This window comes from Manacus vitellinus, unplaced genomic scaffold (genome assembly GCF_001715985.3).
Source record: "Manacus vitellinus isolate BGI_N305 unplaced genomic scaffold, ASM171598v3 scaffold_4_pilon, whole genome shotgun sequence".
NCBI lineage: Eukaryota > Metazoa > Chordata > Aves > Passeriformes > Pipridae > Manacus > Manacus vitellinus.
Window position 1 is genome coordinate 34,659,368 of NW_021940604.1, and position 72,089 is coordinate 34,731,456.

Below are 72,089 nucleotides of genomic sequence, written 5' to 3' on the forward strand. Positions count from 1 at the left end.
TTGTTAATTGATCCTCTCACCTTTTCACATTACAAATAAAACTAAAAAAATGGATCATGGCAAACAGTACAAACCCAAACTCTCAGTCAGCTCTATCAATAAGTAAAAAGATTAATATTTTACATGTGATATGATACCTGATACTGTCAAAACAGAAGTAATTCCTCTTCTATCTTACCATTCACTTAATGATGACAGGATTTGGTAAAATTTTTTAGCTTACATTCCTTTTTTTTACATGCATCACAATAATTTTCTTCATTCAGAAAAAAAGTCAGCCCTGAAAACTATTTAACAATAACAATGTTTCTGCAGATAAATGTGTGTTTTGAGATTGTACCACATGTGTGCAATTTTCAAATATGGCTGTAAAATTTCAGGAAATTTGAGTACCTCATTTCATTTTCAAATCACTTCCATTAACATTCTTCCACACAGCAGATGCTCAAAGGCAATTTTTCAAGACAAGCAAGTAAAGTGTCTTGCTTGCTGTAAGTCATGCTGCAGTGCTCTGACCCTGGAATGCACTGCAGCACAACATGATGTGTCTGCATCCTGAAGGTAAAATAAAAAAAGCTTCAACAGAAAATGGTAAGCCAAGTGTAATGATGAATTGTGATGATAGGAATCCCTCTGATTCATGTCTTCAAACCCACATAAAGCCCCAGGAAAAGTCATTCAAAGTCCATTTTCTCTCCATAGTTTTGTGGATTTATTTTTGTCAAAAAAATTTACATTGAGAGAAATAGGAGAAGTATTTTGTAGACAACTAAGGATCAGAAAAGGAGCAGCTCACACTCTGTGCTATAGTTGTTAGCAAAAATCTTTCATAATTCTGGGCAAGGAGTCTCTTAAAGCTACTGGTTTATAGTAGGCTATCCAAAATATAGGCACTGACTGTCAGACTAGGCTGCTGTCATTGAAGTATGGTTTCTTTTAAAGGGAATGGGTATGAGCAAAATAAGCATTTGCTTCATCAGTATGTTCAGCAAGCATCATAATAACTGTGGCTTTGTCTGCTATAGTGACTTTTATGTTTTGTACTGTATAAGATGAAGAAATCACTACTGGAATATGCTTAAAGGAATTCTGAATTTAAGGCCCTATGATAGGACTGTGGCTGGGCAAATGGAGAATGCATTTGTTCTAGGAACTTTGCAGGAAGTCTGTGGAGCTTTATGAAAAAAATCAAGCACAAAGCATAAGTTTGCTGATCCCATAAAACAGACTCTCCTCCCTGTTTTATAGAGACAGGAGGTACATAGCCCATGAACCTTGATAGGTATACTTGGATATTGTGTAAAAAGAGAAAGATTTCATGTAACCTCAGAAGTTGGGTACATCTCAGCAGTAAGTAGGAGTGGGTAAATTTTATACTAAAATTATGAGCAAGGAATGAAGAGGTAAAAGCTTTCCTTTCTTCTTCACCCATGCTCTGGACATTGAATCAACAGGTACAAGATATTCCTAATCCATTGCTAACTTATATGACCAGGTCTAGCATCTCAGTTCTTTCATTAGCAGGAGGCATTGGTGATCCTCTAAGATGGAACTCCCTGCTAACTTAACCTGGTTGGTATTGGCTCTGTTCTGTCACTATGAGGTTAGTAGGGCAATATCATGTGCACTCATGCTGGTTAAGATGAGTGTCTCCCACAGCCGTGCTGATGAGGACAGTGCTAAATTGTGGCATAGACTCAATATTTCAGATCCTCATGTTTTTCCAAAAGTGTCTTAAATTATACATGAACACAACCCTCCATCCCTCAAGAGACAAGCACTTGAAAAAGAGAGGAGAGACACAATCCTTCTACAGCTTTCCTCTCTGTAACCAGTAGTACATTGTCATGAACATGATTTCTTGTCAGTGAGGTTCTCTACTGCCAGTTCCAATGTCAAATTTCTAGGAGAAGAATTAACAAAAAACGTCAGCACTGTAATAGCAAATCAACGATGAATTAAAGTCTAGTATAAGTAATGTCTTTATTTAATCTGTACTGTAAAAATGTTGAATTTCTTCAACAATTCATAAAACATATTACATTGTCTTCCACACTGTACAATTTAAGCAAAAAATACAACCTTTTGAAGGTATTATAAAACTTTACATTGTTCTAGCATTATACGGCATTATATGATTACAGTACTTTTCATTTCTTTAGTTCCTTTTCCATTTTTGACAATATTTTTTTTTAATCAACAGATTAGCTTTGCTCTGAAATCATTCTAATTTGGACTAAGCTGACTTTGTTTCATTTGACTTTGTTTCATTTCTGTCTCTTTATAAATAGATGAAGAGGTATTGATTGTGTTTAGTGACTATGTTTAAACCTTCTGTTAAAAATAAACATCTGGAAAAGCTGAAACTTTTGGTAGAAATTAATGTTTGACTATTGTTGGCAGCCAATTCTGTTTACAGATAAAAGGCATGGGTGTAACTTTCCATACAAAATCCTTTTCTTAACTTAAGAAACTGGAGACAGAACTATTGCACTATGAGAGTGTAATGATCCAGGGATCTGATCCAGTATCACACTGCCCAAAGGATACATATGTGGCACTTGTTCTGCTAAGCCTGAAGCAGATTCATGGTCACAGCTTCAAGAGCACTGATATATTTGACCATGAAACCTACTAAATTACCCCAACAAATTGCAAAGATGCTTGCCTATCATAATTGTGTCATATACCCATGTTTAGCAAGTCCACAATGGAAAAAGAATTAGAAGGGCTGAAAAAGGTTACCTACCTTTCATTGCTAAAACCTCGCTACTTCTCCTCAGTACTTCCATAAGCAAAAGCACAATGGGTGTCTGGGTTGGTTCCTATTTTTGTCCTAGTGTTATATAGGATTTGAGAGGATTCTATTTTTTGTAGTACATCTACTCAGAAGTAGAGTAACATTTGGGAATCAACTCCAAAAATCTTAACAAGAAGTTAGAGTTTTTCCTTCAAAAATATTATGTCTTTCTCATAAGATATTATTAAAATTACCCTGCAATTAAAACATACAAACATGTAAAACGGAGACTTTTGTCAGGGCAAAATATAAATTGACTACTTGCAGGCTGAACAACTAGTTACTTTGTCATTCCTGTCTTTGAAGTAAGGAATTGTCTGAACCTAAATTTGCCAATTCTTTTTTGGTGCTGCACTGTACTGGTTACCTGATGGCCAGGTATTTTATTAATATGAATATAGTTTAAAAAATCCCAAATTGTAGATGTAGATTTAAGAAAAAAGTTTTTGATAATCTGCTTGTTTCCTCAGAGAGTACACCAGTTTGTATTAATTATTTCATTAATGGAAAATTTTATGGTTTAAGAGATTATCTGGAGGAGGAGGTTAGTATAAATTATTTTCCACTGAGTTCAGACAAGATTCAAAGAAAGAGAAAAAACCCCTAAATTTTGTATCAAACAGGAATTTCTTTACCTAACCATGTAATGTTTTTGTTAGTAACCTTTGTAGTCTCAATAGGGCTTGCCAGTGCTAGTACGTGTTACAAAATAGTACTGTTTTTGTAACATTAAAAAAGTCTAAAAACTTCAAGCTCTGTTAGGGAAAGAAAACCTGACAATTAGGCAATATTTCCCATAAGCAACCTCTTGTGTTTTTTAATCTCTTTTTTGTATCTCTTGTATTGTATAAAAATACAATATCCTTATTGTATTTTTATTTATTTCCTCTTCTTAGAAAAGTTCTGTTCAGATATCACACATGCCTATGGCAAAAGAAGAAATGCTATATTTCCACACTGCTCTTCCCCCCTTCCCCCAAGTGAAGCTTTCATTGAAGGGTTGAGAAATTTTTATTATCAAAATAGCAGTATTTTGTAAACCTTTCTAAGTTTCTCTCTGTGACATGGAAGTCTGTCTGTTGTAGTGGTGGGTGTGATGGGTTGACATTGGCTGACTGCCAGTGCCCACCCAGCTCCTCTCTCACTCCTCCTTCTCAAAAGAGCAAGGGAAAAAGTAAATGGAAAGGCTCATGTGTCCAGATAAGGACAGGGATCCTCACCACTTACCAGCAAAACAGACTCAGCTCAGGGGAAATTAATTTAAATTGTTGCCCATTAAAATAGATTTAGATGGTGAGAAACAATGGCAAGAGTTGAAACACCTTTCCCCTGCTTCTCCTTTGCTCCTGACTCCTCTACCCCCCGACCCTGATGGGTGCAAAGTGGTGAGGACTGAATGTTGTGATCAATCCTTAAAAGCACCTCTTGGCCACTTCTGCCTCCTCAGTCATCCCCTGCTCCAGCACGGAATCCTCTCCATGGACTAAAGTGGAACCTCTGCTCCAAGGCCTGGAGCACCTCCTGCCTTCCTTCTCCTCTGACTCAGGTTTCACAGGGCTGTTTCCCATAGTTCTTTTCCTCACTACTGTGCAGAATTTTGTCCATTCTTAAATACACTTTCCCAGAGGTGCCACCACCTTGTGTGGGGGCCTCAGCTGTGCCCTGCAGTGGGTCAGCTGGGGAGAACTGGAGCCAGCAGTGTTTTTCCTCAGAGTGCTGCCTGCAGTCACTGCTGCCAGTGCCTAGCTATGGACACCCAGCATATGAGCAAATAACTACAAAGATCTATTAAGATTTTTACAGTTAAAAAAAAAAAAAAAGAGAAAAGACAAAGAAAACTGATGGAAGGAGTTGAAAAAGGGCTCTCCAAATGAGAAGTTTCAGTGATAAATACAGATTTTGAATTTGATGAGTGCATATATGAATATGGCGGGGGAGTGGGAGAAGAAGCTGCAAATGCTAAGACTTAAGGGATACAAACATTCACAAAAAGCTTCAAGGTGTTACACACATCATGAATTCTACAGCAGATGGAAAAATAGAAACTGAACAACAAGAGGGGATTAAGGGGAACAATAAAATAAAACATGGGAGATGGCTTTGTAAAGAAATAAAGAATTCAGAAAAGGATAGGAGACAACGTTGAGAACAGTCCAAAACTACCAAACGCTACAGAAATGGGTGAAGTTCTAAGTGCGTCCTAGGATGTGGTGGGACTTGCTTAAGAGGACAAGTGTGAAGGAACAGACACAAACAGGGAAAAAATAACAAAAGAAAATTAAAATTCTGAAGAGGATGATGGCAGAATGAATCGCCCTCCTTTCTGCACAAAAACACCTGCAGCAAAGAGTTCTCTCTTCAGCAAGAGAAAAATTGGACTCTGATAGATGCAATTATAAGACACGGGATGAACCCAAAAACACAGGCACTGCTTCAGTAACTGTTGGCCTGTATATGTCATATGATAAGTTCAGAAGGGCCATTTTGGCCCTAAAATCTATGAGTCTTCACAAGATGTGCAACTTGATGACAGCAATAAATGCCTATTTGCAACTGTCAACAGCCTTTTAAAACATTAGGTTGTTTCATAACTTTTGGTAAAACAATTGTCCTATTTTTAATAGAACAGATATATGTAATTCCATCTCCATCTAGAAGCAAAATAAAATAATACCTATAACCTTAACAAACAGTAATGGTCATTTAGCACTGTCTGCAATGTTACATCTGGAAATCTTTGAAACAAAGCAAAAAACTAATACAACACAAACCCTTCTCTCAAAGAGAATAAATGAGATCTGCCTAGTGTCCATTTGCAGGAACAGGCTTTTTCTGTTCCTTTATACAGCTGATACACAATCTCATTTGCGTATTTCAGAAATTTACTACGACACTTTCTTCTCATTTGCTCTAGGGTTGTCTCTTTGGACTTGTATTTGATTGTAAATGTAATGAGTTTTAGAGGGTTTTTTGTATTTCCAACAAAAAAAATTCAGTAGGTCTTCAGTCAAGGGTAGTCCAATGTGCTGGGAAATTTGATATAAACTGAACTACACATAACTAGGAGCAGATCAAAATATCCATGTCTAGGTGATATTGGCATGGTACTAACGGAAAACCTGAATAACTGTCTGAAAAAAAAGACTACATGGTAATTGTTTTTATTCTCTTTAGTTTGTTACTTCCTGTCTACTACTGCCTTCTAATTTTTAAGTGAAATGTGGCAGTGGATTCTTAGGAACTTTTGGCTTTCCTACTTGTTTACTGTAGGGAGGTGGTGCCTTTTTTTTTTAATCCCCCTCTATCCTTTCACTTTGTTTGGGCTATGCTAACAAAGAGGGCTCCTGAACTCCAAACAGTGTGTCAAAACACTTACGTTCACATATAGAAAGTTTTAGTTTGCTTGAAATACAGAAATACCCAGTAGATACTCAAAATCAGAATTGAGCTTCCAACTTAGTAATTCCCATGTAAGGAGTAAAAAGAAAAAAATCTATTTTTGATGGACACATTTTCCTCCCAGGATCCTGGTATCAAATTCTAAGATGATTGTGATTTGGCCATAGAGAATCTTTATCTCCTTTTCCTTAAAGTGTCCACATGGCTTCAAAAATTACTCTTCAGAGTCCATAAAAAATTTTAATTGGTCTTCTAGGGAAATGGAACTGATGAGAATGCATTGTTTCTGAATGCATTTATTGGTTTCTTTGCTGGACCATTGGCCAATTTCATTCAAATCAGATGAGAGGGAAGGGTATTAGACATCCTAATGCTTTGATTTTAAAGAAAAACATCAACATGAATAGTGAAAGCACACATTGCTCTTGGTTAGCCAAACAGTTGGAAGTCAGGGGTGGAAACTGGGACATTCTGGTCAAAGATACAAGAGGGAAGTGATACCTTGTATAGGGATTTTTTTAAGGAGTTTGGTAGAGAAATCCGAGATGGATGGTGGATTACTGTAGTATGTGACAGCACAGATTTCAAAAATACATAGGAACCCCAGTTTTATCTGCTCTTCAGTTCGTGGAAAAATTTTGTCTTTAATGTCATCAATGAAAAACACATTTTAATTAAATTCTGGTTTTTTGGAATGATAACTAACAGGATGACTTCTGAGCATGCATCTATGTGCAACACATTTATAGATGAGTTTTTATGCATGCACAGGCATGCATAAAAAAAGTTGCTGAATCTATTGAAAAAGTCAAGTGGTCTTTTCCAGAGGGGCTTGGTTCTAATATGAATATAACTTTTCTGCCCTAAATCAATAAATTGATGGAAAGATATCACTGAATCTAAAGTGAGATCTTTATTTGTTTTGAACTGCAGCCTCTTAGGGTAAATCCTTTCTGCTATGTAAGTCCATGGTAATGGACAATATTTATGACAATAATAAGGAAAATGAGGTCTCATTGTGATTTCTTGTAAAATAGCTGTTAATGCACTTAGCATGAATTAGTCAATTAATAATGTCTTTAAAAAAAACAAAAAATAATGTCTTTAATAAAACAAAAATAAATTGTTTAGGCATTTAACAATTGATCTCCAAAGGATGAAAATTTAATGTCAAAGTTGCTAATTGTAAGCTAGATGTTGTTCTAAACTCAAGTATTGAATCCTTTACCCTGATGACAGAGTGAAGGTAGGTTTCTTACCTTTGACCTCCATATCGAGAGTTTCAGGAAATCATTCTTTCGTGGCATTTTATTACATCTTTAAAGGCTAAGGGTCATCCGCAAGATGAACCACTGTGGATCTCAAACCATTGTGAATACCATGTTCTTCAAATACTTCAGAACTGTTGTGAAAGTCAATCATATAGTGAAAGTATATGGTCACCAGATGGCCTTATTTTTTTGCCATGTAAACTGGCAGTATTGCACAAAAAAAAAATCCTTTTGTGTTTTGGTATGCAGACATTGCATGGACGCCATGTGAGCACTAGGTCCTATGGCCAATCTATCATGCAAAACAACTGCTCTGTTTCCTTGGTCTAATTCCTTGCATTTTCTTTTCCAGTAAGTCTAAAGTTAATTTCCCCTTTGACACAGATGCCCTATGTTTTATTACTTGTTCGTAGACATCTCAAATAGATGGATAGAAAGAAATTATATTTTTTTTTCTTTTTGAACTAGTCGGATGGTTTGTAAAAAATTGAGCAATGGTTAGATCAGCACTTTGACTTCCTTTATAAACTTTCTGAGTTCTATAATTTCTATTGGAATTTCAGTTTCAGGCAGGACTTCTGATATGTCCTCCATAAAGTTCCTCTCAAACTCACCTACAGTGACCTTTTACTAAAATATGTACAAAATCTAGTCTTTTCCTGTCCTCGTCTTATATTCTGTGAATGTTTTTTTGACTCTACAGTTTCTCTTGCACTCTTCCTGTTCCTGATATGCTTGAAAAAGATACATTATAAATTCTTATGGCTTTTGCAAGTTTTTTTCTCAGATATTTCTTTGCCATGCCATACCCTGGTTTTGTATTTATACTGCTTTAGTTTATGTTTCTTTCTATTTTTTCCCTCACTTTGACACAACTCTGATTTCTATAACCATAGCTTTCTATTTCTGTGCCCACCCCCCCTTACCAAGCCTTCTTTTGTTTTCATCCCCCAACCTCCCACCCTCACTTCAGTTTCTACACTCTTTTTGCTGGTTTAGATGAAGTAGTAAGGAAAGATGATAATAATAGAAGACATTGGAATGAACAAGAGTTGTCACAGTTTAAAAAGAAAATATATGCTAGACATGGGTAGACTGGATGGGGATTCATTTCACATAATGGTAGCTATCAAAAAGTAGATCTGTCTTGCTTGATCCTCTATTGTCAAGGAAGAGAGAGGATCCTCTCCAGAAAGTGATTCTTCTCACCAAAGAGAGGGATCTTGGAGGTGCATACTTCTTTTTATAAACTAAGGAGAGAGACTAGAAGAGTGGGTTGAAATTGAGGCTTAGTAAATGGCTTATTAAAGTTAGGGAAGATGTGGGGTCATGACTCACAAGTGTCAGTCACTTGCTTTTTTTGTGTTCTTGGATCAATTCAGTCAGAGGAATGAGCTGAATGTGTGATTTTCTTTGCTTAGGTAAAGTTATAGAGTAAGAAAATATAATAATTTCTTCTCAGTTTCTTAATTTTCAGCAGTCACATCTCTTTTATTTTAATAATTCAGTTTTATGAAATCATTTGCTTATTCAATCAGTCTGCAGGTCTAGTTTCACTGCACATCTCCTGGTGAAAAATTCCTTAGCTGTTACCACAAGTGGGAACAATGCAATTCAGACACCATGCTAAAAAAAATGGATATCATTTTTGTCAGCTGTCAAGACCATATATTATGAATAAATCCTGAGCAAGAAAGTTTCCTTTTTGCAGCTGCTGCTGGTTGTCTCAGAGGCTCAGCCTGAGAAGAGCTTCTGTTCTCTGGCTGTGTTATGTAGTCACATCAGCTTCATACCTACTGGTGAACAGAGATTCTGCGTACAATGAATCATTCAGCCCTCTGTACAAGGAAGGAAATACTTGGATGGCTAAAAGCAGGGTAGGGTTTCACTCAGAGCTGCATGAATTTTCCTGAAACTTTCTTAAAAAAACAGTGTAATGCTGTTTTTAGTGTGCTCTATTTGTCATTCAGAAACACAACACATTAGCAACTTTGAACTCCCAGTCACTAAAAATATTTAAGTTACATAAGCAGATTGAGAGAAGGACTGAATGATGCTTTCAAACTGAAAATATTCTTAAGCATCTTTCCAGTGCTCCAGCTAAATAGTGCAACTCTTGTAAATGGCAGAGCTACAGACACTGTGACAGCCAATCTGTACTAGAGGTGTAAAGAGGAAACTGAACCAAGGTAAATATTCAGGCAGATCTCCAAGTTCAAGAAAGAAGAATTTTATTTTTTTTTCTGAAATAAAATGTGCCACTGAACCTAAGAATTTTTCTTTTTTTTTTTTTCTTTGAATTTGCAGATATTTGCATAGGCTGTTTTATTCATTCTTCATTTTCACAATTGGTACCTTTTCTTTCAATGAGAATTCTTTAGCTGAGTTCTAGCATATAACATTGGAGAAGCACTGGCATAGCATATAAAGGATTTTAATTTACAAATGCCAACCATAACAAAATTTTTGAAAGACATTTGATTCTCAAAAAAAAATCTGTGCACAGCATTAATGAAATATATACCCCAGAAGGGAAAAGCAATAATTGAAATACATCTTTGAGCAGCGTTTACAACCAACCAAATAAAGTGAATGCCTGTTACCTTGCTCTAAATTCAAACTGACCTTCATTCATAGTTTCAGTCAGAAAAACCCTAAACCTCTCCTAGAAAAGGAAAAACCATAGCTAAATTAGCCTGAATAGCTATGAAACCAGTAGCTGTACAACAGAGGGGTCTTAGAGAAAAGCAATATGTGAAATTTAAATGCAAGATCTCCAAATGTAAATGAAAAAAAAAAGAAGAAAAAGATGGTCCTAATTTGCAGCAGACATAGACATTAAATAAAATGCAGAGGGGCACAGGATATAGGAAACTATTTCAAATATGTTAGCACTTTAAAATGTCAGACAGTTTGAGACAGTTCTGGAGAATTTATTCCTTGGTTTTGGAAGGCCTAACAGACATGCAATAAAACTCACAGTAGCACTACTAGAACAGAGCAGAATAGCAGGAAGAGTCAAGTCTAACAGTAATATAATCCAGTATTTAGCAATTTTGTATTTCTATGAAGAGGATGATCAATGGTGCGCTTAATTCTTTGTCCTTGTATGGTTTTTATATACATACAGACATATTGAATCCATATACAGAACAGAAGTGCCATGTTACAATGGATTTAGGAAATATGATCTATATGAAATTAAACCAAGTAACCAAATTTGCTTAAATCTCTGGGGACAAAATGAGAAAGAAAATGTCAAAGGAATTATTTTGTGATATTGTTATATTATTAGCCTGATAATTTCAATTCTTAATTTTCAGAAATAACAGTAACAAATCTCAAAAGAAAACAAAACCATTCAAAATAATAAAAAAAAAACACAACAAATGCTTCACTCTGAAAATCTTGAAAAGAGTTGTCAGAGCACTAAGTTGTAATGTATATGAAAAAACAACAAATTTATATTTACATAGAGTCATTATCTCTAACATAATATTTGAAGAAGCCTGCAATTAGATTTTATGGTAAGTGTTGTTCGAGTTGTTGGAGCAAAATACATATACCTGTATAACATCAGTATTATATGCTGCTACAGCTCACTCATCATTGTGTATATGCGTTGGTCTCAAGGCTGTTAGAGATATAATTTAAGGACAGAGCTTTTTATCTCTTTGAGAAGATGGAACTTTGTGAGGTGACACACTTAGATACACTATCTCTAAGCACCAAATACTTTTTACTGCTAGTATTTTCCTTTTCTTTTTTTTTCCTAAAGTAAATTGAAAATGCTTCCACATTCTTCCTTTGCATTCTAGTACTTGGAAGAAGCAAACCGTTCAACTTAATGGTCCAGGATATTTCAGAAACATGTAAAGAACATAACTCCCTGCAGTTCCTTTTCTATAAGCAAACCCTGTATATCTGTGAGCCAGTGGAGTGAAGAAGAGATGGAATTTTACTTGGAAAATGTAATCGACTAGTAAGAACATCTCGGTCTGTTAAGAAAGAGGGTCTCTGGAATTATTCCATTTACTTTTTTCAACTCAGAAACCTGATGAAACATTTCCTCCAGAATGGAGATCCACTTAAGAACTTTCCTGTTCTCAGACTGTTGTGGGAGCAGTCAAGTCAGCATCACTACCTGTTCCTTCATTAGGACATGCATTGATTTTTCCTATCCTTTATTTCTGCAGGTTGGCTGGGGAGAAATTTTTCAGATGATGGCAGATCCTTCTTATCATTGCCCAGTTCAAGCTGTGGAGCTCATTAAGGGTGGGATTTTTCTAAACCATCCCAGTGATTTAGGACCATGGGCTTCTGTTGACTTTTGATGGCCCATATGAAACAGAGATTATGTGTGTATCTACAAAAATCCCTTCCAGAATTTTCCTGCCAGTAGCCAGACTTAACATATTCTAGACAGTTCTTTATCATCAAGATCATTTAGGGTAATTAGAGCTCACCACATTATCACAGCTGAAGCGGACTTTTAACTCATCTGGGCCGAGTTGTATAAATCTCCTGACTTTTTTCAGTCATGTGATAAATTATGTTGGTGTACATCCAAGAATTTGCAAAATGGATCTGGGAACTTTGGAGAGTATGTGCAACATCTGCATGGCATGAAAAATAAATATCACACATTAATAAAAAACAAAACAGAACAAAACTATCCCAGAAACTGAATTGTTGATTTGCTCTCCTAGCAGTTCTCAACTATTTTTGTAGCAAACAGTTTCCAGGAGAAAGGTTCATAAAAGTATTTTCACTGTGGCAGCTCATGAGCTACAGGAAAGTCAAAAAGTGTTCATGCCTTATCCTCTGACCAGCAGCATTGGAGACTGAGTGAAAACCACATTCTTTCAATGACAAAATTCTCACCAACATCTTCATACCCAGGTTTTCACCAAATACTCACTGAGAACAAACTGAGCAGTCACGCACCTCAGTGCTTGCATATTAGTCTTTATTCTCACAGTATTTATTGCACCTGAAATACCCTCAGTTTCCATTGCTCTTCATCTGAGATTGCCTTTCTTTGGATTATATGGATTTGAATACCACAGGGACATGGAAATAGAAAATAATTTTTTAGGCAGAGCCGTAAGAAAATCAGGGTATGTGCTGCTATGGTAGAAGCTTTGCACAAGCCTTACACTTGCAGAGTGTTTTTGGAAAAAATTTAGAACTCATTGCTTCTAATAGAAGGTTGTGATTAGTAAAATTAATAACGTCACTGTCGAGTAATAATGGTTTAAGGTTTAAATCTGCAAGTAAATTTTCATCACCTATATTTTTAAAAGTACATCAGAAAGACACTTCTCAGTGTGTTGGACTGCTCTGGTTGGTGTCAGGCTTTCTCCTTTTCAATCAGTTTCAGTATGCTTCTAGTAGAACATTTTAATGTGAAACACTCACTAGCATCCCATCAGCTAACAAGAACCTGAACCTGGCTGTGTCTTTATTCCCAGTTAGCTGAAACACAAGTCTCTCTTTACTATTTCTGTGAAAATAAATATTAAGTATATATGTTAGGCATTGTACACGAACTGCTGTCCCTTCTGTAGTTGCATCTGGCCTATGGCATATGAAATCAATGCGGTTCACACGCAGTGCAGACACATCTCCCACGGCACAATGCATTTCTCTGGCTATTGGGAAAAGTGTGTTGCAGCATTAGGCACAACAGAAGGGATCCAGACACAACCTTTCCCAGAGTGGAGGGTAAGACCAGGCAGCGCTGAGTCCTAAAGCTCTGCAAGCCATCCATCTCACAGCACAGTAGATGTCTGATACATCACTTGTGAGAGTGTGCTACTCCTGCTTTTTAGGGTACTTGTGACTGGTGAAGGCCTTCTGTCCTCAAGTTTACTCCAGTGTCTTTTTTATTTAGAGGATTGTGTCTTTGCACAAGGATCTCTTCTGCAGGAACTGAACCAACCTGTTCCCGAAGAGAGCAAGCAAGGGGACATTTTGCCCTGGGGACTATCCTTTTGATAATCAAAAATTAGTGACAGATAATTTTTCCAAGTTTTCATTTCTACCAGTAGAAATGCTACAAAGCAGGATTAATTAGCCCAGAGGCAGCTCTGCTACTCCAGAGCTCTGACCCAGTCTGGGGCTCTGCACAGCTCTACTTCAAAATGGGTGACAAATCTCTTGCCCAGCTCCACCTCAGTCACTTCCACTGCAGTGCCTCACTGTGTAGGAGTGTGTATAGCTTTGTCCTCCTACCCTACCATCACAGCCCTTCAGCAACAACCAACATGGCAACGAAAGTGCCTTCTAGTCCCACAGGCAAAACCTGTTGACAGCCTGGGTGAAACTCAGAACACACATTCAGATTTCATAGATGCTATCTTGCATCAAGTTTTCAGAAGCATGTGCCCCTCTGGTGGTGGAACCTTAAATGGTGGTGCGTTTAAGTCAGCATGCCAAAAGAAAAGCAGGCCCAACACCTACAGATGCATGAAGAAACCTGGTCAGAGCACTGGGGTTCACTTTGAAAGGATCCATTATCCCTGTGCTCACCAAATCACTGCTCAGCCACCTCTGCAGTTGTTAGCATGAGTATTAAGGAGCCCTTGCATTATGGAAGTGCAAGGAACTTTTCTGTTTTCTTTCCTAGAGATGCATGTCTCTGCAGGGCCAGTTTCACATAAGCCTAGGATTTTACAGGTCTGATCTGAGCCCAAGGCTGCAAACACTATCTAGGCAGATCTCCATGGAAGTCAAGTAATAAGCTAGTGGTTGAACCAGTTTCCACTTGGAGCCTGGTGTAACCATGAAGCAGGTGTGAATGCAGACATTGTATCTACCAGAATGAGGAATATGTAAGATTTTCTTTAAAAGAAATAAATTAATATATGGTACATAGCGCTTTTGAGATATTTTCTTTGCAGCTTCTGCATTTAACCAGATTGAAAAAAAAAAAGCAAAATCAAATAAATAAACAAGTAATGAGAAAAACAAAAACCTACTGTAGATTTCATCAACTTGTAGGATTAAAGAGGTGGTCTCCCCTTTCATCACACTGCCCACTTCAACCTGCTTGCTCAGTATCTGCCAGGAAACTGTTTAAAGTTCCTGTGGCTTGAGAAATGGCCAATCTTTACAAAGAAGATTTTTATCTCACCAGCCAAAATCTTAGAATGTCAATACTTGGCTCTGACTAATATATAAATAAACAAATATGCAAGCACACACACATATCATCTAGGATGGCAGTCTCTTGCTGGGTTGTTAGATTTAAGTCAGGAGGGATTCAAGTCCTGTTTTTTTAAAAAAATTGAAGTTTCTTCTCAGAAGTTTCTTCTCTTCTTCCAGTGATCTCTTAAACCAAATTTTGCCATAAATGTTTGTCATACTACAAAAAGATTGAACTGTTCTATTTAATTATAGTAAAACTCAAAAAAAACCTTATAAAAATAAGGAAGAAAAAATACTAAAGGGATTACAGGGAGCCTGCAGCCTTTCATCCTTAGGTTACACTTACATATCAAGCATATGACAGTCAAAATGACCACACAGAATCACAGAATATGCTGAGTTGGAAGGAACCCACAAGGATCACTGAGTCCAGTTCCTAGCACTGCACAGGACCATCCCCAAGTGTCACACCATGTGCCCGAGAGTATTGTCCAAATGGTTCTAGAACTCTACCAGATTTGGTGCTGTGACCACCTCCCTGGGGAACCTGTTCCAGTGCCCAACCACTCTCTGGGTGAAGAACCTTTTTCTAATATCCAATCTAAACCTCCCCTGATACAACTTCAGGCCATTCCCTCGGGTCCTGTCACTGGTCACCGCAGAGAAGAGATCAGCGCCTGTCCCTTCTCTTCCCCTCATGAGAAAGTTACAGACTGCAATGAGGTCTCTCCTCGGTCTCCTCCAGGCTGAACAGACCAAGTGACCTCAGCTGCTCCTGATATAGCTTCCCCAGGTGTGTCCCCATCCACTTTCTAAATGACTTGTGTACTAGCCAAGACTCTCATCCTAGTAGACATCTATGACAGAACTCTTCTCACCCCCTTAAGGCATCTCTTGTCTATTGGCTAAATAGGCTGCTACAAGCAGTAAAGAGAAGTAGAACATGACTGTTCATATCTGTAGCAATAACATCCTTAAAATAACACAGATGTACTCCAGGAGGTATTATCCCCTCTCCAGAAAATATAAGCTCTGAAGATTCCTATCTTTAGATAAATGTTCCCAGGAGGCTGACTGGTCATTATGATTGCAAATTTATTTCAAAGGGAGTCAATGAAGCATTGAAATGTACATTGAGAACACATCTAGGAGCAGTTCAGCTTCAAGAGACAGGGTTTTATGCCTTCAAGAATAACCAGTCTTCCCACGGCCTGGAAGACCAGCAGGGGCAAGGAATAGAAGTTTTACTCTTAAAAAGGTCAAATCCTGGACTCACCATACAAGGATATTTACTTGTTCAGTGGTCGACTCCTTTAACTGATACTCTTTACAGCGAGAGTTCCTCACTCGAGTTTAGTTCCCACATCTAAAGCAACATGTGTGATAGGACAAGAGAATGCTGAAAAGCACAGTTTCTCTCTCAGTTGCATTTGGAGGCAAGTAAATGAAGAATTTTAGAAACTCACAATTCAAAGGTCAGGGGAACAAAAAAGATTATCAGGTTAATTTTGGAGCTTTATGAGGTCAAAGAGATTTAAAGAGACGCACCTTAAAAGAGACACTCCAAAACTGAACAGTCAGTTGTCAGTAAAACAAGGAATTCTTCTTGAGCATAAACATAAGGTTTGTATTACATAGGGGAACTCCCTGAAACAACATCTCAGCCTTGGCCATCTCCCTGAAACAACACCTCAGCCTTGGTCATATTGACCACCATAACTGATCTACTCTGGCCTCCAATCGGGAGGTCTGGAGACACACCATCTATAACGCTGCTGATGCTTTTGAGAAAGCACACGGGATCACTCTTGAGGAGAAAAGACAATGCAGAAAGAATCGTGCCCTGCAGAATATACCACCTAAGGAGTTTTTCTGCTGTGCCTTTTGCAACCGGACGTGCCTGTCTCGTATTGGCCTTTTCAGCCACCAATGTGCTTGTAACAAACGTGGGTAGAGCCCTTCCCAAATCTTTGTTCATGAAGCCTAGCCATGAACATAGGGGAAGCAAAACCACACATTACCTACCCTCAGCAAGGGGTAGATCAGTCCCAAAAGAGGCAAGAGGGTGTCCATGATGCAGTGTCCAACTGCATGTTATAGAGACATCATGGGAAGCATAGTACAAAGGCCCAACACATGCCTTTTCTCTGGGTAAGATAAAAACTTCAAGTAATATTTCTCTCATTCTATTAAGGAAGACAAAACTATAAATTTTTGATCCTAATGTAAATATTTGCTTTCTGATGCTCTCCCTTTGAAGATATTTAACGTATGAAATGGAAATATTTCAAAACATAAAAATAAAATAAATCCAATCTGCAAAAGCAATTATGTTTTCTTACTACTCGGTGCTGATGGCAGAAGGGAGTAATTTTTCACTTGTGCAGTCTCACCATTTAATCTTTTGAGGCAGCAAGTCACCCTTAAATTAAGAAATGAAGCACACTGTAAAGGACTGCTAGTTGGCATGCCTGCTCTGCCTTTGCAGCACATTTAATCTATACCAGGAGAGAAAATTCGGAGTCCACTGAATGCTTTTATATCCAAATCTCTTCCACAGCATACAGCTACACCCAGAAAAGCAGAGTTCTCTTGAGACCAATTGCAAAATTTTAGAGGTTCCTGGAGGAGACAATAACATTAGCTGCTCTTTTGTATTTGCTTCTCCGAGATGAGAATGCACATGACTGTATCAATCTTTCAAAAGCTTCAATTCTGATTTGATGTATTTTCTTGATCTGGTTTAAATTTGCACCTTTTCATTCAGTCCTTTGTTCTGCAGTTTGTTGGGGTTTTTTTAATAGGCAGATGTTCTGCATTAATCTAAACAAAACAAGTTTTTTTCCTCTCTGCTTAAATTATGTCCAACTGATGTTTTTGATTTATCTTCTGCTTCCAAACTGTATCAGTGTTATTTTAAATGCCTACATTTCCCCAAAATATTTCCGCTTATAATATACATTTCTTTAGTCCACCTGGAAGAGGTTTTTCCTGCGCACTAACTGAAGTGCCACTTGCATTTCTGAGGCATTTATTATGGGATATGAAAACTCAGCAGCTGATAAAACAGTCAGTTTTGGATAATAATCAGCCCAGAGAGGCCATGTGGGGACACTAGGGACACTGGGGAATTTTTACTTCTTATGGAATTGAAAGAAATGGAAAAGTTGGATAACCACTTATTTGAAATTGCTTGTGATAAATTAGAAAACATTCTGGGAGGAGTTGACAACATTGTCTCATTTCCATTGTGGTAGTCAGTTTTGAAGTGAAGCACAAATAAAGGAAGAAACCGAGGAGATCAGTCTCATATGTTCTTGATATGTTCCTGTTACAGGAATAAATCAGCCTGCTTTACAGGGGGTGAATTTGCATCAGAGAAAGCCTGTCTATTTTTATGACCTCCTAAAATACTGAAGCAGTTGCTGACTCCAAGTTATCAGATCCTTTTGTTTTCTTCAAGTTCTCTTACCTTCATGCGTTTTTTCCATGCCACTCCCAATGGAATTATTTCCTTAGCCCAGAACTCAAAAATTCATCTTTCTTCATTTAGGGTCTGATTCAAACCCCATTTAAGTCAGTGGAAAGACTTCCATTGACTTTAGTGGGCTTTGGACCAATCCTCACATTCCTCTGGAATATGCTTTTCCTTCCATGGTGCTTGCAGAAAATAGTGTCAACTTTGCATAGGCCAGTAAAAAAGGAAAAAAGATCGGGGGCCCAACCTACATGAAGAAGATGCCTCGGCATAGATATAGAACTGTTACTACTTCCCAGCAGTTACCTGTAGATATAGTCTATTTTAGGAGAAAAAAATATTTTAAAAATCACTGCATTATTTTTTTTCTTCTCAAGTGTAAGTCAGCTATGGTTACACTGATCAACTGGTCTAATCAGGAGAGTCTCAAGATGTCTCTTAATATATTCTTATCAGTCCTTTGTGATTTTTTCATATTATATTTCATGGGCTTTCTGCCTTTTGAGCATTATGAACATGGCAAAAACCTGCACTTCGAGACATTTAGTTAACTGCCATTAGGCTGCTGTCTTCTAGAGTCCATTGGTGCTTGAGAGGATTTGGACCCCTGGCTTGTCACATAGCTGCTCCACCAAAATGCCTGTATGTGCAACAGACCATTCTTTCTCCATAAGCGGATGCTTTATCATAGATCCAGTATCCAGTCACGGTACTTACACTCCTACTTCAATCATGAGGAATTTGGGAGCTTCAAGAAGCACATGCAATTCTACATCTAGTCAAAGTGGAAATGGAGACTTCAGGGGGACAGTGGAGAGGTTGAGGAGTAAGAGCAGGCAGGTGTCGACCACTTCCTAGCAGAAATCTGTGCACAAGCAGGCAGGTAGAATCTGAGTACTGCCCTAGAAATCACAGAAAACCCCTCTGTTGGATGTTGGGGTTTATTTCTGGAGAAGTAATTTTGTAGGCTTCAGTTGGGGTAAGACTTTAAGTTTTTGCAGCACTGATGATTTGGCTAGAGTTCTTGTGGAAGTGGAAACTCAAGGTACCAACACACTTCAGGAGCGCTATGTTTTTAGCAGGAGGAGGGAGCTGAACTCCACATTTACTAACTTTCAAAGTAACTTCCTTAGAATAAAACTACTTTGAGAGCAAATATATTAATTTACTGGGACTAATAAACTCACAACAAACAAAATTCATGTCCTGTTGGAATTCTTGATCAAGACTTTAATAATTCATACTTAATAATTTGAATTTTTACATTGATTCATAGATATGGAAAACAAATGCTTCTGATCCATTATTTCTTATTCTTGGAAGTAATATATGAATCTATATTCTTGTTAGATAGCTCAGATTGCACATTGTTCCCCTTATTTCTACCCAAAAAAGTGATGTTTTTTAGAGAATTTAGAAGAAAATATTAATTTCTCATCACAAGGCTGTGAAGGGTGATGGTTCAAAGACAGTATCACAGGAGATATAATTACCTATACTTGGTCATGAAGGAATTTCAGCAATCTTCTTAGAGATTCATAAAATGTAGATATAGGCAGATATCATAGAAGTCATCTTTGATGACTGCCAGGTATTATATGACAATGAACACCCTTTATAAACAAATACTGAGTCATCAGGTTTGATTCTGAAAAAGTGAAGGTTATGATAAACTTATGTAAGAACTAATTTAATTTTATCTCATGGCAGTGACTCATCTTTCTCCCACGCAAAACAGTGGCTTCTAACTCTCTTACTGTTTTATCCTTGAACAGTGTGTAGAAAAGAAATTTACTACTTAAATGCTTGTGCTTTACGCTTATAGAAGACAATGCAAAGAGGAAATTGTTCCCAAACACATTTCCAAGGGCGAGGAGCCAAACCAATTCAAAAGATATTTTGAAAACAGTGGTGTTTTAATTTGAAATAATTTGTTCTATGTTAAAAAACATTCTGAGAATTTCCACGTCAGTGTCACACTTCATAAAGTCTCTCTCTCACTTTCTACAATAATTGCCTAAGTGTTTTTGCTAGAAATCTTAGAATGTGCTGAAAAGTTGGAGCAAAGAGTCACATGTCAGGTTCAAGCAGTAAATAGAAAGACATATATCTAGAACAACAGAAAATATGCTGGAGATTTTCATCTGACTTGACTGTCATCTGCTAACATCAGAAATCTCAGATGCTGGAGGAAGGGCAATAGCATCTCCTCTGAACACAGCATACTTCTCCCAGACAAGATCTCGATGCTTGGTTCAAGGGGATCACTTCAGTATATTTCCTCAGTGATGTTCTCATTTTATTCTACTTCTCTAAATACCTCTTCTCCCCATACTGTCTCTAATATTATCCTCCTTTTTTAATACTTTTTTTTAACACTTTGGCATAATTTAGCTCCATACATTTTTTGTGTTCCTGTCTCTATGGTATAAAAATCACCCCTGTCTTCCCAGTGTCCTCATCAATAAGCAAGCTCCTCATGATTGCTCAATAAAATGTTTGAAGTAGAAGTGCCAAAATTCTTCTTTTCATCACCCACATACATACTTGTCAAATCTGGTTGTCACTTTACTTTGCATTTATTTGCTCTTATTCAGGCAGCTTTGAACTTCATAGTTCTCCTGAGAAGTGAATTTCATAATTTGTTTCTTTCTTAAAATAGTTTGGATTGCTTTGTTATTCTATGGTTTCTACATTTTCTAATCAATCTAGAAATCTTTGCTTTACCCTCCACAGTTTAAGATTTTTTTTGCTGACTTGTTCATTATAGCAGATTTTGCTCAGAACCCAACTCTAGAGGTTCACAAAGCTCTTTTTCTTTGTCTTTTTCCCCTATTAGTCATCTTGCCACCATTGTTTTTTCCATCTTTTCCTACTAATAATCTATTTTGCACCCTGATAATCATGTTTCATGTACTGACTCCCATGTCCACTCCCCATCATTGTTCCTATAGCTCTTGCATTAATGATGAAGCACCAGCATTTTTCTCCTTGTGCTTATTGTTTGTGGTGCTCAACCTGAGACAAAATTCATGCTTTGGCTGCTGTGTTGGCTGTCCGGGTTCTTGGTGCCATAGCTCTGTGCTGCTGCTAGGAAAAAACACAGTCAGTACAGCAAGGATTCTTGCTAGAGGTGCTTCCTGCAGTTTTTGGTGAGGTCCTTTACCCATTCTACAATCATAGACATGCCTTGTCATGAGCTGAAATGGAATTAGATTTGTCTCAGGAAATTTAAACGTCAACCATACAGATGCATACATCTGAGCTACTCACTCAAGACTTCCTTTATAATCACTGGTAAGAAACAGGCACTTCTCAAGCATAATTATTATGACATATTTTAGACATCTGCAGCAGGATGAGGTGACTCATATCCTAGAAATTCTTATTTCTCTCTAGTGACCGTAAAGAAAATTTAGACAACTAACTTTCAGATGTAGACATTAACATTATAAATAGCCACACTTCATCACGTGAGTTTTATGTGTGGAGCCTCAGACTGAGGATAAATCTCATCCCTGGTTTAGATGAGTGGTTCCACCAGAAGCTGAGTGATTAGCCTCTCTGAAGGGCAAGACCACTGTACTTTTGAATAGAGGCAGCTACCAGTTTTGAGTAGGGTTTTTTTTTTTGGTCCAAGTCTAACCATGGAGTTTCAGCAGAATAACTTCTACAAAAAGAATGATTATATGTCTTCCTGAGACTAAGACTTCAAGGAACTTTGGGGAATGTCAGAAAATCAGATTTTCAAAATTTCCCTTTTCCCCCTGCTTTCCACACATGAACAGACAAAGATTTGGTAGGCAATATACTGACAATCACAGTAGGAACTCTTCCAGTTGAGTACTATTTTTCTGATTATTTTTAAAAGGCATAGAATGCTAACATAGAAAATAAAGTATTTCATCTTGGTGGTGGGGAGGAATCCATCACACTCTACCTGGAATTTGCTTTGAGCTTTCATTGTCCATATGTGGGTGGTTTGTTTAGAGGAAAAATTCAACTTATCTGTATGCTTGTACTATGGTTTAGAAACCCAGCAGCTGCAAAGAGAATCTAATAATCATTTATACAATATTTAGCTTAAATTCTAACATTACTCATTAACATCAGTAATAAGCAGTCTTAATTATTTTTTTATTATTTGCAAAGTATTCAATTAAGAAAAGTTTAGAACATCATTATGTATTCAGAAATTTGTGAGTCAGTATGCTGAATATAAAAGAATAATTTGAGAGGGGGACTTGGCATTTTTAATCAGTTATTCTTCCATCTGTGACAAAGAATGAGCTTTTGTTGTTGGCTATAAAATTAGTGTGCAGTGTTGGAATACTTTTATAACAAAAATTTTATTTTTCTTTCCCTGGATCCTTGGCATCTATTTCGTCATATGTTTATAGTCTATTGATCAGACTTTGGACTGTACAAATGAAACAAACACCAAGATTAAAACCAAGTCTTTCAAAGGGAGTGCATATCCAGCAGTGTGATCTTTAAGGCTGGGATTGAGAAGCATTCCTGTATACGCTCAGTTTTGAACATGGAGTCAAGTCCTTTACTGAAGACATGAAGAGATGGAGACTAAAGTTGTTATGGTGAATGCACATTTGCAACTTATGTGAAAACCAAGGTGCTTGTGTTAAATGCATGTGTGACACAAGCTTCAAAGAATCTTGTCAAAGTCTTAACAGTTTTACAGGGCTGAATGCATTCCAAAATATTTGGTCTTAAAAAATAACTTGTCTCACTATGCAGCTTCTCTAATAGCTGTTTTATGTTGGCCTTTAATAGGTCTTTTCTAAACAAAGCATATGAAGTCAGAGAAGAGGAATTAGACTGCTCTGTAGGGCGCTGCAGTTGACCCGTATCTGCTGTAATGTATGGAATAGCTGAATGTGCACTTGCTGCTGTGGTGATGTAAGAAGCAACCATGACGGCTGTCGGGGCCACAACCGGACCAGCAGCCTCGCTGAGGTGAGCAGTGCTGCTCAGCTCCCTGGCCTCACACCAGCATGCTAATTATTCATGCACAGCAGAATATTGGCACAGGGAAAGGGGATACAATTAGCAATGGATTAGATCAGATGAAAGCTCAGCAACTTTTTTTGCAGAAGAGTGCAATGTAGAAAGTGTTGTTTGATCAGAGCTCTGAGTTGCATAGCATTCCATCTCAAATTACAGAACTAACATATATGCTACATTATACGTGTATTTTTAGTACTACTATGAGCACTGGTTCTATACCATAGCTATCCTCTTTAACTCTGACTGCTAACATGTTAGTAGTGACTTTGATTGGAAAATCCAGTTTTACATGTCCAGCTGCCTCTGAGACAAGAGGCTTGCAGTGGACCTCACCCCAGCAAAAGAGCAGACATTCTAGACAAACAGCTCTGAGAGATTTGGGTAGTTTCATACTGTCTTGGGGCCAGAAGGTAAAATAAATGACCTCCTGATGCCTCTCAACCTGCTCCCATTTTGGAAATGAATGTCCTGTGGCCAGCTAAGCCAGTCTTACACAGCTGGGTTAGTGGCCTTGTGCATATGGCCTGGCTCTAGCAAAGTGTGCCATAGGGTGTTCCACTTCCCTGTTAGAGACTTTCAGCACTGAAGTAGAATGATGCATTTTAAACTCACGAATTGAAGACTATTAATTTCATATTTTAGGCCAAATCAACAGGCAGTTACAAGATTCACATGTACTGTCATGCTCACTTCAAAAACAAATCTTTGTCTTGTGGTCCTAAAACTAGCACTCAGTGTTCACTCAGGGTTGAAGGAACTTAGGTAAAATTAAATGACCTCATGTATTTCAGATGCAACACTGTTTGCTTCCTTCTGGGGAAAAGTAGAACAAAGCAGTCTGTCTGGGATCTGAAAGCAAGGTCTGGACAGACTGAATTTGCATGTTTGATATGTTTATTTTCATGATCTGACCCTTGGCTAGCAACTCAGAGGTAAGGCTTATACTGAAGTATTTCCTGGAAGTAACTGGTGCTTGTGAAAGGAGGAGGCTATTAAACAGACATATTTTGTTCCACCTCCTGAGAAAAGTCTCCTGGTGCCCATCTCTATGTTGCTAGATGCTCAGCTAGGCACTGTATTGACGCTGCTGTTAGGTACCAAACTGACAGTAGTTGGCGCAAGCTCTGCCTGGCTAGTGCAGGAGATAGATCCCAAGCAATCTCTACCCAAGCTGCTTCCAGAAGCTCTGATTCCCTCCTGCTGCTCCAGTTTAATGCTGTCCTCTCTTTCTTTGGGTCTCAGCTAATACCTCTGCCTGTCTGTTGTCTTCCAAACCATTCAGACTGAAGTTGTGTGTTCAGAGAATTGTGGATGTTTTATCCTTGGAAGTTTTAAGGCCAAGCTGGACGGAGCTCTGAGCAACCTGGTCTAGTGACAGGTGTCCCTGTCCACTGCAGTGGGGTTGAAACTAAATTATCTTTAAGGTCCCTTCCAACCCAGGTCATTCTAAGTTATTCAACTGGTGTCTCTTACCCCAAAAAGAGAGGTACAAGATACACACCTCAGTGTCACAGCAATAAGAAGACTTTAGATTTCTCCTTGCTCTCTATTGGTCCCTAGAGCAAATTCATGGCTAGGCTTCGCTAACAAAGATTTGGGAAGGCTCTATCCACATTTGCTACAGGCACGCTGGTGGCTTATGAGGTCAATACGTGACAGACATATCCGATTGCAAAAGGCACAGCAGAAAGACTCCTTAGGTGGTGTATTCTGCAATACACGGTTCTTTCTGTGTTGCCTTTTTTCCTCGAGAGTGATCCTGCGTGTGTTCTCAAAGGAGACAGCAGCGTTATAGATGGTGTGTCTCCAGGCCTCCCAATTTGAGGCCAGAGTAGACAGACCAGTTATGGTGATCAATATGGCCAAGGCTGAGATGTTGTTTCAGGGAGTCCTTGTATCTTCTCTTTGGGGCTCCTCTCATGCGGCAGCCGGTGGCAAGTTCACCATAAAGCAGGATCTTGGGGAGGCAGTGGTCCTTCATCCTGGAGATGTGCCCTGCCCAACGCAGCTCTGCTCTCAGTAACATGGCCTCAATACTTGTGACAAATGCTTGCTCTAGAACAGGAGAGTGAAGAAAATCCTGTTTCTGAAGCACTCCCATTCTCAGCTCTCCTGTGTAAATGCTGCCACTCCACTAATTCCACAGTTTCTGCCTCAGGGAATTTATTTTGGACTCTCCTCCCTTTTTTACCAAAGAGCTCACTGTTTCCAAACAAAACAACCTCCCTTCATGACCTCTTCAGTCAGGACATTAGCTTTCTCCTGAGAAATAATGTTACTTGCTTGATAACCAGTCTCCTGTTCTGGTTTGTGCTGAGTCTGCCTGCTGTGCCCAGCATGCTGCCAGTGCCCTTTGAAGAGCAATTAAAAAGTCAGAAAAAGTTAGCAGCATTTCTGTGCAATGAAGACCTTAACGGATGAGGACAACTCCCCTAAGCCATGCTGCCCACACAGTTTAAGACAGGGGAAACTTTAAAATATATATGTTTTACTAGTGCAGTTCTATGTCAGTCAGAGGTACATGCTTGGGTATTTGCATTTCTTGTTAATAGCCTTAAATAACCTAACACCCAATCCGTGACTTGTTAACAACTTCCTTGGAATAATAAGAAATGAATAAATCACTGTGTTTGGGTTTTCATGCCATTAACCTTGAAAAGAAAAAGAAAACACAAGGCAGAGCAAGAGAGACGGGAAGTCCCAAAAGGCTTTGCTGCTTGAGAATGTGACACCAATATAGCTTTAGGTGTAGATTTATTTTGTGAAATTAAAGCAATGCAGAAAACTTCATCCTTTTTGACACCTTATTTCAGAGGAACTGCAACATTTATTTGAATTTACTTTAAATAATTTAGTCACGGATTGAAGTGAATCAAAATTAAGCTAGTCATTCTCAGATAAGAGAATGAACACAGACCATTTTATGAATATAAAGGGTGATTTGAGCTATATTGGTCTGATCTTTTCTTGTCTGCAAGTATTTAGTGATGGCAAATGAGCACAGGCATGTTATGGCAAAGATGAAGCTGCAGCAAACTACTTATTTATGGACCTCTTCCTTCTTTATTTTTTCTTGGTGTATCCATAATAGTGTTAACAAGGGAGAAAATATCAAAAAGTGAATAGTAGCACTTAGCTAAGTTACAGCTAATGGGGACTATACAGGGACAGCAGGGTAGGAACAAAGTGTTTCATCATCTGGAACTGAGCGCAGGTTGGTTCAGATTGGCCTGCAGTTGGTGGCAACACATTGGCAGAAAGTCTGTCAACTCATTTAGCTTTCTGTCTGTGTGTTCTTTCTGCCATCCTGAGTACTAATGACTGGAATTAATTCTGCTAGCAAGTGTATTCATGTCTCATATTTTTTTCTTTCAGTCTCTCAATGAGTATATAGGAACCTGTGCAGTTTTAGGATTTTTCTCTTTCTCCAGGTTACAGTGTATGATGTAAATAAAGCAATGTATTCATTACACAAACCTCAACAGGACATGTAAACAAGCTCAGGTGTGTACAACCCTTACATCTTAGCCCAAGTACTCCAGGTTAATGTCATAAATCTTTTGCTGACCTAAGAGAAAGTGATTAGAAGTAAATAATGGCTCTTCCTTCACCTCATCATCAGGGCCTGCCAACATCCCAACAAACTGCAATAAATGTGTTGCCTTTATTGCTTATCACTTCTCCTTGACATGAAGTGATTCTTGGCCTACCTGGATGTAAAATGTTGTCAGTGGAGAGTGTGGACTCTCCAGGCAGGTTAATAAATTTTTTCTGTTCGAGTTGCCTAGAAGGTAGTATTTTGGATTTGGGTGCCAGAACACTTTATTCACAGAGGAATGCAGTTTTAGGGGTCACTGGCCTTCCCTGTCTTACGGAGAAGACAGTGCAGTAAAGGGAAGAAATTAGTCAGTTTAGCGTAACAATTTCTTCCATGAGATCCTTGTTCTGCATGTGAGATGGCACAGTCCCGGAGGGAGATTGGGCAGGTCAGCACGGTGGCTCTTTGCCATCCTGTACTTCATCCTGGTACAGGAACATGGGGTTTCCTGGGCTTTTTGTCTCCCCTCTGAACTCCATGAAGGTTGGAGAGGTAGTCCTGGATCTGGATGCAGAGCTGTGATTTCCCCACCGCAGGCATCAGGAACTCCTGGGAAGATCCCAGCATTCATTCCTAGGTTTTCTTAGTTACAGGATTGAGTAGGAAAATACCTCACTGGTATTTTGTCTGATCAGCTTGAGCTGCTGTTGACTGATTTTCCATCTCCACAGTTGTTTGTATCCACAGTCACTTTGTTCCAAATACGTCCTGGACACTTCTGTACTCCTTGAAGATTAACATTTTTTTTGCATAGTTTCACTCTTTATTTCCCTGAGCACACCAAAGACTGCTTTGTTGTTTGGAGTAGGTGGTTGATCATATTTCGTCTACCACAGCAGAAATTCAATTAAAGTTCTTGGGCTTATGGTAAGAGCTATGCTAACTAGGTCTTAACTTCTGCTAGCTGATACAGATGATTGCTTTCTGTTAGCCACAAGGTTTCATGTATATTTGATATTTATGAAGCAATTTCTATTTTGGTTACTAGGCTTTGCAGGACAAGTAAAATAATATGTAAAAGTTTCAAGGGCTAATCAAAATGTTCTCGTTGAATCATTCTCTTTTACCTTTCATCAGATGATAATTTAAGGGGCCAACACTACGAGTTAAATGGATTAGCACATGTGAAGGACTGACAACCAAGAAGTTGAGAACTTTATACTGTTAGTACCTTGCTTAAGACAACTCAACTAAAGTATGTATTCTAGTTTTAGGAATCAGATTCCTACCAATGCTGAAAATACATAAAATTAAATTTTATTTTGAAGTGTCTGGGGGTAGAAGAAATGGAGAAATCCTACCTTTCTTAAAGCATAAAATATCACAGAGATCAGAGCTTTAAAAGATGTAAAGGGGTCTTCCCTCAACCACAGAGTCCATGACCAATATGATTTTTCCCCTTTACAAGTTCTGTGATACCAGTGTTAAACACCTTTGCAGATGGAAACTTCACTAACATGATCCTTTCTTCTGCTGACAAATTACTCTGTACAACATCTTCTCCCACCATGGAGTTACAGCAGCAGTTGAATTGAGGCTGCTTTCCCCATTAAGTGGGAAGAAATGGGATGTCTCTCAGCCTATCTAGATGTGCAACAGAAATGAAGAGGACCTTCTGGTTAACACCTGTGCATCCACAGTGAGGAAACTTCAGCTCCTTAATTGCCTTTTTCCTGCATATCTCCTGATATCTACAAAAATAAAAAGGAACTTCTGTAACAAATGCAATTTCATGTTTTGCAGTTTGTCCTCTTTATTTGAAAAAGGATGACATAAAGTAAGAGGTTTGCATTTTCAATCTTTTCAGATCTATGATTCAGATAAGAAACCATAAGAATTGGAGAAGCAAACATGCCATGCCAGACAGCAAGGGCAGGGGAATATGTCTACCTGAGCCAACAGACTGCTTGAAAAAATAAGTAAAAGGAAGTTTCACAATGTAAATAGTCACATATGACATTTTATGGAGTATTCTTTGTATTATTGAAATGGTTTAGTAATCTGTTAAAGTATTAGGAGAAAAGTAGTGTTTATATGGTCAGTAGTTGAGTTGGGCTGGTGAGATTTGTGGCCTATTTCACAATTTGTGTATTTCTTATAATCTGGCCCATCTGCAGCAAAGTAAGTTTGGATTAATAAAATAAATATTATCTGGAATAACCCATCCCACCCAATGGCTTCCAATTATTTTATCTGATAAGGACTAGCTCAATGGTGAACAAAACTTTGCAGAATGTCTTGTCATTATGTAAAAATTAGCTAAAGATTTTTGTCAGCTATTAGTAGTTGTTCATTATTTTTGCATGGAGTTCATCTAAATTGCAAACACAGTTAACCTTGTACAGTAAATGCAACTACTGTCTACGGATTTTCATTACAAGTTCATGATTTCTTAATAGCTGATGTCCTAGTTATTTTCCAGGTGTAGAAAGTACAGAAAAAGAGCTGGAATATTGCTTTAAAGCCAATTTGTGTTTAGATCAGGTAATGAAATTCCTATCTGTTCCAGTATTGTGCTATGGCTAATTACAGTACTTAGAGATGAAAGTGATAGCAAACAAAATATTTTCATTGACTCACCTATATTACTGTTAGATACATAAACATTTGCACTCAAATCTGTGTTTTCCATCTCTGCTATTGTTAATACTTCCGGCAATAAGTGATTTCCCATCTTTACAGGATACCATGAAGCTTTTTGTACACAGTAATTTACTCCCTCTCTTAGTCCCACACTCAAAAGAAACAAAATAGATCAAACTAATGTACATATAAAATAGACTGGTGTTTTTTTGAATGGGTTTTTTGGTTTGTTTGTTCTTGACTAAAATTTAGGAACAACCTTTGTACCTATCACTTGTGGAAATGTTGTTCTCTTTTTTTTAATTAACTCCAACAACTATGAAAAAACCAAACTTTTTTTGTGTAAGCTAAGATAAAGTAGGTTATCATAAGGGTAGGGTTAATAAACCTTATTAAGCATTGTTCAAGTCTGGACTTGCTGAATGAATTACTGCAATTAGACTCTTTCTTTCTTGGAGATTGTTGTGTCTAAAAGAGCTCACAAACCAGGAATGAAGAGGATTATGACGTTTGAGGAGCTAGAAAACCTCTTCTTGGAGCGTGTGCATGTACAGGTCTAGCAATACATCTCATCACCCTTTCAGGGGTGCTACTGTGAACTAATATGTATGGTCCAGCACAACTAATTCTAGGAGACAAGATTTCTTTCGTTGCCTATTTGTGAAACTGAATCTAGTAGCGCATGTGTTTTATCAGCCCATCAGTAAAGACCTCAGTAATGGGAAAATGCCCAATGACTTCAGTGGGAGTCAAATTTCAAAGTAAATGAAGAAGCTTAAAATGCTAGTTAGACTGTGGTTCTAAGAAGCTGCTGGTCTCTGATATTAAAATATAAGATGAAGGAGTACTGTCAGAGGCTTGAAGGCAAAAATGCTTGCAAGCTTAGCACAGATACATGGAAATGAATGTTTTGGAGTTCCCAATGGTTGCGACATGCATGGCATGAACATCTGAGTGTGTATTCACTAGCCAGTTATTTCTGACCTATGAACTGTTCCTTTCCCATTAGGAAAGGTATTTTCTATGCATACATGATTAAAATACAGACACTTGAAAGGTTAGAGGCTTTTCAGATGAAATCCAAATCCGTCAAACTTTGCTACCACATTCCATTAATGCTATGAATTCTGTTTAGTTGATGTCAGTATAGTTTCATTCCTATTAAATTTCTCAAAGCTTTATTTGCCTGGTTTAAATAAAAATAAGAATTGGTCTAAGCCTTCCAAGAAAGAGCCTTAAAAGTCTCAGATTAGAAGTATGAAAAGATGAGGTAATTTTAAAAGAACCAAAAAGAGAGAATAATAAAAGGAAAAAAATTACATAGCTGTTCCAGGTTATCCCATTTCAAGAAAAAAAAGGCCTGCAAATATGATACCTCTAAATTTCCACCATAATTTTGAAACCTCAAATGTGAGGACTTGATATGTATTTAGGCTGAGTGTTTTATTATTCATTCAGTCAATATTTTGAGAACAGACAAACATATGCTGAGATCAACAAGATATCCTATCCAGCTTTTTGTTTTCCAACAAAAATTGCAGATTTGGATCAACCAAAACATTTTATGTCTTACTCAATTTCAAATAATTATTTTAAATAAAAAATGAGGAAAAGTTTAAAGGTAACAATTAGACGCTTTAAAAATCAATACTTTTCTATTTAATGCAGAAATAACTCTTCATTTTGAAATTCACTGGTTTGTGATCTCTCAACATCTTAATTATTTTTCAGTCAAATAAATGTTTTATTCAATCTAGAATTACTCTTTTACTGTTTCGATCTCCTAAATATTCTTTATGTATATATTTTTGGAAGCAAATTTTCTGTAACCAAGTCACTTTAGTCCAATACTTAAGTTTTCCTGCATCATAAGCTATGAAACTCTGTTCCATCCTGGAACCATGGTCCTGGACAGCAGAACAAATATTAACTAGCTGTGGATGACTGAAGTTCTGGCTCCATCCCAAGGTCAGGCTGATTTAGTTTACAGGTTTTAATATATTAAATAATCTTTTGCCCTTGCATTACTGCCCATTTCACCGTGTAAGATGCAGCTGGGAGAAGGGGCTGTCTGGGCTTCAGGGTGGATGGGAACTGGCATCACCACACAGCCACTGGCAAGTGAATGAGAAGCACCTTGTCTTTCTCAGAAAACCTGTGCAAAGTTGTTATGATCCGGTTATTAAAATTATTCAAAATGCCTCTTCTCAAATTAAGATACAAACAAAACCAAATGCCAAAGTCAATAGTACGGGTTTTATTTAATGGCAAATGTGAGACAGAGAAAGAGAGGTAGAAAGAAATAGGGAAAAGGTGGTGGGTAGAAGAAAGAAAGTGACCGAGAGAGACTAAAATAGAAAAAGTATTATCACTCCCTGTAACCGGATGGCATCCTGTCAGTCCAGTTCTTCTGGTCTTCTTGGTGGTGAGGGTTTTCCAAAAAACATAGCATTCAATGGATTAATATAGGTTCAGGAGACGCCAGGTACCTCCCCTTGGGGTGGGGAAGCTTTGCAGTTTCTTGTAACAGATTTGTTGCCTCACTTGGATGCAATCTTCTGATGGTGGAAGGCCTCAGGAATGAATTAGGGGGATACTTTGGGGGTCTTTGATGGTTTATGACCCCTTCTCAGTTGTCTCTTACATGAACGTCCTGTGCGTACGCAGCCTTCCCTTGGGGGGCAGGGGGTTGGTTACTTCTTTGGTTTGGTGTGGAGAGATTTCACCATCACACACCTGAAACCCTTCTCCCTCTCCCTCATGACCCACTGAGCCCAGCTAGGGCTGATTCTTAACACAGATACAGTCTTCTTTCCTGAGCCTTGTTTACTTCTCCTCAGATTTGAGACAATTAGACAATAGTCTTATCTCAAGTCGCCAGCCACAGTCCAAACTCCAGTTGTGAGGCATTGGGAGGAGGAGGGTGCTTTGGTGGCCACAGACAGGCTGCTGTTTCCTTGCAGTTTGACAAAAAGTCTTTCCATGATTTTGACAATGTTTAAGACATTTCAGTCCATCACTAAAGTGACCATTACAAATGCTCTGCTCCTGCTGGAGCTGTGACAATAACCATATTTTGGCTTTTCAGATCCTTTAGCAGGAGTGTAAGTAAACAAAGCTGTATTGCAAATCCCAACTACCCTGCTCTCCAGTGTATTTCAGGTACAGAACCCATGCATGATCCCCACTACTTTAAATTACTGTGCTGACATGTTATACAGGCAGCAACACATTTCCTACTTGTTAGTAATGAGGTTCCTTCAATTGCCAAATACAAGGAATGCAACTATCAAAGGCAAGAGCATTTTCAGTGTCTTCCAACGCACTATTAAAAAAAAAAAAGAGGCAAGTAATCAAGATTTAATTCCTACCTAAATTTTAATTTAATTTTCTTAAATGATACAGCAAAGCTTGCTTCACTGCTTATTTCTTAGATTTTCTTCCTATAAGATACTTTGTAGCAACCTGTGCTCACAAACAGGGAAAACCCTTGCGGACCCTGCACTAGAGCTGAAGACCTGCATTCAGCTCCTGGAAGTCAGAAGAGAATGAGTGCTCCCCAAAGCAGTTCCCAGCCCTCATTCTTATCCCATCAGAAGAATGACACCTGTGGAAAAAGACTAAGAGTCTCTCAGTCCCGCAGAAGATCTTGGAACACAAAAGCAGAGGACAAAACTTTGTTTGAAATGAAGGGGCTGTGTGTCCTGAGTATTTGACATGGGAGCTTACAGGGTGCTGGCTGACCTGGGGAGTGAGAAGGAGAGGAAGAGGTCCTTTTGTTAGTCCTCCTGCCCCTAATGACTAAGGCTGTGATCCTGTCCCTAAAAAGTGATGCCCAGAGCATGCAGAAACACAGGCATGTGAACACTATTGCACCACCCTGCACTGCTTAGGCTAGTGCTGGTGAGGAGGACAAAAATAGTGCCAAAAACAACAGGTGAAAGAAAGCTTCTGAAGTCCTGTCTTGGGAACAGGAACCACTGGGCAATTACAGAAATCAGGACAAACCTGTAGCCCCTTTTGAGCCTTATAATGCCTTGATCATTCATTGGCTTAATTTTCTTATATTTAAAACAAAACATTCATATTCATTTTCATTGTCCCTTTCTATTCTCTTCCAGCTTTCTTGCAACTAACACCAGACTGGGCTATATGCTTCAGTGCATTGCTGATTTTTCTCCCATTCCAAAACACTTTTTTTTGGAGTGACAAAATAACAATTTTCTAACTTAGCTTTCTTGAGCCTCCACAGATATTTGAAAAGGCACTTTTGGAAACATAAGCTCTCAGAAATATTATGTAGACAACTGCACTCTTTTATTCATTGTGTAGGGATGATTGTCAGAATGTGCTGACTAACAAGAATACCTAATGGATGCACCGTGCATGCCAGTAGTTTTAAATTTGAAATGATTTCCAGCTGTCTTTTCTGGAATATGAACAGTACCTGCTTTTCTTCTCTATATACTGTATTTCAGATTCTTGCCTGAACAACCTACATATACTCCTCCTTAAGAAACTCCATAAGCAGTAAATCTTCAAATTCCCTTCTTCATTGCGCAGTTGAGTCAAAAATTTACATAATTGCTCAGAAGTTATTTCCTTAGAATGAATATGAATCTTGAAGGAAATAACTCAGTCCAAAGTCTGCTTGTTTTCCAGTTCAAAGGTCTTATTGAGTCCATTTTCATGTTGTGTGGCTGACAATGCCTTCATATGCTGACTGTTGACTAAACATTTTTAAAAAATTATTTAAAATATTCAAATAATAGAGTCAAATCAATAGAGTATTGCTCTGAATCTGCACAGATATTTTACAGATAGATATTCAAGACCAATAGAAACAAAATTTTCTCAGCATGGTAGACCAAGTGAATAATGCACCAAAAGATATTTTTTATTTACTTTCTAAAATGTGAATGAACAATGACAAAAAATTCTAGAAAATGACTACTTCTTCAAACTACTTCTTTGCTTTAATGTAGTAGCCTGGATGTTCCTTGCGTAGAAAAAGAGTGCCTTTGGATGATTTGTAGCCAAATTAGCTTTGGAGATTACCGACCATGCTACAAAGCCTTGCTTTTTGTAGGGGCTAGGCCAAAGTTGGGGCCATAGTGGGTTTCATAAAGTCACAAGTGTATTCGTGCTGGGATGAAGTAACTATTTAACCTCTACAATTTAATAAACTAGATTTCATGTCAGTTCCATTGATTTTTCCGTTAATTTTTCAAAGTTTTCATAACTGCAAGTGACAATTAATATTTATATGCAACCATAAAACAGACAGAAACGTTCTTTGATTTTCTTTTTTCTGAAACCTTTGCTGGGGTCCTGTGTCTACCCTGCAGTCAGAATGATGATTGTAGCTTGGGAAGCAGTGATAAAGTAATAATGGCAAGCTGGAGCACCACATTAATTAGTCATTTGGAAACTTTTCAAGGTATTAAGAATGTCTGTATGAAATTCTGGGATGGCTGTGGAAGCCGGGATAAGTTGCACTTCTGATAATGGCTGTTTGATCCACACCTACCAAAGCACGAGGAAGGGTTTCAGACTCTGTACCAGGATACAAAGATATGAAGTTTTTGTTTCCACAGTGTGTCATAGAAGCCTATGTACTAAAATGTCAGCTAGTTCAGAAGTCCATTCACTCCAGTGATTTTAAATAACGGAGAAAAAGCATGAACATGCATTAGCTATCCCACAGAATATGCAGCCTTCATCACTTCCAGAAAAATATTTAACATTTTAAAGAAATAACCAGCTGTATATGAGCTGGGCAGAGGACATTAGCTTTACCAGCATTGGGAGAAGCAAAGAAAGGAATTACAAAGTTAGCAGAAACACAAGTAAGGCTTACAAGGATGTGAGAAGAGGAAAAATATTATCATTGCACTTGAAGTATAAAAATGGCCATTGGGTATTACAGTAACCGGACAGGAATTCACTGAGGCATCTCAAATGGCAACACTTCAGGTACCTCTAGTGCACATTGAGAACCATGAGCTCCAGAGTAACTTCCCTTGATGCCAAGTAGGGACGCTGGTGTAACTAAAGGAAGGGAATTATAATGTCAGGGGACTCACAGTAGGAGACCTTGAGCCTCCAATCCTCCTTGAGCCATTGGAAGACAGAGAAATTGCAAAGGCTGGAGCATCACTCAAACCCAATCTGTCTTGGTTCTTTTTTTTCCCCCCTTCTGTATTTTAATCTTCTGTATTTTAATCTTCTGTAATCTTGAAGACAAGGCTCTGCTATTTGTCTAAAAGAGGTTCCTCCTTATTGATTTTGATACTGCTGTTTCATAAAGTTCTTCATATGGTGGATTTGATGAGGCCATAAAAGTTAACGGTCTATCTCTAGCAGAGCTGCTGAAAGCAGAAGCTTAAAATGGACAAGCTCCAGCTTAAAGAGTCAAATAAAAATCTAATTCTTACTCCCCTTGAAAAGCCCACTCTACTTTCTGGGATCGGGACAATGTTTTTATCATGGAAAAGTATATTTTTATCATCCTTAACTGCACTCTTTGTTTTTATATATGTTAACATTGGATTCCTAGCCCATAGAAATTTTATTCAATCAAAATGTCTCCAATACCTAGTTAAATCATGCTACAGTCTTGACAGACATATCAGATAGGAATGAGTGAAATGTCTACTCATCCAGTATGTCACCATTTCATTTCAAGAGTTCAATTTCAGTGTCTTACTCCTCATCTAAGGACAGATATGTCTGTGTATTCAAGGCATAAAGAGATACCAGTGATGCAAGTAAAGGGCAATTTTGTTTGAAAACATTTTGTGTTAATTCTGTGCGACTGAATAAAAGAAGCACAAGACAATTTAAACCCCATCATTTTCATATTTACACTGGTTATGTAAGTTACACCACTTTTTATTTTACTGTCTACTCTCCTAGATATGCATATAAGGAAAAGCAATAACTCAAACAGTAGGCAGCAGTATAAATGGATCGCCTTGTTCATTGGTATTGAAGCCTCAGGATTTTGAGGATTTTTAGCTTTTTGTAGATTTTAAAGTAGTTGTGCAGTAAATATAGATTTCTATTATAGTTGTATAGTCTCTCACATTTTAGAATAGTAGTTAACGCTTACCAAGCCCTATTCCCCACTTCATATCAAATTTTCTAAATTTTTTGGGCTTGTTTAGGCTCCTTTCAAGGCAGGACTACAGCAAACACATTCTGTTTAAGAACATACACATCCCAGGCCTGAACAACAAGATACCATCATAGTCACAGCAACCTTCAAGCCCGGAACCTTGGAGAAGCTCCGAAGACAGTACGTGCCATTAAGAAGAGGAAGTTGAGGAAGAAAGGGGTCTTGGGACCTCCGACTCAGTTTCTGGGGAGGTGTGCCAGATGGGAAGATTTGGGGAGGATCTGGGGGCAGAAAGTTCTTGGGTTGGACCACAAACTGTGGAGCCCCTGGACACAGGCGTGTGCCTTTTTGCTCCTTGCACCAGAAGGCCATCATTAAAGACCTGCTCTCTATCTTATCTATACTAAATTTTCCTGTGAAAACTTTTTTCCCAGATCTTTAGGCAATGCTATTTTAAGAGATTCATCCCTTATTTCATCAAAATAGAGCTGCCCTTGACTAGAAAGCAAATATTGTGTTGAATTCAGCACCTCTGTACCAAAACCATTTTTCTACCACAGCTCATCTATCTGTCACACACATCATCTGGTATTTCAAACTATTTTCTGAAAGTGGGAAGACAGATCTATTTCACATTACAGTCACTTTTTTTCTTCAACTTACCTCTTTCAGAGGCCTTCATTTGATTTCACCTTCTCTGTTTATATGTTATATGAAATTAATTACTTCTAAATCTCACTGAACACATGATTGCCTTGGCTCAACTTCACCTGGACTCCGATGATTGTTCCACCTTAGCTAAGTGCTCTTAGTTAGACCAGTGCACACAGAGCGATGTTCCAGCTCCACTTTCATTCTTTGCTTTCCAGGGCTGGAAATGCATGATTTCCTCCCTGAGGGGATAACACTTGTGAAACACTTGGACAGTATGGTCTTATGATCCTAGAGTATAACTGAACAGTTAAATTAGAGTATAACTGAACACTGTTTATTTAAAGTGGAAAGATATTAACAGCTCAAAATGTGAGGATTTTGCTGCATCAGAAGAAGGTACTGAGAATATGGAGAACTACAGTTCCTTAAAAATACCCCTGGTTTGTGATGCATGCATTCCCCAAAGTGTAATTACGAACAGTTTCAGGGAGTTTATAGCCTCTAGACCATTCCCTTGGGACACAACAAATCACTGCATTTCCCTATAGCTAGCTCAAGACTCCTGCACTAGGTGCTACAAGTTATTTTCACATTTACACCTGAGAACAGGTTGCTAGGCTGAAAACATGCATAAATAAAAGTTTCTTAGGGGACCAAAGTTGCATGAAATGAGGGGGAAAATTAAGGACTGTTGGACAATAAAAGGACACACTTTCTTCCCTGAAGCAACTGTGGTAAACACTGTGTCTCACCAGAAAAAAAAATAGGTATAAAGCACAAGAAATCAACTGGAATTAATTTAAAATATAAAACACTTTGTCCAGTGATTAAACACTTTCTAGTGTTTTAGGACTTGGAATTCAAAAGGGGAAGAAAGAGGTTCCCTCTGCTTTCTCCCTGCCAAGATCTACTCCCCTCTGCTACTGTATTTGTGATGGTTCCAGAAGAGAAAGAAAAAAACCAGTAAGTATTTTTCAAGATTAGCATTCCTTTCAGAAAAGGAATGTTCAAAATCCTAACAGTTTGCACATTTATGCATCTGCCTTTTGCAGACAGTCCTCCAATGAGTGAAAGAAGGGTGGACTTGACAGGAGCTCATACTGGCATCTGCCTTACTGACTTTATATGTTCACTTCTCCCTAAAGTAGCACAGGCTAATGTTTGCCAAGAAAAAAGTAGCTCTGGAGAATGTCTCTCTGTGTTACCTGCTTGAGCCAGGCTTCTGTGGAGATGTCTGTGGCAGATTGCCAGCCATACTCTTAGGAACCCTACAACCCAAGGTTGTATGCTGTAAACAACTGTGTTTTTCAGACTCTACCGCAAGCCTCTAAAGTTTTCAAGCACTACTGTAGACTTCTGCAGTGTGAATTTAAGTATGCTGGCAGCAAGCTTAGTTGTTTGTGGATCCCTTAATAAAATTGCATTGATTCTTTGATAACTGTCATGGAATGAAATCAATTAGTCAAGAATTTTGTAGATCTGCCCTGGAATAAGGAAAAAATGCATTCACTTATCAATATATATTTACAGTAATGGAGCAGTATCCCCCTTCTGATGCATCATTAAGGTTATAAATAGTATCACCAATTCTTCTCAGCTACTCCATTGCCCTTGCCAGCTCATTAGGTTTATCAGTTAGAACTCACATACCTTCAAAATTTCTTAGAGCTGTGTCTGTCCTGCTATGATTGTTGGAATCAGAGCGGGACCTCTCAGCACATTTGTTTTGGATTCCTTTTCCAACCCATGGTGTTGTCACTGTTCTTTTCTCCTTTCATCCTGCAAATGAATACTGCAAGATCCCATTCAGTCACCCTTTTTTTCCTCTGTACCCCCTCTCAGGTTCTTCTGGTAAAAGTTTAGTTGTTAACCTTCAATAAAATATACTTTTAAGTTTTTTCCTGCTTTCTCTAGATTACAGATGAATTAAATGACTGGTTTAGCTATAAAAAGTATATACCAAGAAAAATGTTAAAGCTAGGAGCTTTTTTATGATACACACAGGTCTTTCTTCCTCTGAATCTGCACAGACTCTGCAGACTTTATGATAGAAATAGAAAACGAAGTTTAAAATGGCAGTCTCCCCAGTAGTGCATCCTTCTCTCCCAAACACACTAATGTACCACTTGTGAGGTTTAAGAGACCCTCAGTGCAGCCTGAATAAAAGGTCTCTCCTCTTTCTTTAATGCCAACACTAGTAACTGTCCCCTTTTAGGACTTTTTAGAGGAGGTGGCCATGCTACATGGCTCGGGCTGATGTCAGTGTCTTACCACTGCATTTGATCTGTCTGCCAACAGTTATTTTACCCATCCCATTTTCTGGGTTGACACATTGGGAAAGCATTTCCTAAGACTTAATGAGTGAGGTGGGGGTTTCCTGAGTGACTTGGCTTGTTTCAGGGGCAGTCAGTTGCCTAATCAATAGTAGTACCAATGCATATTTTCACTTGGAGCAAATATTTCACATTCAGATCTGTGAGAATATGAGCCCTTTGATTTCCAACAGCTAGTAAAAGCCAATTTTTAGCAATGTATTTAATCCCTTAAAAGTGCAAATAAGGTATCAGATGTGATGGTAACAGAGAGAAAAATCATGACTTCTGGAGGATAATCCCAGTAGCAAGCACTGCTTACAACTCTGTGCACCTCAAGGTGCTTGAAACAATTTCATTTCTGGAAACAGTGACTTTTTGAAAATAACATCTTTCCATTCATACACAATTTCACTGAATACAGTGGTGCACTACATAAATTTAGGAGTCTTGATTTCACTACATCTAGATTAAATCTGTGTTTGCCCAGTCACTTTTATACAGCAAATGCAAGTACATTGAAAGGATAAGCACAGCTTCTTCTTGCTGCCAGTGTCCCATACTTGGCGTTCATGTTTGTGAGGCAGTGTGGAGAACTAATCAGGGAATGGATTCAGCAGAACAGTATCCTGGAAAAATTAGGAATCAGGGTCCCATCACCAAGTATATACACCCACATGCCTGCAGTAGTCTGAGGAGCTGTAGAGGGGATTGCTGTCATATACTGTGGGCTCCTTCTAGTTCATGCATTTGGACTTCCTTCCTATTACAGCTGAGACATGAGGAATAATAAGATGCATTCCCAGGTCTCACTGTGAGATGGAACCAAGATACATCCAGTGGTGCATATTGAAATCTGGAAGTCCTGGTTGCTCTGTTTTGTGGAGCCTTTTTGAAGGGTTTGGCTATTTTAATTACTCTGGAGATTAGCTGTACAAGACTGGTTTACTTACTAGAAAAAGAAAAATGGTTAAAAAAATCATGTCTTTTAATTAATTCTTTTTTGATACTATCAAAGATAGTATCAAAATATGGAGAAAGATACAAGCAGGCATACTCAGACTCAATGCATTTGACTTTTATGGAATGAACTTCACATCCCAGGCACCTGCAGGCAACCGCTAACACCTCCTGGCTCATCACAAAGCTTTCATTGTCATATCAATACTCTATAGTAAAAGAAATTCCTAATGTTGCTGTGTCTCCAAGGAAACTTGTTTAGTTAAGATGCTCTAGGGAAGGCTGATGATGAATTTGCACCTTTCTCTGTATTAAGACCCTCTGTGGTGGACTTACCGGCAAAGGGGTGAAGAAGCATGACCTGGTGCAGTGTGCAGGGTCCTGTGTCTTGCGGTCCATTTGTGGCTTCCTGATTGCACAACTCTTTCATTCAGACTGGACTTACATCTGCCCTCTGAGCAAGCCAGAGCTCATAATTTACAGGCTGCCTTAATTAACACTTGGCTGTCAGAAGGGACCATCACTACATGTACATCACTAGGCTGCTGTTGGCCAGCTGTACAGATCCAAGGTTTGCAGGAGACAGGTCTTTTCCAGGAGACTTCTGCAGGGGAGAGCAATTGCAGCACCTGCTGGCAGCCTTTTCCTACCTCCATTAGTGTGAAAGGGGCAGCTATGTGGTGCAAGGGTTCCACTCGGAGAAAAATCCATTGTGCTTCTTTGCCCATGATGGCCAACAGGATGAAGTGCAAAGCATGGCTCTAGCTCAAGCAACGATATTGACAGAAGAACATTTTAGGCAACCATGATGACTGGCTTGGGTGTCTGTGCCATCATTTTTAAAAAGTGGTCCAGTCTGTGTTCAAGTTGCAGTGTAGTGTAAATACTAACTCATGAAAAGCCTTAACAGTGAATTCCCTGTGGCTGTACTGGGAACCAGCAGCAGTACAAATGACTGATCCCTCCAGGTCAGGCTGGCTTAGCATGCTGCCCCTTGACTGAATTGTGTCTTTCATAGAAACATTCTCATTAAATCCAAATGATCACGGAACCCAAACAGCCTTATTACTGCAGTGCTTGGAAGCTCCGAGTCACTACAACTCCTTTTGGCCTTTTAATTTTCACAGTTTTTGATGTAAAGAGTAAACAAAAGAACTAATTAACCCTCAGAGTGTGAACTTGACTTTTCATCATTTCCATCCTGGCTGACTGGTCACAAAGAGTGCCTGGACTACCTCTCTGTCTGGTACCATTCTACCTCTCTTCTCCAAAACAGCTATACTGGCACCGTCAGGGATCAATGCCCAGAGTCTGCGGAGTTGCAGTAATTTCCTAAAGTGTCAAATGGAGCTAGTTTTGGTTTCCTTCCTGTTGCTTACACTAATTTGCAATGCTGAACTGGTGCTTTAGGAGGTGGAAGCCGTTAAAAAGCCCTATAGAGTTCTAGTCTCACCTTCCTGAAGCACTGCAGGCTTTGGAAACTGCCTCTTGTGTTTTGCTGTGACATCAGAGCTGTGTGCTGTGTCATTGCATGACAGAGTCGAGTCCCCACTTTTAATGATCTTGAACCCTATTCATTGTGCCAGTTGTATCAGTGACTAGTTTCTCAAATGTCTTTACAGGATGGCTTTGAGCTTACTGAGCTGTTATTTTTAGGATCTTTAATGGGGGTAAAGGAATAGAATAAGAAAGAAAAGATCTTCCTAGCACAGCCTACAGACACAAACTTAAGGCTTAAACCTTGACCATGCAGTAGAGGAAGTATATTTCTTCTTCAGCTTCATGGCCCCACTCTCCTCTCCCTTTCCCTCAAAATCAAATTCTGATAAATAGTCATTGGCCGGTTCTTTACTCAGCAGGAGTTAATGGAGCTCCAGGTGATGGAGCCACACATCCAGGACATTGGTTTGCTCTGATAATAGCACTGCCCTGCTTCTCACTTTGCTTTGCTTCCACCTGACACGTTACATCCTTGCAAAGCCTCATGCAGACATGCTTGAACTCATTTGGAGCTAGCAACGTTGATTTGAGTTCTGCAAGTAAAAAAATCAATATAAAACAGGCTGAGATCGATCTGGTGTCCCTGCAAGAAAAGATACTCTAGTGTAATTGACTTTAAGAACTGCACTTTTACACAAGGTCCTCTTGTAAATCAGAAGTCTATTGAGCAAGACCGCAAAGAATTAGGCAACTGAGTTCTCAAAACCTTATTCATAAACTCCCAAAAAACGCAGGTAAAATTTTCACCAGGTGGGTATTAAAGCCTGCACCATTAGGACCTACTATAAATGTACAGTGGACACTTGGAGAACAGAGGGAAGGTGTGTGCATGTGACAGGCAATGTGCCCACACAGCTGTAGCTGTTTCGCTGGCACAGGTGCACAGGCATGGGCAGGTCCCCCTTATAGGATGTGCCATCAGTGCAAAGGTCAGGGAGCTTCCAGCAGGAAATCTGGGCTTACTGCAGAGGAGGGGAGAGAAAGTAGAGTGATATAAGAGTATCAACTGATCCCAGGGAGGAAGGGAGATGGTGGAGAAGCCACTCAGATAGTCTGGGTGAGCGAGGGATGGATAGAGACTGGTGAAATTCAGGGAGGTTGAATGCAAGCCAGAAAGAATGTAACATTGTGTGTGACTTCAAGAAGAGCATAGGGATCTCTGCCCTTTTCTCTTGTTCCCAGTACAGCCTGCAAATCAGGACACTAAGAAATAAACAGACGTTGGTTTAGATCTATTCACCCTGCTCTGAATGACATAGATCATAGCTCCAAGACCTAGATTCTTTGGACCTATGAGGGTTCAAAGAATCAGTTTGAGAACAAAATGTATATACAACTATTAAGAATTGTGTTTTCCAGGGGGCATTTACAGTGCAATGTTTTCCTATGTTGATATCATGTATAAAATAATATCTCTCTGGCACTGGATAACTGCTGGAAAGTTTCGATGTTTTGAAGCCAAACTTACTTGCCAACTCTAACTTTTTATTTTTTATCTTGCTCATGTTCTATGAACAGGACAAGAATAATTCACTTTTATTGTGTCTTATTTCCTGACCTGACACCTGATAATGCTTTGTTCTAAGAAAAGGCTTTCTAAGATCAAATGCTGAAAATGCATTTGAAAAGAAGTGTTTGTGTTTGTATGAATAGTGTAATGGAGAAACAAGAAGAGAATGGACATGATAGTCTTCCAAATGCTGTTTCATCCATAGAGAACTTGAGTTTCTCCTAATTTTGCTTTTTTCTTGAGTTAAAGGTGGATATAAGGCTCAAAATAGCCCTGTCAGCTTAGAAACCCCTACTTTTTATTTTTTTCTTTTTTATTTTTTTTTCTTTTTAATTAGAAGTTAAAGATCTCATTTCTAATTTCTAATGATAAGAAGTCTTGTCCTGAAAACCCGTTAATTAATTTTGACTGACAAGCCTCTGGGGATTTGACAGTCTTTCTTTTTTATTTTTTTTCCCCAAGATATTGCCAATGCATTAAGCACTTGGGTTAGTAACCTTGGACACACATCCGTAAATCAAATATTTATACTACTCCTGATCCGTGAAAAATAGGGTCATGAGTAAATCTGGAATACATCAGATATGGACATATGTTCTATCTGTCATAGTGTTCTATATTTTCCTGTGTTCAAGTTTCTGCTTATGAGTTTTTTCTTCAGAATTTACTGTTAGAATAAAACATGATAGGACATATAGTTTGAGAAACTAGAATTCCTATCACATAGGAATTTTCAAAATGAAAAAAAGAGCCCTATTTAAAAAGAAAGTATATTCTTGCGCTCTCTCTCAGCCCCATTAACAAACAGACAAACAAATAAACAAAAATGCAAAAAGAATTCTTCACATTTCAAAAGTCAAGCACTATTTTATTTCTGCCTTTCCAAGCAGTTCTTAAGCCCAAGAGCTTTGTAACGGTGGCATTTCAATGATCAGAAAGCCAAGCAGGTCAAAGGTCTGGAAGTCAATGTCCTAAACAGGGAGCCTGGCCAGAAGACTCCAAGGCTGGCAGTACCATCTTAGCCTGCTGGGTGGATTGCTGGCAAGCCAGATATCCTGGCATCACTGGCAATCTCCCCGCTACCCCATCCTTGTCCTGTTGGTGTTTTCTTACCTGCTGAGTTTCTGGGGCAAGAGGAGGGGGGAAAATATGTTCTGCTCTCCCAAGTCCAGGTGAGCATCCTCTTTCATAATTCTGAAAGAGTGAAGCCAAATACAGTTATGACCACCAACCCAGAGGGAAATAACATTCTGAATATTGAACCCGCTCGGTGTTTCTAGGAAACTACCTTGCAAAGGATAACAAAGTGTAAACCACGACTGGCTCAAAGCAAACAAACAAAACCCAAAAACTGATGAGACTCTGATAATGCAGGAAGAAGCACAGAGAAAAACACCAGCAATGAGACCACACAGTGAGTTATTGTTGTGTGTCTGCAACATGATACCACTACCTGTCTTCCTGCAGGCTAGTGCTCAGACCTTGAGAGAGAGGACAACGAAGATCATTGCCGTGGACCAGGCTGCCTATCCCAGGTTCAGCTTCCATTTTGTTGTGAGGAATCGGCAGTTCTTTGCCCATATTTCTCACTGAAAGAGAGTCAGTCATTTTTTATCAGTCTCAGTCTTCTTACTTCCCTTTTTACCTTATAATGTGATTTGATCCAAAAACATAATAAATGTGTAATTACCTCTTTTATCAGACTTGTTAGTTCTCTGACAGTGCTCCATCCCAACCCCTTGCTGCTGCTTGCCTCTTCATATGGCGAGCTGAATGTCTGACACTTGAATCACAGTGAAATAGCATTTTCCTAAAAGATGCTGAATAGTATGATTGGAAACATAATAAAAATATTTTGTTGGGAATAAATTAGCTTTATTTTCATTTTTTTTCTCTGGGATATTCAAAACAAATGAAAGCTGTTATTTTATCATAGAGGGAGGAGCCTAACACCTTTCAGTTTACTAGTAATCAGGGAAGATGTCTAGGTGTTTAGAAAATCCCAGTGGTGATCTATTGGAGAAACTACTAGCTTGTGCAAAATCTGTTCATTTCTTCTGAGAGTGCATTCCAAACAAAGAACAAAGTCGGACACTTACTCTTCATTTGCTGTGGATAAATTGCTCTTTCCAGTAGTAATGGCAGTTAAGTTTATAAAAAATGAAACTTGTATACTATGTAATTGTCTTTTGGTTCTGCTTTAGACTTCATTTATGACTTAAATCAGTTTGCAGTTATCAGTTCCTTCGTGTTGAGATGTGTAATCTGCAAGGCAAAAAGAGAAGTTGAAACAGTCTGCATTAGCTGAGTTTCCTCTTGAACATGTACTGCCGTTTCTGAGGTACATCAATTATCAGTCAAGAGTTTTATATCTCAGTGCTGGGTAGAAATAAGAAAGTAAAAAGTTAATTCAAAAAAAATGCAACAAAAAAACCCTCTTATTAAAAAATGGAGATCGACAAAAATTGTCAGAAATTTGTGCATCTTTTTTTTTCGTAATTGTTAACAGAGAGAAGAGATCCTCCTTCCAAAAACATTCTCACAAAATGAAAATATTCTTTCGGAGGATATTGTTTAAATGTTGCTCAACATTAGCAAACTGTAAACATCAAACTCATTTTGGTATATACTTGCTTCTCAATGGCCTGTTTCCCACACACTAATTCTGCTGTGAAACATCTTGCTCCCTGAGGCCCAGGGTAGGAAATGCTGTCAGCATGTTAGTGTAGCTCTGCAGAAACTGTTGACTGTGTCAATTGTTTGCTAATCTCTTGGCTGAGCTATCATTTGTTGAGCACAGCACTTTTAGGAGTGGTCCAAGATGACCACACTTTTTTGTTATCTTTAGCTAGCCCCTCAGGCTGATCTCAGGTTTATAAGTGCTTTGTCATCTGATGTCCCACTGTCAGGACCTCATATATTTTAGCTTATCTGATCAGTTAGTTTGAATGTTACCGTTTTTTGCTGAAGACTTAATGTTGTTTAGTGTTTGACTTTACCATATATATACATACATGTGCACAAGTATTTATAATCTGGGGGAAAAAGCCATAACTGAAGGTGAAGCAAAATGTTTTCAGAGCTAAAGAATATTGTAAAGAACATTCTAGTCACCCAGAATAGCAACCTCTGCTTAATAAGAAAATGTCAATAAGGTAACATATCAAGGACTGCTGCAAAGGGGAGGATGCAAACTTGAGATGGAGCCAGTTCAAGAACGAGTTAATGGTGTAACTGATATTTGATTAATGTGTGATCAACTGTACACCATAATCCTTACCCAAAGTTGGCCAATGGAAGGAACACCTGTACTGAAAGTACAGCAATAATAAAAGGAAGAAAGGATGCTGTGTAGGTGACTAACCACGCAGGACAAAAATGCCTGCTGCTACCTGAATGGACAGGAGTCTACAGGTAGTGTTAGTGTAGGATAACAGTAAAGATCGGTCACATATATACTTTTTTGAAAAGGAGAGCACTTTGTTCTCTCATTTTTCATGTTGAGTGAGTGAGAAGGTTAACCAGGTCTCTTTTTGTCTCTCCAAGCCAATAAAAATGGCAGGACATGAGCTCAAGCTACAGATTTTAATTTTTTTTGTGTGCTTTGTGATCTTCTGACCAGTGGGAAATAGCTCCTGGATTGCTGGACAAAAGTAAAGCATTAGAAGTGGAGTAGAGCTAGTAGGTATCTGGAACTGTCTCGAGACTCTTCTGCTTTAAATTCAAGACATTTATGGGTTGTCTATGACTGATACTCAAAAAGTTCTTAAGAAGAACTATCCAAGTAGTCTCTTTTGCTCATTAACTGTCATGTCAAGAATATCTCGGGGGGAAAAAAAAAGAAAAAAGAAGTGATTCCAGCATAAAATTAATGTGAGTGAGAGAGGAATTGAGTTGTGTGTTTTGACAATTTTCTCTTGCTGTGATAGTCAAGCTTATTTTGACTGGCACAATCTTTAGCATATTAGTAGCAAATGTGAATTGCTTTGTGAAATGGAAATGTAATCAAGTGCACCCATTATTGTAGTCTATAATTATAATTCAATACATTCCTTGGATTTTGTTTATATAGTACTTTTGGCTAAAATAATGAACATATTTTTTTATTTTTATAAGTATCATGGGGAGGTAGGCAAGTTAAATTATCAAGTTAAAAACTCACTACTAAGACTCTTAAAGATGATTCTTTTTTTTTTTTCTTTTTTTTTTTTTTCCCCTCACACTGCCCAAGTATTGTATTTTTAAACTCTGGAAACTAGAAGGCTGAAAGTCAAGCTGCTTCATTTTCAGTACGTTTTTTCCTTATTATTTTCAGGACTCTTTGTAGTTCTTCTCCACCTGTGATTTCTGGCTTCAACATCAACCACAGAAAATGCCAGAAAACTATGTTCATTTCCCTAATCCCTTAAATATCTCTACACAACCGCACAATTTTTGGTAGACAACATTTGAACAGTAGACAAATCACTTGGGATACTTTTATGGAGTTTTTGAAGATGTAAACTGTGAATTAATTTATTCATCTCCTGCTACTCTGCTTCTACTCAAGGGCTGAGATTCATCTGCTCAAACTGGGCTTCCTCCTGAGGTGGTGTGAGCATCTACTTATCCATTGTTGACTTTATAGCCCTTGCAAATTCTTACTGTCTATTAAGATATCTAAAATTAGATGCTAAAAATCTCTAAGTACACAGATCACCTGTCCTGCATATCCATAGTGTGGGTGTCTACTTTTTTATGACCTTTGAATGCCCTGCTTCTTAGACACCTAAATTGCACATGTAGCATCTTTAAAAGCCCAACAACAAGCTCTTCTGCAGCAGTCTTCTTCATTAGTAAGAAGCTAATCAGTGATACCATCCGTGTTTGTCCTGGCTCAAGTGGAGGGCAGAGCAGGAGCAGAGTTTTTCACAATACACATTATTTAGTATATGATCAGGCAGGTAGGCTGGTGAGAGATGGCAGAAGGGCTTAGCCAGTATCCATAACAAGAATAAACAAGAGCTAGAGATAGTTTGAGATGCTTTAAGGAAGTGATTATTAAGGCTTGGACAAGGAAAGGAAAATGAATGGATGAGTTCTGGGGAGGCCTGAGACAAGACCTGAAAGAAAATTGAATATTTATACTGAGACTTGTGATCACAAGGGGTGGTACACTGAAGATGCAGCTTAGGAGGAGATTCTACTCTGAAGCCCTCCTCCACTTTAGGTTCTTAGGCTTCACAGATAAGGCTGTTTAGACTGAACATTGACAGTATAAATACTTCTAGTCCTCAGCAGACCATGGACTTCTTGAACACTTGGACTGTGGCAATGAATAACAGAGCAATATAAGGATAAAGAGAGGAAATACAGTGAAGATGAGAAGTTGCATACATTACCAAGAAGGTGAAAAAGAATATTCTCCAGATGAAAACCGTTTTTAACATGCTTCTGAGGATGCCGACATACATAACTGGTGATACATGTTTCCCAGGCCTTTCTCCTGAACTGTGTCAGGAATTTAGGAGTCATTTGGAAAACTGTGGAGTACTGTCACTGGATCTCAGAAAAATGTTTTATCCTATTCTGTCCTATTCTACTTCATCAAGAAAAGTCCATCTACATGGCTAGGGCATGTTCTTCTTTCCAAGGACAGCTGGAGAACACAGAATGTGTCGTCTGAAAATGATCCTACTATATACAGATAATTTTTGTCACATGAAATGCAGGTACCCTGCCAGGCTCCAGTGCCTGATTGTTTCAGGTGCTTAACCTCTGACAGATGAGTCCTAGTCTCTGAGTCCCATTTGGAGATACAATTTGAAGACCTGTTTTTAGCTTACCACTTTGATTAGTTTAGGAGGTTTAACTGTCTATTATGTTCAATCTTAAAACAAGGCTAATTGATGCATGACTAACAGTTGTTTCCAATTGTGGTCTCTATACTACATTAGCTATGTTTGGCTAAATAGACTACATTGTTCAAACCCCCAAAATCTTTCCTACTGTTTCTTAAACAATTTATGGTACTTGAAATGTTTCCATTTAAAAAAAGAAATCATCAAACAAAGGGACCTGCTAATAGAGTTGCTGACGCTTCTCAATTTTTGCTAACAGCAAGGATCCACTTTTTGGAACTTCACTCAAAGAAGAAAGACAAATATTTTATTTATACAGCTCATTATTTATATTTGGTGTCATGGGTGCCCTTTTATTTCTGTACTGGCTTCTATCTCTTCAAAGAGAACTGCAGCTGTAAGCATATGCTATTCCTTGATCCTGGCAGAGTCCTACAGAGAAGTTTGATAAAGCAGACAGTTAGCATCAATTCTGCATTGAAAGATCCATCTTTCTGTTTTATCCTGTTTCTTATTTTTAGTCTTTTATAAAATTTCATTTCCAAGCCATAGGAATGTCTTTGACTTCAAGCCAAGTTTCAGCTGACTTTTTGAAGAAGTCAAGTTCCGCTCATTAGCTGGAAAGAAAGAGGCCTCTTAGAATAGCAATTCAGTCTTCCCAAGATCTCAACTGCCCTCTGAAATATCTGCACTCCACTAACTAGAGAAGGAATGCCTGCAAGCCTAGACTTCTCAGCTGCCTAAGGGTAGGCCTACATTAGTGTCAGAAGAGTGTTTTAAACCAAGTGTCTCTAAAATGCCTACTTGCTGTTCTTTGGTCCATGAGCTGTGTCAGAGCACATGAACTGGATTTCATTCTGATCATACCAAGCAGGAAGATGTTCTCCAGAAGTGTATGTAATGTGCATCAGTTGCTGATAGTTTTTTGGTCTATGGGACTGGAGTAGAGCCAAACTGAAATACCTTTCCATATGTAATGTGGACAGCAGGCATTCCTGCAGTGAATGTTTTGCTTTACAGATCTGCTTGTGTTGTATCGCACTATCTACTACTATACCGTAAAAGAGTGAGGAAGATGCCCAGGAGAGCATGCCAGGAATGTACCAGGGCCAGCATCAGAGTGTACATTCAGTAGACATCTAAGGTTGAAATATAAATACACTTTGCAGCATGCTTGGCCATGAGACAGAGATCCATGTCCCTGTTTCACTCTGTGAAAATACCAGGCTGTGCAATGCTCAGCTACATTTCCTTTGGACTCTCAAGTAAAAGGGACTTGGATGTTGCCAATAGGTTTTCAGAGCAGGGTGCTTCAGGTGAACACTGGAAGCCTTTGTTGGGGCTTTATTACTCTAGGGAGAAATGACAGGAAATATTTTGTACTTTTAAGTACAAAGAAGCAATAAACCTTATGGTGAATCCAACAAGGGTGGAATTTAAAGCTTTGTATGGAATTCTTTGTATGCATTTGTGAAAAAATAAAAATTAGGTAATAAATGCTAGTTGATATGTACATGAATTCCAAACATTTTACAGAGAGAAAGAATCCTTAGAGCAAAACTGAGGCTAAAACTTGGAATATTTTTATCAACTGTAAGTTGGAAAAAATAGCTCAGCAATTAGTTTTTTGAGTATTGGATTTCCTTGAAAAGGAATCTCTGGACACCATGAATCTCCTCACATTGCCTCTACTGTCTCCCTTGTGAAAGAGCAACATGCATACATGCTAGGAGACAGAAGTAATAGAAAAAAAAAAACACAGGGAGATGACACTGCCCAAACATTTTTTTAAAATACATTACAGTTTAGTCTATTTCATTTAAATTTCAGAAGCTACTGCTCCCACAATAAATTAAACAAAAATAGATTGACTTTGGCTAAAGATCACCACAGATGATCTTTAGATGATCATTGTTTTACCAAATGATTCTCACCTAAATATGTGAGATCAATCTCTGGCTTGTGAGCAAGGTTTGAGTTTCCTAAAGACCAGCTTGTTCAAATGCTTCATGTCTTGCCATGTTGATGATTTTAATATTTTAAGAGCAAATACCAGGAAAAATAGAGAGCACAGGTAAGGACATATTGTCACAATGGTCACTTTTCTTATGTACCAGTCCTGACCTCTGACATGTTTAAAATTTCTGCAGAATGCCTGCAAAATATGTCTTTCCTATCTATCAAAATTCCATCCAAATGTTCTCTGATTTCCAGCAAAGATTACTCCCCCTTTTTTTTGTTTTGTTTCATTAATAAATATAGAGGTGCCAAAACATTCTCAGAAAGCAACCAGGGTTTCAAAGATGCCTGAAACATTTCAGTCCACCTGGCAACATGCTGGGGGCAGATAAAAACGAAGAAAGAAGAGGTTAGTTGGGGAAGGAGGTCAGCATGTGGCATGCTCTATCAGTGGTACTCACTTTTGGAGAATGAGTGTACTGTCTGCTCCACTGCACAGTGATCAAACAGAAAATCTGGGTTTGTAATTTGAGTTTAAAAATGGACCTCATGCATTACCCTTGTTTAAATCCAGACTGGTTTAATTTTTCAATCCTTCTCTTGAATAAAATTAACTCCCAAGAGGACCCTGTAGATCAGGAGCACAAAGCAACAGTCATTAGTAAAAACCAATGAAGAGCTGTGGACATATCACAGGTCCAAACTCCTTCCACAATATTTTGGATAGGGAAATTTATTTCTCCTCTGCTGATGATGTCTCAAAGATCTAAAAGGACATTCTATATAAAGAGTCAGCCTAGTGTAATTTTCAAATGCTGCTGTTGTTTCATGAATGAGCTCTGGTCCCTAAGAATAGTAGAAGATTGTGAGATATGCATCATCAGGTAGCAGATAAACTGAGATGTCTAATGTTAATATGCTAGTACTGATGTTCTGGTCATCACTATTTCAGGTTTTTCACTCAACAATGAAGATTTACAATTCGGATTTAAATCCAGAAAGACTGATCTGAGTGAGTGGTTAGTAATACAGTGTCATGGGAGCTTGGGAGAGATATTCCCACTCTATTCCACGCTTGAGAGAAAGTCACTTATGCCTCAAAAATAGTGGAAAGAAGGTCAACATCATTCACTTAAAACACACAATATGAAGAGTAGAACTCCATGAGTCCATTGGTCTCAGAAGGATCATATGACCTCCATCAGATTCACTTGCATGGAGAAAGTAAGTGCAAATGTAGATTCATAATGCAAGTGTTCTCATTGGATTTAGGAAGATGCAATACATGAAGGGCCATTATAAACAAAGCTGCTTCCTCTGATTCAAGAAATCTCTAAAGAGCATACTATGAAAAGATGGGATACAGAAAAAGAAACACCATGATATACCTTGATTTTACTTTTCCCTGTGAATTATATATTATCAACATCAGAGACTAAACTGAACTAGGTGGCCTTTTCTGTCTGACCAAATACTGTCAAATGTTCATGGGTCCTCAGGAAAATGTCCGTATGGAGACTGATTATAACTTTGCTCACCTCAACAGTTTCCTCTCGATGAGATATAGTTGTCTGCACTAAGAGAGGCATTCTGTTTGGGGTTAAAATCTGGATTTTATTGTCATTGGTAGAACATCAGTTTAATAGCATTTCACCTTAGGTGAAAAGATGCTTACCTGTACTGTATTCATCTGCTGTTGATTTAAGTATTCTGAAAATGTTCTGAAGCAACTGGTTTTTTCCTGGCAAGGTGACTTGATCAATCTGAACAAATTACTGGGATTTAGTGAGGGTTTAGCCTTGCTAAACATCCTGCCCAAAAAGAAGGTGCAGAGATATTTACATGTCTCTGTTGCTCTTGACAGTTTGAGACTCCCATTACAAAGCACTTGGGAAAGGGAAGGAGGGACATAAAACATTTCAAGATAGACCACATTTTGCCAATAGTTTATTTATTGCACTTCATTGTCTGAAATCCTCCATTATTTAAATAACCTTTCCTGCTAAAGCTAGTTTTTTTACCATTTGGTGCTATGGAAATCATGTATTCCTTTCCAAAATATCAAAAACCTCCTCCCAGTTTCCAAGCTTGCTGTAGGCACTTAGATTATCTCTGCCAGAACAGAGTACATATGTCTGCATATTGCTTGAAGTGTTTCTCAGTGGTGCATGAATATATTCTTGTGCACTGTGTAGTTTGGATAATAGCTCCTTTCCCATGCAACTGTTCCCATCCGTGGCTGTGGAACAATATGCTGGGGCTGTGCTCCCAAAGGGAGGTATGGAAGGCTGGAGTGTCTGCAGTTCCTCAGTAGTCGTGGCCAGCTCTTTCCAAAAGAATATAATTTAGTCCAAATGACCTCCTTTCATCCCCACTTTTTACCTAGCCCCTAGAACCTAGGTGACATGTCAGTGCTGCACAAAGCAACTCTTGTGCTTCTTGTGAAGATTTTATCTGGGGAGACACACCAGGGATCAGAACATTATACATGAGTCTTTAAATGATGGATTTTCTTTAAGGAAATAAAATTACACTCAAGGTTCACTAAACTCTTTCCCCAGCTTTTCCTTTGTAAGAAATGTTTCCATCATTTTATACCAAATAAATGAGATGGGTGAAAACCAAACCCACTGTTGTTGGTTCTGTGCTGAAGAACAGAAAGAAACCTCTGTGCAAAGAAATCCCATCACAAGTATGCCTTTGAGCCTTTTGACTAAATTGAAAGCACTTCAAGCTATTTACAAAGCAGGAGATTCCTCTTGTTGTTTATCTGTGGTGTGTCTCCCTGGTGTGTTCTGTCTAAGCCTGAATATGTCTGTTCATTTTTAGCCTACATACACAGCAGTCCCAGCAGAGAGGCTAGAACTATTATGAGCAGCCAAGTCTGGAACTGTTTGGATTTATTTTCTTATCTGGGCATAGGATGTTGGTGTCCAATAGAAGGATTATTGCTGCTTTCTTTAATTTGCTCCAGATTGTGTAGACTGTGGGAGGATTCAGCTGGAGACATTGTATTTTTGCTTGCCTGCTCGGTCCAGTAGTCCTTGATTTCTCATTGCCTCAGTCCTTGAGTCCCGTTCAGCTTTGCTAAGTGCAGGACCTGATGAGCACAGCTGAGATGATTTGGGAGGAAGAGAGGGTGGCATGGCTATGGAGGAGTGCCCTGAGCACTTCACCTCCCAACTAGTGGTTTCAGTGTGCCCATCAGTGCGGTACAGAGAGCTGGTGCCTGCCTGTGGGCACAGTGGATCATGAGACCCACCTCTTTCTCTGTGCCGTTTGCCACTTCATGGAGTTGATGTAAGAACACAACTTAATGAAAATCCATTCTGAAGGATTCTTGAACATTAGGAATGCATGATTTAAAACCTAAATGAAAGTATTGACTCCAGTGTACCATTTGTATACAAATATAAGTAAAATATTGTACACCAGTGCTGCATGAATTGCACCCACTCTGTGAGCCCCAGCTCTCTTTACAACATGGGGCTTGCTAACATTAAAACTTGACTAGTTTTTTTGTAATTGTTTTGACTTTCAAATCTCTTGTGTCTTATATATTTTGCATTAATATTCTAGACAATAAAAATGTACTGGACCAAACACTTATAAACTAAAGGAAATAGATATGGAATACTAAGATATTAAATAAAAATAAATTTTAAATTGTGCCATACACAGTGTAATTCATGCTTCATTACTGAACAATGTAATAGAACTGGAAGCAGAAACAAAATCTTGTATGTGTAATCATAGACTGGTTCTTCTGAAATATTTAAGTGACGTGCAAATCCATCGAAAAGACCAATTCAAGAGCAGCTCAAAAGAAAAATGTGAAAAATATAAAATGAACACCTGTATATTATAAGTTGTTGGTTCAGTTGGAAAGATTTAAAATGAACTTTAAAAATATTAAAACCTATCAAAGATGGCAAAGCAAATGATACAAAGTCATTCAAATACAATCTTTAGTTACAGCTGCACCGATTCCTTTCAAGTAAATGTCCCACTCAGATTTTAAAAGCATTCAGGACATCGGGACTAAGTTTAATTTCCCAGGGTGACAACACTTTTGCAGATACATAGGCTATTGGCTTACAGAAAGTTGAATCATATGTAACATAATAGCTAAAATATTTGACCTGTTTTTTTTTCTTTACAAATTTGGAATTATGATTTCAAACAGGGAAAAGAAACACTTCAGACTTCACTTCTGCAGCATGAAAGTGATGTTATTTTCCAGTGCAATTCCTATGGAAAGAAACAGTATTATGTCAGTTTCCATCCGGTTAAATGTCCCCTTCCTTGGTCAGCACAGCTCATTTTTGAGACCCTTGAGTGACAGTGTCATATTTCAGTCAACCAGAGGAAGAGGAAGAGTACTATTCATCCTGGACAAAGCTACACAAGTGTGTGCTGGGTGGTGACACCCAGTGGATCCACCACATTCCTGGTTTCTTCAATGGTGCATAGACTGTGCTGTAGTCCTGTCATGGTGAGTTCATTGCCCATAGACAAGTGGTTACTCTGTGGAAGACTCATGGGACCATTCAGGTTTCTGGACATCTGAAATCTCAGATAGATATTCAGGCTCAGCTCAGGATCAAGGAAAAATAAATAATTCCAAGGAAAAAAGAGTACCTACTGAAGGAAGCTTAATCCCAATGAGGGACCACTCCACCTCACTGATTATGTGGGACTGTGCAGGAAATAAGTGTGTGCAGAGGCAGATCCAATGGCTTTTAGCTTGTAAAGGCTACTGTGCAAATGCAGTACATTTCCCTTTGCGTCATGTTGTAGTGCTAGGCTTTGTACTAGTTTGGGCACTGTGCATGCCTATTCCAGCAGGGAAGTCTCTGAGTTCACTGAGGATTATAAAACTCCAGTGGAGACAGACCCTACTATCCTCACGGTAAGAACCATTCTCATGTGTGAGATCTTTATCCAGAGCACACATCTCTTTTAGGATTTATATCTGCATTCAGCACTTGTGCAATGATGCAGGATTATTTGCTGTTTCTCATGTGCAATGACATAGGCTTGTTCAGTGCTCCTGACATTTATTAGGTACAACTCATATTGAAAAAGCAGTCTGGACAGGCCAACACTTCATGAATAATTCTGTTCCATGATCTCATCGGAGCTGAGGGGTTTGAACAGCTCTGTATGCCATTGCATCCCAGCATAACAAGAAGGAATGGCTTGAGGTTTTTTGCAAAAATATAAAAGTATTATATTTAAAGTAAAAGTGTGGGAATATATTCACAGACATCTCCTATAGTCATCAGAGGGAGGTGCTTCATTTCATCTATCTTCTTTATCTTCTGTAGGGGCAGTCCAGGGATATTATCTACTCTGAAGTAGTATTTTGTGAATATTCTTTCTGTAACCCATACGAGATTGTTAGGACCCAGGGTGGTTTGGGATGGGTATTTGAATATTTATTATTGGTATCAGAACTTTGCCAGCTGCTACTGTTTGTTTCTAGTCTCAACAACAAAAAATTCATGGGATTAACCAATTTCAGTTGATTTAAAGTTTTGACCACTTCTAGAACGGGAATTAGAAACTACATGTCCAGTTTGGGATATGGTCTAATTATAAAAACAAGGGTGGGTTTACAGTGGGGAATAGTCAAATCCAAATTCTGCCCTTGAAATTCAGAATTTCCATCTGGAAAGTATAACTTTTAACTCCTAGGAATGTCCTTTTATAGTCTGACCTTAAAGTATGCACTGTCTTCTGTGCACTGCATAGAGAGACCAGTGTAATAAAACACAGCAGCGTGACTTCAAACATAATTATGATACCACTGGAAGCTATAACTCATCTTTGTGGGTTATTCCCAAAATACACTTTTAAAGATAATTGAAAAGGTGCTTTACAAACTGCACATGGAAGTCATCCCAATCAGGGGTTCATGTCCAGAATATGTGGAGGTGCACATGCATGTCACAGCAGCAGTGGATCACTGCAGTAGCAGTAGCACCAGCAATAAGTTGGCGCTTGGCAGCTAATGGGAAAGTAAACTAAGTCAGGAATTAGGTCCAGAATGCAAACACAAAAAGAATTTCACCTCCTGTGCCATCAGCATGCAAGTTTCCAGAAGCTCTTCCAACCCCATACTATGTTTCCTCTCTGCTCTTTCTCAGCCATTCTGTGTTGATGTTCAGAGAGAATTTTGCCATTTCATTTGACCATACTATTCATTAAAAATGAAAACAAAATAGATGATAAACATTAAAAATCATTGGGGTAAATCTCATATGCCTCATTACATAGTTGTGTACAAACTGTACTCCTGTATGTACAGTACTACAGTGCATTAAACCAGAAAGAGGATTTTTTCCCAACTTTGGTGTAACAGCACTATCTCTATATAAAAAACAAGCCCTTATTTATTAAGACCCAAAATCCCAACATCCATTTAAAAACTGGGCCTCTTTCTGAATCATCATGAAGAGTATGATTCATTCAGTAATCCCAGCTCACCACGACTCTCTTAGGAGTAAGAACAAATTCAGTTTCAAGCTTCCTTTGGCAATTTGAAAACTATTATCTGGCTACCAATCTCCTTTTCTAATCTTAAAGAGAATTGCATCCTATTGCTGGTTCTGCATTCCTACCCTAAAAATGAACCTCACTCTTTCTTCTGAGTAATTTGGAATATAATCTGTTTAAATGCCTTTTAAGGAGCCGTGAAAGTCTCTTTTCCAAGTCAGACACAGCTATTTTGAGGACCTGCCTTTCCAGGAGAGGGAATTTCACAAATATTAGTCCTTTCACAGAGCTAGGAACTGGTGCTGTCCAGCTGTGATCTCCTGGCCCAAGCCTGAAAACATGCTGTTATATAAAACTTCCGTTAACCAGAGACTGAAAAGATGCCTGCGTCATGGAACATATTTGTTCCAGCAATCCTCACCAAATGCAGGCATCTAATGAATTTCATTTTGTTAACGTTAGGGCCACTTTATTGATTAACCTCTTGTGTCTTTTTGGAAGGAGCAAAAAAACAGAAGTCGTAGGACCCACATTTCACTCTGTGCTTGAATGCACATATGGAAGTATTTTCCAGCCAATAGTACAGTGAGTATTTGTGCCTTTCCAATTTAAGTAGTGCTTTCTGATGACTGCTTGTTCAGAAAACTTGGTCACTCTTCATCCACATATATTTCTTTATTCCTATACTTAGTGGGCAGCATTCCATACCTTTTGCATTCAATACCAAATCCTGGGATTTTTGATGAGTTTTCTTATCTCTTTCTGTTTCATGGTGCACTGTGTGGTGCTTTTAAAAACTGCATGAAGTCCCCTTGTTACACACCCAAAGGAAGTGTGTGACCTGTTCCCCAAACCATCATGCAAGTTATTGTGCTTCAAGTACCTGACTCAAAGTTCCTACTTCTTTTCTTTTGGGAACTTTCCAGATAGTTTGCCAGTTTAAAAATGAAATATAATTACAAATCATTCAGAGTCTTTTCTGAGATCACTCACTTCATACAGGTTATTAAATAACAACTTACAACCTCCACAGATAAAAGCTGAATTTTGTGAGTTTTATATTCAAGGCTGAAAGTTTGATTCACAACAAATTTTTTTGCTTTTCCCTACATGTAATTTAGTGGTGTTTTGATTTGGTAGGGTTTCTTGTTTGTTGGGGTTTTTTGTCTGTACAAGGAAATGCAGACATTCTTACTGTGGCTCTCCCAAATGATGCTGAATTACTTAGGACCTCATCTTCCCATTTTTATGAAAATAAATTCTAGAAATTTTATACCATGCCTCTGATTTTTAATTTCTTTTAGATAGTCAGTCACCTCAGTGGTAGTTTACAGCCTGTGGTCTGAAACCTTGGGAATGCCTGCACTGTTTTCAGGTAGTCTGCAAAAGCTTAACAAGTCTGTGTTTGTGAGGTTTATATTTTCTGAGCAGAAGTCTGCCCCTTGATTAAAAATTTTTAAGGCTCAAAATTTAAAAAAAAATGGATTGCAATTATTTGTCTACAATAAATTATGCTAATTAATTCTCATGCTTTCATTGTGGAACTATGTAAATAGTGAATTAAATATGTTTGTGTTGATGGGATATTTGTAGGAATATTGGTACTATCTATAGTTATTTCTTGAGAGAAAACAGTGGCTGGACTACTTGAAGAAAAATGAACAGCAGTACACATAGAGGATAAAACTCAAGAAGTGAGGTTAATTTTCATTGCATCAGTAAACATTCTTTTTATTTAGGGAGAGGCTGAACAGAGAATTGATTTCAGAAGTATTGTAGAAATGAGAGCTCTCTAAATAATTTCTTCTTTGAAATTAAATACATTTTCTAACAAATCAGAACTGAAAAGACCTTAAATATTCCTTATATATGTCTCAGAGAATTCTGTTTTCTGAATTACTGCTATTTTAATTTTTTCTCTATTCCTTCAATGGATACTAAATTCTTCACTCGGTGAATTGGAGTACTTGTGAAATAAAAGAACGACAAAATTTTAAGAAATGGAAAAGAATTTTTAAGCTATTTAAATTGACATTAAATCATTCATTTAATGTCAATGAATAAAGTTAGAACAAGGATGTTTTTACTAAAGGTCAATCAACCTTGACATCCTTTGAAGATGTCAAAAACACTATCCAGGAGAGATAAAATTATGCATATGTGCACATGCAGATACATACACATATATTCAAGTGAAAAAAAAATAAGGCATTGTCTAAGTGAGAAAACATTCAGTAAGTTATAATTTGACATTTGAAAGTAAAAGAAAACAAGAATTGACATTTTGACCCTGTGGAACCCTGTCATTCATTTCTGTGGAATGAGGATATTGTCCTGCATTTTCCTGAAGATTGCTTAAGTTTACATGTAATACAATTGATCTACCTTCTCGCGGGGCTGGTCACTACTTAATATGTTTTATAACATCATCTAGCATGGTTGCAAAGCTAAAAACCATAACTTGCAGATGCAACTACAGGAAGATTTCTAGTGATAGTGAAATATATCATTATCAAATGACTACTCCAAAATACTCCATCTTGGTAGACAGACATCTACAGTATATGTTGTTACTTTGTCACTGCCTAAAGGATGAGATATCTGATCTTGAGAAATGTGTTCAGTGTGCTGCTTGTTCATCTTTGAAAAATATACCTTCACAGTGCTCTAAGACCATGTCATGCACCAGTGGTAATGTCTCTGGCTCCAGCTAAAAGGCATGCATCTACTCCATGGCAATACAATCACAAGGCTTTATGAAATAAGCAGGATTGCTCGTACAAGGCTGTTTCAACCCAGTAATGAACTGATAATCTGGGTGTATTAAAATAGCAGGTCTAACAGACTTCATTGTCTAAAACAAAACTATTTGCATTTTCTTTTTTTAAGCAGATAAGTAAGGTCCAATCTTAGGTCCATTGTTGTGGTATTCTCTCAAGTGACCAGCAAAGTGAAGACACCTGACATGAAGCTAAGTTTTGACTGGGACTAAGGTTTGACTGAAATGAGAATTTTTTACTCATGGATTTCATCTTCTGTGTTCTGTGAAATAGCCTCATGCTCGGCTGAAAGCCAAAACAGCTGCTTGTTTAAATTCCTTGCCAGTTAGGGCACCCCAGGACTGCCTCTTAGGCTGTCCTCAGGCTGTGATCCAAGAGTAAGGGAAATGAGTCCTTAAGCACACAGTCTGAGATGTACTTACCTAGAGGATTTGACTCTTCTTCTCCCAGCTACGCCACTCAGCCTTGCCAGGGATGGCACAGCCAGCAGCAACAACCCTGTTTCCCTCCAAGAGGGGTGGAAGGGATGGTGAGGTCGGTAGCCTGAGTGCTAGGTGACTCTGCAGGCAGTAAGATTCTTGGGCATCAAGGTTTTAAGAAGTTCAGAGTGTGTCTGTGTATGCGCTTGTTAGGTGGTGAGGATGCAAAAAGGATCTCTTGAGCTGTATCCATTGTACCAGGGATAATGCACTGACATGGACAATAGTAAAAATCTCACTGATCTTCCTGAAACTAGGATTTCACCAGAAACCCCTAGAAAAGAATTTGCTGGAGACCCATTGCCCGACAGTTCAGAGACCTGAGTACTTCATCTAACAGAGATTTTTCATGTTAGCATACCATTCACTAAATCATAACTTGAGACCCTTGTTCATTTCTGTGTGAGCCACTGGAATGGGATTCATCATGTCATTTTAGACTAGAGACCTGCAAGTTTCAGTATATGCTTATTCACCTACAGAGAAATTGATGGTTATTTCTGGAAGGTGGTTTTCTCAAGCTTTTTTTATGGTGGCATAAATATCTCAGATTGACAGAGTCCATGTAGAACAGTACTTCATGGCACGTATGTGAGATTTAGCCTATAAGAAACATTAGAAATAAATGTAGCTGGGTTTCTTAATGCTGAGTTTGTAGGACTCTCCTATACTAGATACCAAATGATACAGACAGACTAAATAATTTGCTTCTGACTTGAATAAATAATTGGAAACCATGCGTGTCCAAGTTGCACTACTTCTAAGAAACATTTGGATACCTATCTTCTTTTTACTTTGCATATTTTTAAAGATGACATAATTTTTACTTTATTGCCTTTATGTAGCTGTAAAAATGAAACAAAACAACCTTACAACCTGCTGTCTACTTTCCAGTCTGACAGCTGCTTTAGGATACAAATAGGCATTCATTCTTTCCTACCAGGGGTGCCAGCTTCTTCTAACTGCTCCTTCAGCAGCAGCTCTGAATAAGCACCTCCTGATGTTGTTTGTATGGTGCTAACTGTCCTCACTGTGAGCTGATTCAGTGGCTCTGCATGCTACTCTCTCTCATACAGTGCTGAGAAAAATATCCATTTAAAGCACTGAAGAAAAGATGCAGATGGATGCTCTTTGCTACCTCCTTTCAAAAACTGTTAATGAATATATCTGGATCTCTATCTTCACCATGTCTTCACATTCATCTGCCACCCACCTCCCTGGTGGCAGATGAGTGTGAGATGGGAACTGCACGTACTGTCTTGCACTTCTGCTGGTATAACAAGACTTCTTGCTTGAGGCTTCTGAGCAGTATCTGTAACAGAAATTTTAAATAAGCACATGCACCTAATTTTCCCCAGTTGAGAACAGCTTATTTCTTTCAAACTCATGCCTGTTGACTTCTGTGAGATCAGAGTACTCATTACCCTGAAAGCTATGCCTGTTAGCCGTAATAAAGGAGTATTTGTTGCTTTTTAAAAGTACACAAGGTTACAGAACATCAACACAACATCAATAAAAGTGTATGAAATGAGACAACACTGTAACGATAGTTTTCCTGTTAGTTTCCAAAGGACCACTAATTAGAGAGGATTTTCAGACATCAGACTGGGAAGTGTTTGCTTTGTGAAACAAAGATCCTCAGGATCTAAACTGTCATAACATCTCTGTAGCCCTGAAATTTGTTTTTCTTAATGGAAACAGTGTAACACAGCTCAAAGAAGGAATCTTGTTGAACTCTCTACGCTTGAGGCTGTCAAACAGCAAACATGAGTTGTTACGCAAGCCACAGTGACAGCTTAAAATGATGCCATGGCTGTGGAATTTTGGAGCCTTATAATTTGTAGTTCAAAATCTCTACTTTGGAAGGAGAACTTGCAGTAATGAATGAAGACACATTTAGTCATACATATACAAGGGAACCTTTGCAAGGATCCAGAAGTAACTGTAAGGGAAATCAGCTTAAGGATGCTACAGAGTGCCTTGTGAATATGGGGCCATCCCTGTGAGAGGACCACATCCTGGTGCCGTCATGACGAGCAGCTCCCCTGCCACTCGTACCTCCCTGATGAGGTGAATGGAACTATTCACTGAGCAAAAAGCTGACTGGCACAAGCAAGCTGTTGGAAGGACTAAAATTTCATAGCAACAGGACTTAGAGTTCTATTTTTGGGGATGTACGTGGTATATGTGACCCTTGTGTTGTCCATTAGGAGTACATTTCACTCCTTCATGGTTGAAGAGCAATCCAGACATGCTCATGACTCATTGCAGGCAAGAGTAAAAGAAAAAAAAATTCAGATGAAGCAGATAATTATGAATCATAGAGTTACTGCAATAATCAGATATTTTAAAATATTCAGTCAGACTATTTGTTTTTATTTAAACTCAGAACTTCATGGCTAGTGTAACTGAAACACATTTAAGCAATGAAATGCAGTCTTACAAAATAAGGTTTGCAAATGGAAAAATATTTTTCATAGCTGAGGACAAGATTGTTTTCCATTATCAGAAATAAGATTAGTGGAGAGGCCTTGAGACTGTCATAGTTTGTAGATTAGGACATGCCATGCACTAAATGCTTTTATATGGACTTGCTATGGATCAGTATTACTCCAGCTAGCATTGTATACAGGAACATTGTCTTCCCTCTCAAAGTAGCCCAGTCTCTATGTCTCAGTGTTGGACTCTTGGATCATATGCTGCCTCATTTGTTTCAGACAATAACTCTCCCACCAGGTTAGGGGGATCTGATTTCTCCCAGTTTAATGTATAAGAAAAACACAGTTTCTTATCCTGAAAGTTCAGGTTTCTTCCTTAAACCTTGATACACTGCAGTTTCCCAAACAGTCCCAGCTTACATTCCTCGCAGCCAGGAGAGGGACATCTTCAAGTTTTACATGTTTCCCTGCCCTGTTGGCATTGGAGCTGTACTGTAATCATGAAGGAAAGCCTGGAGCTAATCAGCAAATATTTATACTGTTTTCAGAGCAGGATCTGGTGATAGAAAGAACTGTGTCTGTCTGATTGATGTCAGCCGTGTGGCTGCAGACAGACATGAATGCTTATCCCATCTGCAGTCTCAGTCCCAGCCTACTGGTGGGACAAAGCTGCACAGTGACAGTGCATTTGAATCCACCGCAACATAGTGTAAAATAAGCATGGCTCAAGGTAATTGGGCAGCAAAATTAAGCTCACAAAACAGGCTTTCTGATGATACTTGTCCAGAGGCTGAAAGAAAGAGTTGCACCTAAACAAAAAAAAAAAAGAAGGAAAAAAAACCTGAAATGGTTTTGTTGTGTTGTCTCTTGATTTTATTCCTTCTTGTTCTTCTTTCATGTGTTTCATTAGACTTGTGATAGACCCCCAGAGGACTTGTTTCGTAGTTTTATATAATATAGTCTAAATAGTACATGGGCACAAAAAAAAAGGACAAAACTTCTATATTGTATGCTCAATTAAATTAGCTTAAATATCTTATCACAGAGAATAATATTAAGAGCCCTAAAATCCTCAGTTGTTAAGAAATTTGTTGCAACAGGCTGTCTGGGTTCCTTCTGACTTCAGGGGCTGTTGGATCAGACCTATCATATACTAAACTCCAAAAATACCTAAACAAAAAACCAAAATGTAGGGAAGCTACTTTTCACAGTGTAGTCTATGCTCTGGTACTTATGAATTATTAGAATAATCGGATTAAAATAGAAGATAGTACAAGGGAGCAGTGAGACCACAGGAAACTCTATAGACAGAATTTATGAAGGCTCAGTGCAATGTCGGACCTTCCCACATTTAGTCAGTAATGTGGACAGTGTCCAGAGTGAACAGACTCCAGACTGCCCTTCTTCTGCCACTCTACTTGACAAAATCACCCATTTAACAGGAAAATAAATTTAATCAAATTTTGACTTTGTTTGCATCAAAAAAGTAACAGACTTTTCCATATAGATGGAAAAATCATTATTCAGATGAAATATCTAAACTAATTTCCAAGGAAAAATTAAAATTTCAACACAAAATTGAATATAAGAAAAAGTACTCCACAGTATATGAGCAGTCTCGGAAAAGACAGACATATTTTTGCAGTCTGAAGCCTCACTAAAAAATCCTGTCTATCTGTGGTTTTGTGTCACTAACGGACCTTTTTAAACTCAGAAATGTTTACAAATAAATTAGGTATTGCTGTATTAAAAAGCACCGTTTTAATGAAACTAAGTAAAAATATCAGTGGACTTAAAGAAAGAGCAATTTAAAAAAAAATCCAAAGTTTAGCATCTCTGAGAAGTTAATTAATTCTAATCAACAAACAGTATATTTAAAAGCAGGAAATTTTTGTTTAAAATGCTTGATTTCCATTATAATTAAAAATAAATCCAAATCTATAGAATTGCAATTCAAAAGCACTTATAAACTGAAAATAAGTGAAAATATTTCCATCAGGACAAAAAATAGATCCAACACAAAATGGAGTTGATTCTTATCTTGCTGCCTGCCATCCAGAAGAGTGATATGGCTCTGGGGGCACTCACTGTCCTAGTGAGGACATGGAGATGAACTCAAGGGGAAGAAGGAAATGATCAGCTTTGGTACTTGGCCTGAGACCTGAAGGTAGAAATGAGAGTGGACAAAGCTGATTACAAGAAACATCAGACTTTTTTTTTTTTTGTGGTAGTGATTTCATGACAGAGAATGTCACATTCACTTTTTGAGTTTTTTTTGGGAGTGCCAGTTTTTTCTTTCTTAGTTTCTATCACCTTTAGTCTCCTTATGCACCCCCAAAAACAGCTCAGGAATGTCAGTTTCCACCCCTGTTCACTGCAGCTATCCACAAGCTCAGAAAAGTAGTAATCCAGGTGTTTTCTACCCCATTCTCCTGCTACAGCTACACTGCATTGCCGAGCTCCCTCTTAGGAGACAAAGCCCAACCAGGGATCCACACCTTTCTTGCACCTGTGTGTCTGCAAACATAGAGCAGTAAGATGCATCAGAGCTGCATTTGACACAGTGTGAGAAGACCATTAAAATGGATTGAATTGTACTCAAATCAAATCGTACTCACACACCAGTGCACACGAAGTGTTTTATTACCATGAAATGATGAAGCGAAATATTTTGGATCAGAGTTTTTGTTCTGCGAAAAGTTTAAATATTTAGACTTTTGGTCTCAGTTTCAAAACCAAAATATTGAACTCATGCCTACCACCACTATTTTACCAGCTGAGCACAATAAAAATGAAAATACTCAATTTTGCCCACCTTTTCTTTCCACTTTTTCCCTTGTTAATCCTTAGAAAAGTTAGAACAGCATAGAAAAAAATTAAGGAAATGAAAGATTATTGTTTTGGAGTAGGCAATGAAGAAACTAATACTTGACATTATTTATTCCATTTTATTTTATAGAAAAGAAAAGGACACAAGATGAAAAAAATGATAGGGAAAAAGCAGAAAAACTGGAAAAATCCAAAGGAAGTTTGCCAAGTGAGTCCCTTTAGCTTAGGGGACCTATTTTTTGGTTAGCTTTTAAAAACAAAAATTCGACCAGCTCAAATGTTATTCTTCTCTGCAAAAATACTTGACTGAAATATTTCCCTAAATTTAGGTATCTCAATAACTTAATTGCTTTCCTGTGAGACAAGAGGCACAAGAAGTTACACTTGTAAGTTTTAGTGCATTTTTGAAAATCATAAAATATTATGCACTTGAGGCATAGTGGTAAGGAACTTCGAAAAATAATGTTGGAGTGTGGTTAGCTGAATTTTGAAGCAAGATGAAGGGAAAGTTCTAAAAAATCAAAGCACTTATACAAGTTTATTGTACAGGAGTAACTCTCCTATAAAATGAAGGAAATCTTCACCTTGAGGATGGATATAGTACTACTGCATTTTATTTCTTCATAAACAAGTGGCTTCTTTGACACATGCCCACATTCACATAACACATACATGACCTTTTTAGAGCAGCCCAATGAGCAGAATCCTTGAAGTATTTTACTTCATAGCTGAGGTTTCTCACCTTCCTCAGTCTGCTCAGGTCCTTCTGCAGGTTTCTGTATAATCTCCTTTCTACTGTAATAGCCTACCTGCATATCCTCCAAAAACAGGGTGCTGGGTTTGCTTGACTTTTTGGGCAGCTGCTTTTCAGTTTCACAGGCCTTTAAGCTTAACCCTTAAACCATGATCATACAGGGAAAATGTAGGTATCTATGTCAAATTGTGAAAAAGGACTACCTGACCTCCAATATCTGGTCTGAGGAATCCTGTCAAATCGCTGTCTTTCCCCCAGAAAGATAAATAGTTGAAACCTGTGAAAATTTACCAGGAGAATATATTTCTATCATCTACAGTTTGGGAGATTCCTAAACCAAGGTTATGAAGTTTTACATTTAACACCCCTAATGGATTTTCTTTCCATTGGTTTGCCCAGAGATCTTCCAGAAAAGTTCCTCTGTTAACATTTGTGAGTAACAATGTCCTGTGAAATGAGAGGGGTTTTCTTCTTTTTTATCATCTTATCTCTCTCACCTTGTATCCCTCAATGAAATTACGTATATTGCTAGTGTGCACTGCATCAGAGGTTGCTATTGTGGAAAGGCTATCCATGTAATAACATTCTGCAGGGATAATAAAGAGTATAAAAGAAGAGATATGAAGTAACTGGCAATCGCAGTATTTCCAGAAAATATATTCAATTCATATGCACTTATGATGAGGACTACAGTATTTTTAACCTTGGTGTTTGCTTCCTGGGTCATCCTTCACTTTTGTTTCCAATCCTACAGCTTACTTTTGTAGCCAGGATTTTTATTTTGGTTTAATAAAACAATAGTGCTGCACTGGTAGGCTAATTTTTCATATGGACATTTGTGCTTTTCTAATGTTTGGTTTAGGTAATTGTATGTGCAACTGAAATGGTGTAAATTTTTGTGTCTTTTTTTTTTTAATTATGCAATTTATCTTGATCATTTTCAAGGCCGAGATGCACCTGCCACCAGAAGGGTCCAATTTCAGGAAGCTGATCGAGACACAAGCCAGTTTCTGCCTCTGAGCAGGTCCCTGAGGCTCCTGAGGACCCAGTCTGCCCTGCTCCTCTCCCACTCCTGCCCACATCCGCAAGCACGGGCAGCTCCTTGAGTGTGTTCCTGTCCCAGGCTGTCTGCTCCAGGCTCCTAGCCATCCTGATGTGTGCGGAACCAGCTATTTGCGGCCAGCTCTGGCAGGCAGGAGAAACTATTTGGCTTTTTGTATCCTGTTTGCTGTCCAAGCATCGTTTTCCAAGAAGGATGCCCAGCTAAGTAGCAACATTGTGCAAGATGCCCTAGGAAAAGGGGTGTTGAACCAAGGGTCAACTTCAAAGCTTCAGCTTTCCAAATATCAGCATCTCTTTTAAGGACAATAAAACATCCTCCTCTTCCTTCTTAACCTTATGGTAAACTGAAGTGAAGGAAACTATTTATGTGAAACCTTGGCTTTGTCAGGTTGCATTTCAAGTTTGAACAACATTTCAATCATTTCAAATAGATTGTGAAAGACATTCAGGAAATCAGTGCAAGACAATCACTGCCGTACAAGGGTTAGGTGTGTGTTGAATAAATCCTTCTTGGCAAGGAAATCTTCCTCTCTGTAAACCTGTGGTGTTTTACAAAATGCTTGCAAATCACACTATGTAAAAGCTTGTGTCAAATGGAGATGTTCTGCCTCTGACGTGACATAAAATACTTCAGCTCAACTATTATTTGACTAATATTTCCTGGATAGTAAATCATTCAGCAACCAGAGAACACCACTGTCAAGACTTCTGTCCTCTTCAAATCTCTGTAGAGCTGTTAACATTTCTGTTAGGTGTAGTTTCACAACCCTATAGCAAATCCCTTGTAGAATATTTCATAGCTATAGCACGCTTTTTTAAAATCTATTTTTGACTGATCTCTCTCACAGTTTTCTGTCTATCTTCTTGCCTTGTGAACTCCATGACCTGAAAATTGTCAAAAGGAAGGATTTTCATCATGTTTCATGTATTCATTCTGATTGGCCTTAGTAGTGTTGAATCTCTATAGAACTTTCTACAGGACTGAACTCATTTTGCATGTCACATACTGCATGTTTTTTATTCCAAGAGAAAGGTGAAGAGAGTAGCTAAAATTTTTATCATCAGAGTTGCCAGCTCTGAAATGGAGCATGCTAAAATGACTCACTTGGAGAGATTATCTGAAAAATGTGCATTCTTGTTCAATGCTTACATTGAACAAGACTTGAGCAGCACAGAAAAATGGAGATTTTCTGAAGTTAATTAAATTTCATAATGGCATTCCATCAGATTTGGGAATTATATTTTTTCCCTTCCTTATATTTGGCTTTTTACTATGGTTTAAATGATAGCTTGATTATGTGATAAAATATGATGAAAATATTACCGTTAATAGTACAATGCGGATGCAAAAGCTGCTTCTTGACTCAGATGACACTAATAAAGTAATAAAATATGGTATATTAGCTAGTTATTGCAGAATAATAAACAAATGAGGGATTTTGAATTTATAGAGATTTTCACTGTGACATTTGTGTACATCCTCTTACCTGTACCATATCAATGCAACATCAAAATAAATACTTGCATCTGCCTAACATGGTCCCTGATTAAAGAAAACAGCTAGAAATTATAGCATAGTAATTGCAGCTTGTTTTCATTTCTGACATAGTGTTTGTACCTGATTTCCGACTTGTTTTAAAATAAATGCAAGGACCTTCTAAATTCTCATAAATATTCTCATAGACTCCCATTTCATATCCATCTGTGTTTTACAAAACTGACAGCAGAGTGTTACCTGTGGATAGGTGATTGCTTATGTTTATTGCTCTTATCCTACTGCCTTTCTCTTGTATATCTTTCCTTAAAAAGAAAAAGTATTCTGGATTTCAAGGTACAGGTGTATAGATCACATCTTGTCCAGCTTAATAAATTCCTTTGCACATTCATTATTGGTAACCAAAGTTTTAAAGATTGGCTTTGTCAATTTGGCAATATTGCTGAGCAGAATGATCAATTGTGCAATTAAGTTTCTACTGCATATACTGTTGCTTAATCTCAGCTTCTGATTATTCTGAGTCTTCAGGAAGTGCTCACAGTCTCCTCTGTTGTTCTGTTTGGACACTAAAAGCAGAAAAAAAAGTCACATATAAAAAAATAATTAATGTTACTGCTGATAAAAAAAACCAAAAAAATTTACAAGAATTGTCCCAAGTCCAAATAGATCTGACAAGAAAAAGAGGATTTCTTTGGAATAGGTGGCTTCCCACAGTACCAAGGAGATTTTCTCCCGTGGCTGGTTTGAATACCATGAAAATAAGCATGTGTTTATGGGCCACATGAAAACTCTGAATCTTTTTATCTTGTCTTATCTGAGTAATACCACAGTCTATGTAAGGAATGTTTCTTAACACCAGCACTTGAAGCAGTGAAATAATTATGGAAATGGAATATATTTTAAAGTTTTCCTGTTACTTGTAAACAATTTTGACTTTTTCCTGACAATGACCATGACTAAAGCCATGACTTTGGCTGACTTTTCTGCTTTGAGAAATCAGATAGAGAAAAATGACTAATCTAGCCTTAACTAAGCAAGCTGTTATCAAAGAGAGGCAGAATGAGGGGTCAGCATTGCCCCTAGTCTCATGCACTACCCATTGTTAGATGATAGATAATTCCACACAAAAGAAAAAGGCTCTTGAAGGTTTCCTAGAAACAGTCCTACCCCCCCAAGTACCCTCCACCCCCCCTCCGCACCCCCTCCCCTGCCACACACCTGGGGAGATATTCCCAGAAACTGACAAAAGGATTAAAACGAAGAAAGGAGCAATATGGAGATAACACAGCCTTTCCCACTGGGGAAGAGGATCCTGAGGCCTATTTCATCTCTCTATCACCCCAAAAATTAGTTTATTGACTATAACCACTCAAACTACCTAAAGAAAAAGGTATAAAAAGAGATTGGACATAAGCAAAAGTCATAGAATCATAGAATCATAGAATCATAGAATCAGCCGGATTGGAAAGGACCTGTGAGATCATCAAGTCCAACCCCTGATCCACTACCAAGGTGGTTACTAGACCATGGCACTAAGTGCCACATCCAGTCTCATCTTAAAATTCTCCAGGACTTAAAAACCACCATCTCCCTGGGCAACCCATTCCAATGCCTGATTACCCTCTCTGTAAAGAATTTCTTCTTAATATCCAACCTAAACCTCCCCTGGCACATCTTAAGACCATACCCTCTTGTCTTACTGATAGTTGCCTTGGAGAAGAGACCAACCCCCATCTGGCTACAGCCTCCTTTCAGGGAGTTGCAGAGAATGATGAGGGGAAAAGTTTCATCAATGCTACGATGGGCTGCCTTTTCTACCTCCACCTTCTCAGGACACCTTGGGGCGAGTGATTGCTTTATACATATATATTAATTTTACTTATTACTTTACTTCTTTACTTTACAAATTAATACAGGTTGGACAGAAAAATCATCTTTTCTGCCCCTTTTATCATGACACTGGTAGACAGAGAGTGAGATAAAGAAAAAAGAAAAAGAAAAAGAAAAAGAAGACGAAAAAGAAAAAGAAAAAGAAAAAGAAAAAGAAAAAGAAAAAGAAAAAGAAAAAGAAGAAAGAAAAAGAAAAAGAAAAAGAAAAAGAAAAAGAAAAAGAAAAAGAAAAGGAAAAAGAAAAAGAAAGAAAAAGAAAAAGAAGAAGAAGAAGAAAAAGAAAAAGAAAAAGAAAAAGAAAAAGAAAAAGAAAAAGAAAAAGAAAAAGAAAAAGAAAAAGAAAAAGAAAAAGAAAAAAAAAGAAAAAGAAAAAAGAAAAAGAAAAAGAAAAAAGAAAAAGAAAAAGAAAAAGAAAAAGAAAAAGAAAAAGAAAAAGAAAAAGAAAAAGAAAAAGAAAAAGAAAAAGAAAAAGAAAAAGAAAAAGAAAAAGAAAGAAAAAGAAAAAGAAAAAGAAAAAGAAAAAGAAAAAGAAAAAGAAAAAGAAAAAGAAAAAGAAAAAGAAAAAGAAGACGAAAAAGAAAAAGAAAAAGAAGACGAAAAAGAAGACGAAAAAGAAAAAGAAAAAGAAAAAGAAAAAGAAAAAGAAAAAGAAAAAGAAAAAGAAAAAGAAAAAAGAAAAAAAAAGAAAAAGAAAAAGAAA